General features: G+C 41.2%; 4 protein-coding genes, 1 long non-coding RNA gene and 1 pseudogene across 6 annotated transcripts; 4 read left to right on the top strand and 2 right to left on the bottom strand.

Moving 5' to 3' along the window:
• The first annotated feature begins 17295 nt into the window (after positions 1-17295).
• On the top strand, positions 17296-18857 carry LOC133722143 (uncharacterized). Its single transcript, XM_062148969.1, has 3 exons — positions 17296-17784; positions 17895-18042; positions 18263-18857. Exons 1-3 carry the CDS (start codon positions 17389-17391, stop codon positions 18493-18495), a joined length of 777 nt encoding a protein of 258 aa, XP_062004953.1. The 5' UTR covers positions 17296-17388; the 3' UTR covers positions 18496-18857.
• A 137-nt stretch (positions 18858-18994) lies between these two features.
• LOC133722142 (tetratricopeptide repeat domain-containing protein PYG7, chloroplastic) lies at positions 18995-22088 on the bottom strand. 2 transcript variants are annotated; one of them, XM_062148967.1, is made up of 5 exons: positions 21855-22088; positions 21674-21728; positions 20588-20880; positions 20258-20404; positions 18995-19508 (listed from the first exon to the last, which is right to left on the bottom strand). In XM_062148967.1, exons 1-5 carry the CDS (start codon positions 22017-22019, stop codon positions 19227-19229), a joined length of 942 nt encoding a protein of 313 aa, XP_062004951.1. In that variant the 5' UTR covers positions 22020-22088; the 3' UTR covers positions 18995-19226. The 2 variants fall into 2 exon arrangements, with proteins under 2 accessions (XP_062004951.1, XP_062004952.1); XM_062148968.1 differs by having other exon boundaries at positions 21674-21732; positions 21855-21994.
• Positions 22089-40052: 17964 nt separating this feature from the next.
• LOC133723254 (uncharacterized) lies at positions 40053-42983 on the top strand (annotated as a pseudogene).
• A 2700-nt stretch (positions 42984-45683) lies between these two features.
• Positions 45684-47119, bottom strand: LOC133723253 (uncharacterized). The gene is made up of 2 exons (XM_062150071.1): positions 46589-47119; positions 45684-46428 (listed from the first exon to the last, which is right to left on the bottom strand). The coding sequence occupies exons 1-2, from the start codon at positions 47117-47119 to the stop codon at positions 45769-45771; spliced, it is 1191 nt and encodes a 396-aa protein (XP_062006055.1). The 3' UTR covers positions 45684-45768.
• A 2739-nt stretch (positions 47120-49858) lies between these two features.
• LOC133719919 (uncharacterized) lies at positions 49859-50453 on the top strand. The gene is made up of 2 exons (XM_062146113.1): positions 49859-50063; positions 50178-50453. Exons 1-2 carry the CDS (start codon positions 49986-49988, stop codon positions 50436-50438), a joined length of 339 nt encoding a protein of 112 aa, XP_062002097.1. The 5' UTR covers positions 49859-49985; the 3' UTR covers positions 50439-50453.
• A 5491-nt stretch (positions 50454-55944) lies between these two features.
• On the top strand, positions 55945-57130 carry LOC133723975 (uncharacterized). The gene is made up of 3 exons (XR_009853392.1): positions 55945-55976; positions 56608-56735; positions 56916-57130. It is a non-coding gene; the product is annotated as an uncharacterized LOC133723975 (long non-coding RNA).
• The last annotated feature ends 14488 nt before the right edge of the window (positions 57131-71618 follow it).

Here is a 71618-nt window from a genome sequence, read left to right as displayed (position 1 = left end):
CGTCTCCCTCAATTTGGAATGCATTAATGACAAGATATTAATTGCATTTGTTAATTATGTAAATAAATCAATCAATTTTAATTAATTGATTTAATTTTATCTGTTTAAGGAATATGCAATCAAATAAAATCACAACTAATAGTTGATATCAATCAAAATATTCTTTAATTGGTGTAACTAAATCAATCAGTTTTTATTGAATGATATAATTATATTTGTTTAATGAATATGTCAATCAATTATTATTTTATTAAATGCTTGATATCAATCAAATTTGATCCAATTGATATTTGCATTTAACGTTTGATTTTAATTGAAATCAACTGATTTAATTTGGTTATCCAATCAAGATAATGATCAAGAATAAATATCAATTAGCAATAAATTGATATCTCCACGTCATCGTCCAAGTATATTTAAATTTGATGGTGCATGATCTACGTGCACTGTTTGTGGGACTCATGTATCAGCTAAGCTTGGCTGGTCACAATTTCAAGGATTGACCAATTCATTTAATGATTTTTTTTTTCATTAAATTTTATGTGTCTAGTGTTAATGCTTAGCAGCTTGTGTCCTGTCATGGCATCTACCAGCTGTTCAATGGGTGGCAGTGGGAAACTGTTCTTAGGACATGCCTTGTTCAAATTTTTGAAGTCCACGCGCATTCGCCATTTTCCATTAGGCTTTTTTACCATTACCATATTAGAGATCCATCATGGATAGTTCACCTTGTAGATGAAGCTCATGTTCTATAACTTGGTGACTTCTTCCATAATTGCACGATATATTTCCTCGTCAAAGGCCCTCCGCTTTTGTTTGACGGGATAGAATGATGGCTTGATGCTGAGTTTATGCATAATGATGTCAGGGGAGATGCCAGGCAAATCCGCGTAAGACCAAGCGAAGACAGTTGCGTTCTCTAGTAGGAACTAGATGAGCTCTGCCGCTATCTCAGGGGAGAGTTGGGCGCCGATGCGCACTGTTCATTTTGGGTGCTCGGCAGAGATGCTAATGACACACAGTGATGTCTCCAAATTGACGGGCTCTTTCTTGACATACTTCTTCTCGCCATCCCTTGGATCATCGATTTTATCCATTAAGGCTGAGGGACTTCCTACCGTTAGGATTTCGTGGCGACTCCTTGAGCACGCCACCGTTGTTGAGTAGCACTTTCATGCAATCTGTGGACTTCCCCTCACGCTACCGATGCCATTAGGGGTGGAGAACTTCTTGAGTAGCATATAACCGGCAATTATGCATTTCAGCTTATTGAGGGTTGGGCGCAATGATAGCATTGTAGGAACTGAAACAATCTACAACAATGAACTCAGTGTGTACCTCTGCTGTTCAAGGGCTAGTTCCAATGGATAGACGCATGCAGTTAGATCCTAGCGGTTGATTTAAGTTTCCAGAGAAACTGAGTAAAGGTTCATGGTTTTAGGGTTTAGGGTTTAGGTTCATACATCAAAATCACCCTGTACAAGCTCATGCCCTAAACCCTTATTGTGGTATTGCTGGTCCTTTTGACGCTTGTCCTGGTAATTGCCCTGCTGCCATTCCTTTTTCTTGTCGTTTGACTGTGTGGTGGTGGTGGGAGCATTGTTGGTGGTTCTTTGTTGGGATGATGAAGGTTGAGTGCTTTTTGTTGTCAATTTTAATTTAGTACTCGCAAGTGCACGAATCAATTGTAGAATAAATGTGCAAGCACGAGGTCATTCCCTCAAGGACTGATTGAAACAATTTTGCTATGACAAGTGTGCTATACTTAAGTGAAACAAACTGATTTTTTATGATGATTGAGTTTTAAACAGAAAATTAAAGAAAGAAAAACTAAAATTAAAGACAAGAATGAGCAATGAGATTCTTTAGAGTTTAAGAATAGATTATAAAGATGCTAAAGCATTGAATCCACCACCTAATACTTCTATCCAATTCTCTAGTTGATAACAATTGAATTCCCTAGATTTCATGCTAAAGATTTCCGTACATAAACTGTATTGATCCCAGACATATGCCAAAGTTCTTCTAACCTTTGAATTCCAACTTATTGATCCTGTATAGAACTCAAGTAGCCAAACTATAATTTACTCCACTTAATGATCAGGTTCAAGCAAACATGTTCAACTCCATTAAGCACAAAAGAACTAGAAAATCATGCAAACAAGAATATCGACTATGATCAAGCACTTGTATTCTTAATTCACAACTCTTTAATTACAAGATTGAATTATCTTTTGGAACCCTAGAAAACATCTACTCATTGATCAAGCATCATGTTCTCCAACCAAATAACCAATAAACAAAACCTAGGTCTTATTGATCCCGAACAAAGATTTTGAATAAAAGTTCTATTGAAACGGTGATTAAGAGTTTAACATAGAAATCCAGAAATTCAATAGCAAACCAACTAAATAAACAGAATAGTCATACTAGGGGCTTCATCTCAGCCCTAGCCTAGAAGTTTAGCAATCCATAACTATGAAAAACATGACTAGAATCAAAGAAATCATGAAACAGACAATGGAAGAATTGAGGAACTCGGAACCAGCGTTGGTGAGAGCTTCTCTTCTCCTCGTTCTCTGCAGAATATGCTGCCTCTTGTGTCTAAACGTGCTAGGTTTTCTCCTTGTATCTCTCTTTCCAAATCCTACTTGAATTGGGCTTCTTAGGTCTTCTAGTCCCACTTGGAATAGATTTCTTCTCTCCAAAGCAACGCAGGGTTATTAAAGTCAATGCAAGAAATTACTCCAAATATGTCAAACACGTTCAGCCTTGTTCCATTCAAGTGCTAAGAACAACGGACTTGGGCCTCACAAGTCAGATTCTCAAAAGATATGCAAAATCCGTCAGAATCTGCCTTCCCGAACTAGGTTCACTTAAATCATCATAACTTGCTCCACAAGAATGCGAATCCACTTCCGTAAAATTCCACAGAAAGCTAACATCCGTATCTTTCCAACGGTATAAGGCTCGTCTGCTAACTCCTTCTGAGAATGTACAGTTTAATCTTTGAAGTTGACGCAAAACAGAGACAATTCTGGAAGATCAGGATGGCCAGCATCCTTTCAACCCTGCGTTTGATTTTAAGCTCCAAATCTTTCTTTTCTCCAAATTAACCTACAAAACACAAACACAAAGTAAATGACTCAAAAATGATAAGAACTAAGCCTAGAATCCTACATTTAAGGGTATAAAAATATATGAAATTATGAACCTATCACTTTTGGCAGGAGTTTGTGGCGGTGGTGGAGTTGCGCCATAAGTGTTGTATTCTGCCTGGGCATGGAGAACTACCTCGCCCATGACATGGATATAGGTGGCATTTGGATAGTTGTAGTTTCGATGGTACAAGAAATGTCCCGTAATGAGCCCCTGTTTGAAGGCAGCTAATGCCATCGTCTTGTCAAAATCCTGACACCTTGATGTGGTGGTTCTTTATCTCGTGACGAATGCCTGTAATGACTCATCAACGCCCTGCTTGACACTAAACAGTTGTCTTAAGTTGTTATGTCATTCTATCATGAGGATGAATTGTGACAAGAAGGCTTTGGATAGGGCTGAGATGAGTCAATAGAGCTTGGTGACACTCAAAGAACCAGCTCATAGCCTCGCCATCCAACATCTCGCTGAACAAGTGACACAGGGTTGCGTCATCAAAACCTTTGTTGTTGGTTACCTTCTTGAATGTGTTCATGTGGACAAATGGATCCATCAGACCGTTGTACTAGGTGATTTTTGGCGTCTTTGCATATGCTGGCCTGATGGTTTGCAGGATTCTGATGGTGAATGGGCCTGGGCGTGCAGCAAAGAGTGGGTTTGGGATTGGCACTAGGGCCCTTGTTCTACTCAGAGCAGTCTATCCTCCAACTCTAGTACCTTGTCAAGGATCAAGGTCATGGCGTCAACCATGGGTCTTGGGTACGCTTGATTTGAGATTTGAGGTGGTGGCTGGCGTGGTGGTGGATTTACCTCTACCCTTGGTTGGCCTTGATAGGAGCAATATTTGCGATGTTTTTAATGTCATTCTCTCTACATTTTACTTAGTTATTTCCTTAACATTATCATTTCTAACTTAGTTTGTTGTAATTAGGTACATTGGAGCTCCAAATGCAGGAAATGAACTATCAAGAGCTAGAAATGAAAGAAATGAAGGCAAGGAAGAAATGAGGCGCATAAATGGAGAGAAATGGAGAAATAAAGCTTTCCCAATCATACTAGGAGAACGAATCCATTTAGGACTAGGAAAAGAATTCCTAATTACATAAATATTACAATAAGGCCAAAATAAGGACTACATACATTGGGGATTTCGGCAAAGTCATGTAATGAAGATTCATATTGGATTTTTACTTCTCACAGAATATTTCTATTGGTCAGATGATGCAGAGAAGTAGACTGTACTCCAAACTTCAACCTTTGCCGTGCTTTATACATAGGAGGGGTTGTGAGATGTGAAAAACATCATTCAAAACCCAGAATTAAATTCGAAACCCTCCCCTCTCTCTTTCAAAGTTTCGGCAATTTTCCTTTGTGCAAGCCTTGAAGCCATGAAGTAAACTCCATCATCATCCATACATCCTTGCCGTAGCCTCCATCCTCTTGAAGATCTTCTTGCGTTCTTGAAGCTTCTTTAAGAGTGTAACCATGACCATGAACTCTTTATTTTCGGTTTCTAGTTCTTGTAAAACAATTCGAATCTTTTGTTTGTTTAATTGCAAATTTTGATTCTTTGCTATGATTGAGTTTGTTTTTGTTGTTTAGTTTCCAATAATCATGAAGCATGAAAATGTTTTAGGTTTCTAGAATACATAAATTGCGATTTTGATATCTAATGAATTAAGTTCATTGATTTCGTGCTTCAATCCCATCTTTTATGTGTTTTGTGTTCTTTGGTTGCAAACTTACAATATTGAGCATGTAATTTAATCCAAATTCAGATTTGCTAGCATTCTAGGTCTTAATTGCTAATTAGAAAATCTATAATTCCTTAGGTAAATCAATGAAGAGTCTTACATGCTTGTATGGCATTCCAACTTGTCTTCTTGGCTTAAATCGATCAAACTTTCTAAATGTTTAATGCATTAAATATGTTTTGTTGATGACTTGATCTCACACTAGATTGCATGTTTAATAGGGTTAACTATGGTGCGTTCATCTAGTTAATTTAACTAAGGGAAGTAAAAAGAACTTTGTATGCGTTCATCTTTGTTCTTGATTGATTTCTTCGTTCCCATATTTTGATCCATGATTTATGTTTAGATTACTTGTTTTCGTGTTAATGATTGTTAACTTCATCATACATGTTTCTTTCCTTATCTCTCTTTTAATTCATGGTTTGAATCAATCAATGTAGTTTGTTTAATTAGATTAGAATACAAACTTTCAAAACCCCTTTCTACTTTGTAATTTTTGTAAATATTGTATACTTGTAATTAATAATTATTTCTTTGACGTTTAAATGACAGGAGCACCCACAATCCCGGATAGAACCATCCTTACTTGCTTATATACTAACAATTATCAACAGAGTTAATTTTGAGAATTGAATCCGAGTTCATCATGCATGCACTGAAGAAGTTGTCAAGTGGGTGCGAGTCTGCTACTTGCTCGCGTACCAATCGTGGCAGAGGGGTCGGCCCTAGTCCCGCTAGCTCAGGTAGGTTCAATGAGATTCCCATTTGTAGTACTGGCATTGGCGTCACCCTAATTCCGGCGTTTGTGAGTGCTCACTTTGTGCTTGGTTGGCGTTGCCCCCTAACACCTGTTTTAGCTCGTCAAATTTTGACAACAACTCCACCTTATTCTTTCGCTCTTTTTCCTGTTCTTTGTTTGCCTTTTGTAAATCCGCTAGTGCCAGTTCAAGCTTGGTGGCAAGATCCGGGTTTGGTGCGTGGCGGCTGGTGCTAGGTTGATCTTCTGTCGCAGATTGGGTCTGGGGGACCTCAGTTGTGTTGTGAGGTTGGCCTTCAGCGTTAGCTGGAGTATTGAATAATGAACGTGCCACGACAGTCGTGTGATTTGTGGGTTAGGGGGTGCCAGATTGATCCACCTGATCATCAGCGCCCTCCCCGCTATCGTTTGTCATCGTAGATTATGAGTGAGTAACCTTTAGCTAAGATTCCCACAGACGACACTACTGTTAATGCTCAAGTTCCAGCGGTATTCAAACCTTGATAACGCTAGCCCAAGTTTGGGCCGCTAGAAGAGGATGAATAGCGCTAGCGTCACATGTCAAATGAAATACATACGCGTCAGGAGGGAGACCGCGGTTGGCGATCTTCGCTACTCTGATGCCTAAGTCAGTCAATGTATTTGTGTTGACAGCGTAATGTTAGACAAGTAGTAAATGCGTAATCAATTAAAAAAGAGGAATGGACCTTTTGCAAGTGAAGAAGAGAGTGAGTGAACTCTACTTGGTTTCCGATGTGGGACTGATGAGGATCAGTTCTGCACTTTTCTGATGCTTCAGCAAGGTCACGTTGGAGTGGTGCGTGGCAGCACGTCAGAGGTGATCTCGACCTGAGCTTGAGCTCAGGCGATAGCTCGCCTGGTGGTGTTCCCAGAGGTCACACCCATTGTGGCGGCAATGCCTGTGGCGACATGCTAGAGTTGACCCCAATATAGCAAATTATGCTTAGGCAAATGCTTATGTAAGTACATCTACACTCACATCGAGAATCAACAAGGTTTAAGTCTTATCTTGTTATTCCTCATGTATCTTACCAATTTCATTCATTCAATACAATTAGAGTAAAAGTTTGAAACTATGAATGAATTTCCCTCATGTGCTGGACCAAAGTAGCTGGTGTAGATGGCTACATCAAAGTAGCAAATGTGGTAAGTGGCTTGTCCAGGTAATATGTATGTAAGATGTTAGAGGACCAATACTAGAAGGCATACAAAAAAGGGTTAAATACTGATTACTATTCTGAATAGTAGAGGTAAAATCACTTCAGTTCCTGCTCTTCTAATTTCATCATAAACATTCGTGCACTTTCAATTTTGATCCAATAGGACCAATCCATTAGTCTTCCACTAAGTGAGTCTGTTAATTTGCTGACATGGCTCATGTAAGGCCCATATTTTATGACATGACGATGAGGTGACATGTCTAGTCAGTTTAGGAGTTTACATAGAATTGGTGGGCCCCTTTTTATGGGGCTTCACCTTCTAATTGAATGAGTGGTCCCGTTATTAGAAAATCTATCAAACATGAAGTTTTTTAACAGATGATCCAACCACTACTCGAATCTATGACCTCTTGAATACAAATCGCATAATAAGCCACCATGGTAACCTTGCATTTGTTGTAAATTTTCCTTAGTTTTTATATTTATATCATGTTCCTTGAATTTTCTCTTGGTCGAACTATATCCTTTAAAATTTTAAACAAAAATTCATATACCATTTTTATTTTATAAGAATTAAAATATTTATTTTTTTAGCAATAGATAAAATATTCATTAACTTAGGTCTGCTTTCGGCTCAATTAAAACTCAAGTGTTCATTCATCATCATCAAAAGTACTTAGAAACCAAAAAAAAAAAAAAAAAATCATTAATGATGAATATTTTTAAGTACTTGAGTTTTTTCAAGAGGTTTAGTATTAATATAAAAATTAAGGTTAACGAATATCATAAATAAAATCTTTGTTTGAAATTCTACGAAATAGAATTCCTGACATTCTAATTTAATCTGAAAAGTCCATGAGGTCACAATTTCCGTCTAATAGGTCCTCACCGTCCAAATGCTCTATTAATTAGCTGATGTGGCACACAATTAGACGCCACATCAGCGCCATGTACGGCGAGGTGGATGGTAAAATGTCCACTATACCCCTATTCTTTCTCCTTTCTTTTTTAGGGAAAATTTCACAAATTGTCACTCAACTATGACTCGTTCGACACTTTGGTCACTGAAGTTTCAAATATATCACTTTGGTCACTCAACTATTACATTGTCAATCACTTAAGTCACTTTGTTAATTTTTTTCATTAAAAAAAAATTATAAAAAATACTCTTTGGGTGACTTAAGTGATTGACAGTGTAATAGTTGAGTGACCAAAGTGATATATTTGAAACTTCAGTGAGCAAAGTGTCGAATGAGTAATAATTGAGTGACCATTTGTGGAATTCTCCATTCTTTTTAATTTCTTTCATTCTCTTTTCATTATCTTTTCTTTACACCCAAAAACCACCATCGACGAGCTCTCCACCACCACCACCATCACATAACCCTCTCCTCTTCCTCTGATCCCAGAAAACCCGAATTCCACCTCCATGAAACAACCCTCTCACTATCGTCACTAACCTCTGAATTCAAAAACGAAATTAAACCATCAAGACTATTTAAAGGTTCTCAAGTATCTCTACCTTCGAAATTTCAGACCTAACGAGACCTTGATTGTTCTCCTTGGAGCCCATTTCAATGACCTTGAAGACCAGTCGCAACAAAGTAGAACCCAAAAGAAAGCACCTTCAAATACCAAAAACGAAAATCCATGATCTGAAAGAAGAACACAACCATAGAATCCCAGAACCCAGGTCATTCAGATTTCAAAAATTTAAAATTTTCAAAAGAACAAAGAACCCAAAAAACCCACAAACCTTGACGAAAGGAACTAACCAATTCCTCAGTGTGCTCGGCTCGGACAATAACCTAAACCAAAAAATCAAAATAGGGTTGCAGAGCCTCCAAATCTCAACCCAAATTAAAAAGCTAAAGGTAATTGACTAATCTTTTTGTTTTCAACATATGTTCTCAATTCCATCATCAAGAATGGTCGAAGACAGTATAGAAGAGAGTATAGGAAGCCGAGATTGAGAAGAGGCCGAATTATAGCTGAAGAAAAAGCCAGCATGGCCAAAAAATCATTCTAAAGCTATGGTGAAGAAGAAGAAGAAGAAGGGAGGAATCTGCATCTGCACAAGCATCGAAAGATCAGGGACAGTGATAAAGAAATTCGGGTGAAGATTCAGACTCATTGTATGATTCCAATTCCAAATTGGAATTACGGCAAGTCAGTCATAGGGCCAGTGAAGACGCAACTTTGAAGTTTTTTTTTCTTTTTTATTTGGATTTGGTTCAGAAATTTCTGGGTTTCGATGGTTGGGAGAGGGCGGGGGTTTTGGAGAGAGGGTAAGCAGAAAATACATGCGGCAATGTCAAGCCGTCTTCGAATGTGAGCTTTGGATTTTGGGTGCGAAGAAGAAGAAGATAGTAAGAAAAGGACAAAAAAATTTTTTTAAAAAAAAGGAAAAGCTTAAGGTTATATTGGACATTTCACAATTATCGAGCTGAGTTAGCGTGAAAGCAATTGCCACGTCAGCGACTTAACGGCGGATTTGGACGGAGAGTTAACAGAATGGATCTGTTGGACGGAAATTGAGAGGTCAGGGAGTTTTCAGATTAAATTAGAATGTCAGGACTGAAACAATGACAGAGTCATAGTACAGGGACTAAACAGAATTTTCCCCAATATAAAAACTAAGGATAATTTATAATATTGTAAGGTTAGCGTGGTGGTTTGTTATTCAACTTGTATTTAAGAAGTTTTGGCTTCGAGCTATGATTGGGTTGTTTGTTTGAAAAAAAAAAAAATTATTTGATACATTTCTAATAGCTAGACCCACTCCTAAGCTGACTAGGCATAGGCATGCCACCTTATTGCCAAATCATAAAACATAGGCCGCACCTGAGCGACATCAGCAAGTTAATAAACTCACTTAATGGAAGACTATAGATTAGACCTATTGAATCAAAATTGAAAGCCTTTTTATTAGAGTACATCATTCCTCGAGCTTTTTTATTTTTTTTTTATCTTTTTTTTTTATAAACACTTAGGCCAGCCCACCCTTATATATGTCAGTGAGAATCAAACTCATGACCTTTACAATGTTTGATTTATAACTTACCAACATGTCACAGCTCACTGATAACATCATCCCTTGAGGTTGACATTTCTTATTACATTGTATTGTTTTTTAGTAAAGATATTTCCATGAGCTCGACTCGACTTGGCCTGACTTATTGGACAAGCTCGAGCTTGAGATTGAATTAAGCTCGGCTTGGCTCATTTGGCTTTAAATTGAAAAAATCAAAAACCAGTTATGGCCGCCCCCATCTTAATTTTTTTTTTTTTTTTATAGCTGGTGTCCGTTAAGGTTTGATTTAATTGCTGCACAAGTATTGTTCTTTATTGTAATATGTTATACTTAAATTCTCATATTCTCTTCCAATTGAAAATGAAGGTATTAAAAAAATTTTGAATAATTTGGGAGTAGAAAAAATATATTATTTAGGGTGTTTGTCCATTTACCCTAATTCTAGGGTCATTAATTTATCTCACTTACCCCATTAAGTTTTTTTAGTTCCCCCTTACCCATAAAGACTCTAATAAGATATTTCCTAATACCCAATTAATTTATTTTTTTGGTTTTTTTATTTTATTTTTGAGACTATTTTACCCTCACCCCTTTGTTATATATATATATATATATATATATATATATATATATATAGAGAGAGAGAGAGAGAGAGAGAGAGAGAGAGAGAGAGAGAGAGAGAAGTCATAGGAGACTTCGCCGAAGTCCCGTCACTAGCTGCCAGATTCCGGCCAACGGTCGCCGGTTGCTGGATTCCGATCACCGGCCGCGTTCACCGTACTTCTCTGAAAACCTTGCCGGAGGTCCCCAAAGAGGTCGTCGAAAAAGTTTATTGCCCCAAATAGACCTTTATTTCCCCCCAACTGTGAGCCCCCGAAATTTTCGTTTAATTTTTTTAAGGTAATTTTTCGCCAATAAGATTTTTCCGCAAGGTAATTTAAGTGAAGGAATTTATTTTGGAAATTATTTTGGTATCGAGATCACATTCGAAATTTTAGTCGTCAACTCATTCGAAATTATTTTCCAACTTCTTGGAAACTTGAAATGATAATCTTGTTGTGGTTTTCTTTTATCCTTGGTTATCCTTTCAATGTAAAACTGGTGGTTGGAAGAATGTTAGTTCACCTTCGAATTTACTCAGGACACCCACTTCGAAAGCAAAGGATTACGTTAGTGGAAAATATTTAGAAATTACTTTTTCTTGTTGTCGGACGAGGACACAAGGAAATAAAGTGCTTATAACCGAATCAACTGTTTTGGCTTGACCAAAGTTGAAGGAGCGCTTATGACTTGATTTCTGAGTTTTGACATCAAACGAGTTCGTAGGGTGAAAATGATAGTTCAAGGTCGAGACCGTTAATGGAAATGCTACGAACTTTACAAATCTCGAGGAGTCAACTTCGATTGGTGATCCTCAAATTTCGTTGAAACTTAGCGAAAAGTATTGTTGCAACTTGATGCCTTGAGCATTGGACGGTTTGTTTGGTCAATGCCAAGCGACCTATTGATTGGTGTCTCATGACGTGTTGTAGGTACATAGGTGTTGCGATTTCACAATGTGACATCGAATTTACTGAATCGTTTGCTTGGTTTCGACATCATATGTACAAGCTGCCACAATTGTTTGTTCATGGCGAAACAGTATCCGCTAAGCTACGAATAAGTGTGCATGAGGTTTAACAGCTAAGATCGTTGATGACTACAAGGCTAACGTCAGTGATGACATCGTTGGCGTGTCATTCATGGTGACGTTCTACGAAAGTTGTTTATGTTAGACATACAGAGAAAGCTTGGTTTCCTTTCTTTGTTGCAACTCATGTTTAAGACTCAAATTCCCGAGTAATTTTCTACTCTCGTTAAATGGGAATTGGGTGTAGACGTCAATTTGTTCCGGTGATTTTCAAAAGTAAGCTATTATTGCATGGTTGCAACGAAGTTGCTATTCAGCGAGTTGCTTATCGAAAAGAAGCAAGATTCACGGAATAAAGTGTATCCTATGGAACGTATGATAGGAACACTTACTGAATTGATAAAGATAGCTCCGGAATGGGGATATGAAATTAATGGAAGCACGAATTGTGAAAGTTTTACGAATGTCATTGTGTTGTGTAAGATAATGTGTGACGGGGCATTCCACGCGAATTGTTTACAAGTAATGCTTGAGGATTCTTACACTAAAATGTTGGTCATTTAGTTGTGGAAATGAGGTCGACGAGTGGATTTGCCACTGCTTTGCAGTATGTTGTTATTGAGATTATTGGGTGACTAAGTGTTAGTCCCCGATTTGTTTTAAGACTCATTGAATTTTTCAAAATGCTGAAGCGATAATGTCTTTGTCTATGGCATTGAGCTCAGAGAAGTTGGGTGTTGATGTATGCGTACACACACACAATGTGATTGAGGAAAATTGCAATTTGTGAAAAATAAATGGTTAGAGAGTTTGACAAGGTGAACCATGTGAATGGTAATGGTTCAAAAAGTATCAGAGGAAGGTAAAACCATGTCTTGTGTATACTCGAGTCTGAGGTGAAAAGAAGTAACCTCTCTTATTCATGCGTTGGGCAAATTTCGAGGACGAAATTTATTTTAAGGGGGGTAGAGTGTGAGCCCCCGAAATTTTCGTTTAATTTTTTAAGGTAATTTTTCGCCAATAAGATTTTTCCGCAAGGTAATTTAAGTGAAGGAATTTATTTTGGAAATTATTTTGGTATCGAGATCACAAGTTGGGCCTTATAATTTAAGTTTGGGCCAGAACCCTTTTGTTTTGGGTCTAGAAGGTTACCGAAGTTTAGTGAGGCGACCGTTTGTTGAAGTTTCGAATACGATACATGGAGTTGTAACAAAGTTTTGGATTTCGGATTTCTACGAGATTGAGTTTTGGGCCTTGGACAAAGTGAAGAATTAACTTAGGAAGTTTTCGACGAAAAACGAATAAAAGAAAAGTTACGAGCCCAAAACCCGAAAGGAATTAGCTAGAAGAGTTTCGTAATTTGTCGCAAGGGCAAAATGGACATTTTACACCCACAAGTATAAATAGAAAAGGGGCAACTAGAAAACCCTAGAGCCCTCACTCTCTCCCTCTCGGCCGCGTTTCTCTTTCTCTCTCCCCGACCTCTCTCTCTCTCGTTCTCCCTCTGCCATCACCGGAAAATACCATCTCCGGCCACCATCTCACAAAACCACCACCACCAATTGATCCAGCACCCAAATCCGACCCAAGCCTAAGCCTTACCGTCGACATGCATCGTCCACAACCACCGTACACGACCACCACAGTCGCGACCTCACTGCCCCTCCTCTTTTGTCGATCTCCGATCATTACCTCGCCACAGCGCCACCACATCTCCACTCAACAAGCGACGAGGAGTAAAACCCAGAAGCCCCTCTGCCTGCCGACGCCTGACGACGCCGTTCGAGTATCACCGGAGCTCTCGGCTCCGCATGTCATCGTTTTCCGGTCTCCAGTCGGAAACGAGCCAAACCACCCCCATACATGGAATCAGAGCTTCACGATCTATCCAAGCCCTAGACCCCCGACCAGAGCCGCCGCACGCGCTTCACGCGCCGCCGCTGGCGTATGAGTCACCATAGCTCCGCCGCCCGGGGATGCCGAATTTCCAGATAGTTTCGATTAGGTAATCATCTTACCCTCTTTTGGTTAAAACCCCGAATTTCTATATGGATTGAGAAGCCCTAATCTACTGCTGTTTGATTTGAGAATTGAGGTTGGAGGAGTTCTGCATTTTTGGAGGACTTCGGGTATGTGGAGTCGGGAATTTGGAGTTTTAGAGGAGAAGGAGCTGCTGGGTTAATTTCAGTTGAAATTGGAGAAGGTAAGAACCATGTACAGGTTCTGTTTTGGGACACCGAAATGGTCAAGGGTTGGTTACTAATGATTTGGTATTTGTTAGGTGTTTTCACGACTGTTGGTGGTAGATTGCAGCAATTGGAATTAGCCCTCAGTTTGGAGAAGAAGAATTGGTAAGGGTCTGGGTCTCTAGTTACTGAGTACTGTTGGTGTGGTGCATGATGTTCAAATGGTTGTAACTGTGGCTTATCGATTGAAAGCATTGAGTTTGAATTGTTGTTGATTAAATGGTTGGAACCCGGTTAATTGCTTGATTGATTAATGCCTCTTAAAGTTATCGATTACAATAAAGTATACTGTGGACAAGCATGAAATGGCTAAATGTGTGGAGAAGAGTAGTGTTGTTAGTTAAAAGATGACGGAGTTTGAATTGTCATATTGTAAAGTAAATGGTTGTTGTAAAAGAAAATGAGGAGCTTGAGTAATTATCAATGTTGAATGGGGTTGAGAAATGAAAACGGTGGATTTTGCTTGATTGAGTTAAATTAGGATATTGGATTAAAGTTCATAAAACAATTTACAAATGGAAGTACTCAAGTGGTATCATATCTCGGAATGAACATGGTAAGCTAAATCATTCGAGAATGGTAAATTACCCCTTTGTTTTCTTAAAGTAAAATGCTAAATAAAGGAAAATGAAAGTGCCAAGTATAATCGCCATATCACGAATGATTCAAATGCTACATTGATCATTTGGATTATTCGGGAATGGTAAGTGTATTTGTTACTTAAGAAAGGGATGCTAGACAATGACATCGAATATTTAACCCGAACTATATTAGTGAAAGAAGTATGATCACCATATCCCGAATGAGCTTACTATTCTAAGCGAGTTGTTCGGGAATGGTTTCTAATAATTATAGATCATGGGTTACTTGGTGAATTTTAAAGTGAGTTATGAATTAATTACTCATCGGATATAATTTTTATTATAAAGGACTCGAGCGTGTGCACATGAAATTGGAAGAAGTATCGAAAGTCGGGAACGAACCAGAATGTGGACGAGCACTCCAATTCCAGGTAGGGTGAGCTGTCCCTTCCTTGTTAGAGGCTTTTCAGTATATGCGGAATGCTATACTAAGATAGTATGTTGCCTGTAAGAACGTTTTTGGTTGTTCATTAGTCGATGCCTCGTGATACATGTGTTTTCAGAACTGATAATTGCTAATTGTGAAAACCGAGGCTAGACTTGCATGTTGAGATACTGTACCCTTGTATGTGTGTACTTGTGACCTGAAAGTGAATGGGACCTAGACGCGTTGATTCCTAGGGATCCCACGGTGTCGATAACCGTGAACCTCCGGAGGGGGCTGTGCTCCTATGTTTGTCGGGGAAAGGTAAGTACAGACAGTGAACCAGTCATAGGAGACTCAGAGCCAGGAAATGGACACTTTCGCTACTTGTAGTCACAAGGACTACAGAGTAGTTGGCTGGTTCTCTTACTCAGGACGAACCAGATCGGTCACTGATTTATTTTACTTTAGCCGGCAGGTAAGTATCTCGGAGCTCCAAGTGTGTGAAGCATACTGCACATGTTTTATGAAAGAAAACAAATGTTTGTGGTTGCCACTTTTCTTAAAGCATTTTTCGATAAACGTGCACAATATTATGTAGTAAATATTTTCGATTACTATCATTATTTTTCAAACCTAGCATGGTTGGGTCGGCCCCTATTGGGCATGCGAGGACGAAAGCTCACCCCTACTATAGTGTGCAGGTTTCGAGCATGTGGTCGGGAAGCGTACAGAGGAGGCACATGGCCCGGCTTGGCGCATTCTTTGATTTTACCAAAATAAGGTTTTGGGTCCATTTGTCGGATTTTTGAAGTAGCTTGTTTATTCACTTTTTATTTATTTCCTATTCGTTTACCAAAACTTTGGGAGACCCGTAACCCTGGGGCGCGTCTCTCATACTTGTATTTACTTAGTGATTTGTTATTTTCCAAATTGGGCTCCTATTGTAAGTCCCAAATCCTTTAGCCCACTTTAAATTCCGCTTTTGAAAATATGTTGTTAGGTTGCTAGAATGATTTGTCCAAGAACGTGTTTTGTGAACCAACAGTCCAAACCCAAAAGGCCTTGCGTTTTCGGGTTAATGAGTTATCGGGATGCTATTCGTGACATGTCGGTTTCTCATTGGCTCGGAATCGCGGCGCTGTGGGACCCCCCTCTCGGGTCACTACACCAACAACCTCTACTGCCCCCCCCCCCCCCCCCCAATTGACCTTTCTTGGGGGGCAATAGAGGTTTATGAAACCTGCCCAGAAGTCCCCAAAGAGGTTGTCGGAGATCTCATATGGGGCCGGAGAGGTTTATTGCTTCCCCCCCCTAAAAAAAACCTCTACTGCCCCCCAATAGAACTTTCGGTCGCCGGAATGGGAACTAATCTCCCTAAAATTAGACAAGTAAAACTTCGATTAAGGAAAAAAACGAGCTTTAATTCAAAACATTTATTTCCCTCAATAGACTTGTATTGCCCCCAATAATTCTTATTTTTCTTTTTTCTTTCCTTCTGGGCCTCATGCCCACATTTTACCAAAATAATAATAATCGATTTGGGCTCCCAGAAACTGCTCTAGGCACCGAGATGCCTACTTCTCCGATTTCACTTCAATCAAGCAGCTTAAAATGTTAATAGCACAAGTCCAAGTCACCGTCGATGTCTCCGTCAGCCGGAACGACTCCGATTCCAATCATAACAAATCTGATTTCCCCGTTGTTTTGAGAAACGAAGTGCTTCGTAGCTACTCGGAAGCACCGGAACAACTTCCAGAGGACAAAGGCGAATCGGTGGATGTGATGAGCAACGCACTAGAGATTTTCGTGGGGAGGGCTGGGCTCGGAGGCGTCGGGTTTGAAATCTAGGCCGGGCCTTGTCAGAGTTCCTGAAGCGCTCAATACGTGATGATGATGCTCCTCGACCGAAACACCGCCGCCAACGCCGTCTTTCGCCAAGGAAGGATCCAGTGAGAGTGGTGGATCCGGTGTGTGTGTGAGAGAGAGAGAGAGAGAGAGAGAGAGAGAGAGAGAGAGAGAGAGAGAGAGAGAGAGAGAGAGAGAGAGAGAGAGAGAGAGTGGCAATGCTGTAGTTTATTAATTAGGCTTAGGGCAAAATGGTCATTTGTTGTTAAATTGTGTAGGTGGGAACAAAAATCTGTTATTAGGTTAAGTGAGAGAGTTTTAACAAGCTCAAGCTACTCATGAAATATATGATCTACTTACGAGCTGGACGAGCCGAATATATCCTAATTCAAGGTCTGCTCGTTTTTTTAATTGTTGGGCTTAATATTAAGCTCAACCTCAGCTCATTAATCTTATGAACACAAGAAGAACGAGCTAAAAACGAGTCAAACACGAGCTGTATCAAGCCTATTTGCAACCCTAAGTTGTATTGCCACGTAGGAAGACTCTTCCTCTACAAGAAAAATCTGTCGAATTCCTCAAAAAAAAAAAAGGAAAAAAAAAATCTTTCCAAATTTTGCCATATATTTCGTCGGCCTCTAATGTGAGAAGCCTTTTATGTTTTGGGGTCTATCGTGTATGTGGCTAGTTTAACTTCATTCCGAGAGGCACCACACGAATGTGGAAAAATAAAATATAGCATGACCTGTCAAAATATTTCCTCCACGAAATTCCATGGCGTTTCCAGCTTCTGCTATCTGCAGTTTAACTAGTCCTGTTTTTTCTCGCTCATCGATCTCAAACTCTCTCCTCCCTTCTCAAACCAACCCAACAACCTTCTGCTCTTCTGAATATTATTCAAAGCCTTTCAGCAGCTACACAAGTCAACACAGCTGCAGGCACTACTCGTCTTGTTTTCGTATTTCATATCGATTCTCAGATGCTGGAGAAGGTGAAGACGAAGCTGAGGATTGCAGCTTTGATGAAGCAGTGGTCCTTTTCAACACAAGAGAATACTACAAGTGCCATGACTTTCTTGAGTCACTTTGGAACAAAGCTGAAGAACCCACGCGAACTCTTTTTCATGGTATTCTACAATGCGCCGTGGGATTCCATCACCTATTCAACCAGGTGCATATTTAGAGCAATCCCAATAAGTAAGAATAAGAATTAGTATTACATTTCTACCTTTGTTGACTAATTTGATAATTAGTTAGGCTTTGATGCTGTTGTGTGGTTAGAACCATAAAGGAGCTATGATGGAGCTGGGAGAGGGACTGTGTAAGCTTAGAAAGATGAATTTCAAAACTGGGCCATTTTACGAGTTTGAGCAACAAATCTCTGCAGCTCTCGATTTCATTTACCAAACGCAAATAGAGTTAGCCGCCTGTGAGTCTCTTATCTCTAAATTGAAATCCTATTAACTATTGAACTTCAGATCACAAGGATTATTGCTCGTGAAAAAACATACAATTAAAATCAGAAATCATTTCTTCTATAACAGACTGATAAAAATGATTTGACTGAGGATAACTAAGACATCACTAGCTAGGTATGCTGATCGAACATAACTAAGACATAAGTTCATATTTACCGCTGATTTTCATAGGTGGGGATGACGTTTGTGTTGCGATGGATCGATCAGAGAGATCGTACCAGCTTCTAGGCCGGTATGCTGCAGGACAGCTACTCTATACCCTGCAACTGCAAGCTGATGACGACCCTAATGAAACCATGTACATTGTGTTCCACCCTCGAATGTCTTACGGCGGTGAGCCACAAAAGGTGAAGCTTCCAACTCTCAATGCAACCACACAACATCTCACGAGTCATGGCCTCTGAATATACTTGAAATTGATTCTCTCTCTTTTCTTTTTGGATATAATTTTTGTAATTTACTCTCAGTGTTTGTTAACAAGGCTTTGAGTGCCACAGTTTGTCTATAATGCACAAGTTATCATCTGGCTTCAATTTAGAATGGTCGTTACCACTAATCAGAGCACAAAGGAACTCTCCAACCACCGATCGGAATATGTTGCCAGAACCCTTACCCAGCAGCCTACGGCTCACCAGCATGCCAACTTTCTCAGTAATTTCAAATTTGCCTTTTTGCAAGGATTTCAACCAAATGAGGAAAGTACTGTGGATCGTAAATGTTAATCTCTTTTGTGTAATATCATATATAATATTGCATTGAAAATTCATTTGTTGAGTAGATATATCAAATTATGCAAAAACTAGCTTGACCACAGCTGGCCTACAAGGTTGGACCAGAAGTTCAAAACCCAGAGGGCTGTTGGGGGGGCAAGGTGATGATACTTACATACTGATATCCGGATGATTATACAACAAAGAGCATTTACTTACGAATCATGTTTTACAGATCAAATTACTCAGATGCTAGAAAATGCAAAATGGGACTATTCAGTCCGTAATCTGGGACCATACAAAACCAATGATACCTCAACTATCAGTAGCTATTTCAGATCATCAAGCCAATTTAAATAAGGTGTGGCTGACTTAGATCCTCACCAACCGTAGATCAGATAACACTTGATACATACCAGGTCAAATTATCTCTCCTTTGTTTTAACGGGGACATCTCTGTACAATTTCACTTGTTCCTTCAAAGCATCTCGCCGTGGTTGCGCCACTTTGTTGTTAGGATCAAAAAGAAGCACTTCTTCAAATGCATTCAGGGCAGACTTAAAGTCTTTCTTCTGTTCATAGGCATCACCAAGGTTGTTCCAAGCAGTAACATAGCCTGGCTGAAGCTTCACCGCAGTTTCAAACATGGTAATTCCCTTAGCAAGCTTCCCATCACGGACATAACTGACCCCAAGGGCATTGTAAACCTATTCATACATATGAAAGGTGAACAATAATATCAGCACAAACCATGCTTCACAACATGATGCAAGTAACATAAAAGAAATACATCTTGTTCAAATGATGTTCTTTATTTTTCCCCCCTCTTTCCCTCTATGGTTTGCCTTAATGAACTTAAAGAACAGGGTGGAAAGAGATTAAAGGTCAAAACTTAAACCATTGCTACATAGACTACCAAATCATGAGAACGTTAATTTATATGAAGATGTCAAGAACTTTGGATACACCAACACATACAACAGCATGGAGTTAGTGCTCTTTTGAAAGCATTTACATATACAAAACGCACTAAGCATGAGTTACATTGACAATTTAGTGGCGATGGAAACCATTAGCAGATGCAATGGAACGAGTACCAAGTATGCATCTGCAATCGCAGGTTTTATGAGCTTCAGAGTTGGAAACACCAAAACAAATATAAAAAAAAAAAAAAATTATAATACTACAACCAAGTAGGGGTATACACAAATGACTATATGAACAAATTTCTCCAATTGATATTTCTTTTTTCCTTCAGTAGCCAACTGCTATGTCATAAAATGTTCAATCAATAGATTGAATAGAACGGCATACAAAAACTGTCAAATAGGCACAATTAGGTCAATAAAACAATTGTACGCCAAAAATGATGATCTTTGTTTGCTGGATCCAGTAGAGTGTGTTTACTTGAAGATAAAGTGAGAACCATGTATTTAACATTGAAAATTTATCACACCTGAGCAAGATCTTGGTCATCCCCATCCCATTTCTCAATTGCCTGAACCAAGTACTTAGTAGCAGCTGGATAAATTTTTCTCCTCAGCATCACTGCTCCAAGTTCAAAAAGCTCCGTTGCACTAGCATCGCCACTTCGTACCTGCTCCTGATATTCGGAAACAAAACAAAATACAAAAAAGGCATAGTGTGAGTAACTGGTTATCAACTACCTATGTCCAATATCCCTTACAGCAACAAAAGATTAGAGAATTAAATCTTTTTACTCAATGTCAATATTGTAGAAAAGTATGCTTTTGAACAGAGCATGATAAAAAACACAGTTTCTTACTTGCAATTCTTTGGCAGAAAGATCAAGTTCTCTACGTACAAGTACTTGACGAATCACAAAGAAGGTTCCAATCCCAAGAAAACCCAACAATAGTAGCAAGTATGAAAGCTGAATTCCCAATTCAAATAACTCTCCAGTCTCATAAACCACATTTGTTTTTATAATTTCACGTGATTGTGCCATTGGTGTAGAGATCAGCCATAAGCTCTGTCCAATTAAGAATGTAGATATCCATGTATAAGGCTTCTTCACATCTTGAATACCTCTGGTAACCAAAGTTTTCCTAAAAAGCTCTGCAACAAAATGTTATAATCACAGAGATGATTCCCAATAGCTTGATAAAAAGTATGTACTGGGAAAGAGCAAAAGAGATGTGAAGAAAAAATAGTGTCCCAAAAGACTACAGACTTATTATAACACTGTTCATGACATGAAAAGTCGGCCTATGGAAATAAAAATAAAAGCAAAAACTTCACAATAATATCAAAATTCATATATTTCATATCGGTCTTAGCCTCTTAGGTGGAGGAGTGGAGGACTAATATGAAATGATTCTGCATTGATCAACTTGGACAACACTGTTATTTATTTTTAAATTGTTCAGATATAAGTAGCTAGTAAAAGAACAGTTTCTTTCGCTAAAATCCCACCAAGTCGTCGTTGACAATTTATGCAAACCTCAGGGAGCAGTCTGGCATTTAAGGCTGTTTCTTTTTTGCGTGTAACTTCTAGATAAAACTTTTGCCTTGCGATTTACAAATAAACATGAAACAGGCAAAAGGAAAAACAAAAACTAACAACTAAATATAAAAATTGTATGCAGAACTCGAAATTTTGATTTCTACATATAAAATGATCCATATTCCAGACACAGGTAAACACAACATCTGTTAGTGAATATCGGTATAATTGAACTGACATAAAAACTGGAACTAATTTAGCATGACTGCCTTCAGTCGTGATTAAAAGTCAAGTAATGCATGTGTTATTTTGCTCCTTCAGGGCATAAAATGATGTCAAATTACAAGAAATTTAGTGTGATACATAAAGGTAACAATGAAAATCAGTTATGGAGAAAATGATTACTGTGCAAATCTGTTGAGGTATGGATTTCCAATGCTCGTCCTTCTCCTTGGGATATCTGCCTTCACCCATGATTGAACAACATGTTAGTAAAAGCAATTGCTAATATATGAAGTAAACAATCAAGGACCTGGACATATGCCTGAAGGACCGCAAACAAGGGTTCAGAAAGTATGAATAGTACCTGGACGTGTTTGGTGGTTTCAATTTGACGGTGGGAAGCCAACGGCAAAAGCTTGAGGGAGCGGAGAGACGGCAGAGAGGTTTGAGGGGTCAAGTGTCGAGACCAAACGTACGAAGGTTTTGGTGTTGGTGCCCGCAAAGGTGGACTTCTGAGGACAGTGGCCATCGAACAAGTACAGACTTCAGAGCGGGAGAGACAATGAGAAAGCTACCTAGACTCGGCCTGTGTAAAAGGATAACGAAAAGGGTTCCACTTGATCTCGACCGTTTGATCCAATCCGGTTACAGCAATAGACTTTCAAAATCAGCTCTTAAGTTTTTATTTATTTTTTATATTATTTATTTATCAGATATGTAAAACGTGTTAATTATGGGCACCATTACACAATATACCTAACAACTTTCTAAATGTATCCAACAAATATCTCAATGCACCCGGTACTAAAAAATTGCCCTGTATATTTCCAATTGTATCATTGTTTAATTATACCCATCAACAATACACACCCAGCCCACAAACGTTTTCTCATCATCAATATCAGGCAAAAGAGGATTGATCTGTTATCACCCTTTTCTTCCATCTTATTTTTACGACTGTTGGTGACGAAAAATTCCCTAGAGGATACTGACTCACCAATGAATGCGGACTGGAACGGGAGCTGATAAGGAAAGATCAAGAAGCTTCATTTGTACGTTAACTGATATTTCACTGTTGGCTCGAAGAGGAGGGGTACCTTCAGAAAACCCTCTGATGCCTAAGTCAGTAACTGTCTAAACGATATGTGATAGAAAGAGTTTAAATGAGATGCCATACCTGGTCATCAAGCCTCTTTTATATAGGCAACGACTTACTTAGAGAACAAGCCGTCATTATCTCCGCCTTTATGGCTGCATTTACTTACACACTTATGATGATAATTATTGCTGCACTAATTGGGTAACCGCCACTGCCCTTAAAGCCTCAATAAACGTCGTGCTTATTGCTGCAATGATCGTCATATTTATAGCCACAATGAAGACCGCATTTATAACCGCATTCATACCTGGTTATTTGTCACACTTGCATGTCAAAAATGGTTGACTACTCCCACAATACCCCCAAATTATCTCTTTGGACATCTCTTTCTCCCTTTAACCTCGATGGAGTTTTTTTCCTCGAACCTCAACAAGGTCGTCACTTGGAGGTGAGTTTGTCATCTCGATGGGTTTGAGCATTAGTCGCGGACACCTACTTGAGCAGGAGTGTTGGTCCGCTTGAGCGTGAGTGCTGACCTCCTTGAGCACGAGTGTTGGCCTCCTATGGCATGGACAATGATCCCCTAGAACATCGGCGTCGATCCTCCACGACGTGGACGACGATCCCCTAGAATGCAAATTAACGATGATCCCCTAGGACATCTACATTGATCCCCTAGGACTTGGACGACGACCCCCTAGGAGGTTGGTGTCGATCTTCTTGGACATAGCCAATGACGACGTCGGCATCGATCCCCTTAAACATAGCCAACGAGGACGTCGGTGATGATCCCCTAAGGCGGCAATCCCCTAGGACGTCGGCGTCGATCCCCTTTAACATAGCCGACGAGGACGTCAGGGTCGATACCCCTGGACGTAGCCGACGAGAACTTCGACAGCAATCCCCTAGGACGTCGGGGCGATCCCCTTGGATGTAGCCGACAAGGACGTAGATGACTATCCCCCAAGACGTCGATGCTCTCCCCTAGGGTGTGGACGCTTGCCCCCTCACTAATCCCAATGACTGTGACGCTGGTCTCTATGACTGCGACACTTTTCTCAATGACTGTGACGCTTTTCTTAATGACCGTGATGCCGTTCTCCATGACCATGATGATGTTCTCCATGACTGTGACGTTGGTCTCGATAACCGCAATGCTTTTCTCAGTGACCGAGACAGTTATCTTGGTAACCGTGAGGTTGGTCTCCATGCCCGTGACACTTCTTTCGATGACGGTGACGCTAGCCTCGATGACTACTCGTCGCCTTGAACGTGATCACTCCCCTTAATGTGGTAAAATCTTGATAGAGTACAAAGGCTACTGTCCTACTCGAGAAACCAATCCCGAAACATTAAGGTAATTGTCCTACTCGAGGAACCAGTTCCAAAGCATTAAGGCAACTGTCCTACTCGAGGAACCACCGAACCAGCTCCTATGAATCAACGCAACTGTCCTACTCAAGGAACCAGTTCCGAAGTGTTAAGGCAACTGTCTTGCTTGAGGAACCAACTCCTACGAATCAAACATAACTATCCTACTCGAGAAACTAGTTCTTAACCATTAAGGCAACTGTCCTACTTGAGAAACCAGCTCTTACGAATCAAACATAACTGTCCTACTCTACAAATCAAAAGTAACTGCCCTACTTGAGGAACCAGTTTCGAAGCGTTAAGGCAACTGTCCTACTCGAGGAACCAGAACCTGCGAATCAAATCAACTATCCTACTCGAGGAACCAACTCCTAAAAATCAAAGCAACTGTCCTACTCGAGGAACCAGTTTCTACAAATTGAATGCAACTATCCTACTCGAGGAACCAGTCATACAGATTAATGGCGACTGTCCTACTCGAGGAACTAGTCATGCAAATTAAAGGAGACTATCCTACTCGAGGAACCAGTCCCAGTAATATTATTCTTGGGCAAAATACATAATTTCAATAGTCTCTTGAATGAGATATCAACATGCGCAAAAATACTAAACTCTTTTAATTTTTTTTACCTAAGTTTTACTAGTCGTGCCATTTTTTATCAAAATGAAGTCACCAGATTATCGTACCTTCTCCATTACTCTAGATGAATTTCGGCATGTGGACTTTTCCATGGCCACCCTGGTTGTCTCGATTTATTTCGTTTTATACTGAAGAAGTTTATCAGCCTTCACTGCTGTAAGGATTGCTGGTCGCACTCTCTCGCACTTATATATTTTGTGCCTCCTTGCCTAATGGAGTGAGCAATATTTATTTCTCTCATCCTCGTTACTGGACTCCGGTTTTTTTTTTTTTTTTGGGAGGGGGGGGAGGGGGGCTTCTCAAATATTCCTTCGTGGCTATGTCTTTTGTATTTGGTTATGGGGTGGACTGTAATCCATTCTTCAGGGAACAATCTCGAGGTATACCTCTGCTAAGACAACAATTACTCTGAATGTCCTTCTTAATGTTACTTCAGTCGACCTCTCTCGAGGAGACGACAACAAGTAACTCAGACCTCTTGTGCCTCATTTGCCCTCTCTATCCTGATCTCCCTCTCGACTCTTGTAATTATGTCATCCATGTATCTTAGGGTCGGGGGTTCACGCAAAAAACTCTCGTATAAGGGTGTGCTTGGGAGGAGTCCTTTTCTGAATGCAATCGCGGCAAATTGAGGCTCACAGTTGACGTGTCACATTTTAGCCTTGAACCGTTCAAAAAACTGTCCTATTTTCTCTTCCATATTTTGCTTGGTGCTGAACAAAATCACCGTATCCTTCCTTTGCTTACAACTACAGAAGTATTGCGAAATGAAAACTCGGCTTAGCGTGTCAAAATTTGGGATTGATTGGGGCTTGAGATTTTGGAACCATGTTGACACCTACCCCGTGAGGCTTGACGGGAAGAGCTTGCACATCAGCTTCTCATCAGTTGTTTCGATGGACATCTGCTATTTCTACCCCTTGATGTGATCCATGGGGTCGGTAGTCCCATCATACTTTTGGAACACGGGGGTGGTGAACCTGCGAGGTTTCGTGGCATTGAAGATGTCATCTGTGAAGGGAGACTTACCAACGTCCCTTGTGATTTCAGTCGTGAGCTCTCGAGGACCGGCCTGCTTGCATTCATTGATATGTTTTTTTCCATTCAATGTGCCTCATTGCATGTTCTCTTTGATTGGCCTACTCTGGTTCCGCCGTTTAGTCCTCTATTCAATGTGCCTCTCACCCCCTTGATGAAGGGTCCTCCGGAACCTCCGCTGGTGATGCCGCTGGCCCCCACTTTTGTTACTCTATTGGTTTGGAGAAGGTCACCACTGGTCTATTCGTCTGACGAGTCGCTGTCGAATGTAGAATTGTTTTGAGTTTTCGCCGTTTGCAACCCTCTCAGTCTTGTTTTTCCTTCCAGAGTTGCTCGAGTTCTTGCCTTAGTCTTTGCGTCTCATCAACTAGAGGCAAGTTCATGTTGCCAACTGGGTTTGGTGCAGGTCTATTTGGGGTTTGGATTTCGTCACTTCCAGTCCTCAGTGACAGAAATAAGATTCGTTGAGGTTCAGCTTTCGCCATCACTTTTTAGAGACAAGTGTTTTCCACAAACAATGTCATTTGTTGGTGACGAAAAATTTCGTAGAGGATATTGACTGACCAATGAATGTGGGCTGGAGCCAGAGCTAACCAAGAAGGATCGAGAAACTTCCTTTGGACGTTAACTGATGTTTCACCGTCGGCTCGAAGAGATGGGGGGTACCTGCAGAAATCCTCTGATGCCTAAGTCAGTAACTGTCTAAACGATGTGTGATAGAAAGAGTCTGAATGAGATGTCATAACTGGGCATCAAGCCTCCTTTATATAGGCAACGACTTACTTGGAGAACAAGCTATCATTATCTTCGCTTGTATGGCTACATTTACTTACACACTTATGATGATAATTACACCCTTAAAACCGCAATAAACACCGTACTTATTGCTGCAATGATCATCGTATTTATAGCCGCAATGAAGACCGCATTTATAGCCGCATTCATAGCTGGTTATTTGTCACAATTGCATGTCGAAAATGGTTGACTACTCCCACAATGACTGTGATTTTTCCCACTTAATGAGCGTGATTAAGAGATGATTATGTAAGAGCAATTGACCAGAGTAATTCATCATGTAAAGAAGGTTTCATTTTGAGACAGAGGAGCAAACACGTACACCAGATTCAATTGCACCCTTGATCAAAAGGCATTGCAATCTACATACGAATGAAATAGAGGGATTTCAGGGGGGAACAACAACATGACAAATAGCTTTTTCAACAAATACAAGATCAACTTCAAAAGGAGATTCTAACAATTACTTATCCAACTCTAAACTGGTTCTTGGCGAAACTGGCGGCTAATCCTCTATGAACTTGTTCTTCCACTGCTTTTTGTCTCCGGTTCATCTTCGTCCATCCATTGCACACACATTACTGTCTTCGTGAATCATGATCCCTCTAGTTTCTCCAACCCATCAATTTCTAGCATTGTTCGCATCCGTTGATTTCTTTTTTGGTGTGAATATGAGTGATTTTGAAAAATCTCTGGGTGGTTTTGGTTCTAGAGTATTTGACTTCCCTAAAAGATTATGGAAATCCATATAGGATTTCCTTTTAGCTTCCTCATCCATGTCAATTGACGATATGTATAATGTGTATAACTTGATGGATTCCCTCTGTAATTTGGAACTGCACACACATGATCTCCACCTTAGAGGCTTTTCACAAACATATCTTTGGAGAAGAGCTGTTCATCGCAGTCATCGTTACACTCGGAGTCAAACCTAACTGTTCATCATTTTTCCTCTTCAAGATTGATTTCATGTTAATAACATCTTCAGATGTGATGAATTCATTAAGAGATTAGGGTTTGTATCGTGAACGTTTGCTGGGTTTGTATAATGTTGCTAAGTATATATAAGGGTAAAGCAAAAATTATTGAATAATTTTTTAAATATCAGGTGCACTAAGATATTTGCTGGGTTCAAATAGAACCACCCTATTTCTTAGATATGTAGTGGTCCTTAGTTTGAATTTAGCCCTTTGTTGCACCACCTTTTTGCAGATGTAAGTGCATCTCCTAATAGTTTTATCCTACCAAAAATAAAGTATTCTCTCTGTTTCCAGATCTTACCGAGACTATGTACTGTTGGGGTCTGTAATCACGAGTCTGGGATGCTTTCTTTGTTCTGCTCTTGCTATATATCCAAAACAACAAAAGTCAGGAGAGAGACCAGGTTTCCCGGCCTAAAACTCTGATGCTTAAGTCAGTAATGGTTGACAATATCGAGAAGAGAATTAGATTAGAGAATTTATCTGTTGTAGAATGTTTTGGCCTTATATAGGCAGCAAAGGGACGTTTAGCTTTGTCCATTTCTGATGTGGGAAGAACTTGTTTCCCTTGAGTGCAATGACGCTGGAACCGGGCCATCCAAGTCAATGTCGTTGTGGTGGTCCCGTTGGGTTCCAATGGTGGTTATTTGAAGGTGATAAGTCTTGTTTTGTTGGTATTATGTGCTTATTATGCAAGTAGAATCAACACTCTCCAATATGCCTATTTAGTCTATCAACAAAAAACAGTGCTGCCACCGTAGGCCAAATTTCATAAGCCAAAAATCAAACATCATCATATCCAATGGCTATAATTTGAAAATGTACCTACATGTACGTTGCAAAGCATAATTAGCTATAATCAGACACACTCATCGTACCGCCAGAGGTACCAACCATCGTCAAAGGAGTAACCCACAGATAGGCAGCCAGGCGGGCCACGGCCTGAGCACAAGCGTTCCCCAGGATCACCGCTGACGCGCCGCCACGCACTCTGCCAAGACGGCATCAGAAGCTACTGAAACTGGGAACTGAAGCACTTCAGTCCCACATCGAAAACAAGGAGAAGATCAGACCTCTCCTCACCTATAAAAGGTCCTCTCTTCTCCCTTCATTAAATTACGCATTAACTCTCATTTATTACTGTGCTGTCTATATATCAACTGACTTAGGCATCGGAGAAGTGAAGACCGCCCAACGCGGTCTCCCTCTGACGCCCTGTCTTTCACTTGGCAGCTAGCAGGAATTACCAGGTATACAGAGTAACGGTCCGCCCGCCGGACCCGCGTTAAATGGAGGTTTGGCTACCGCCAGACTTTGAGCATTAACATTGGCGCCGTCTGTGGGAACCCTTGAACAAGAGGTCATCCCATCACAACTACCATGACTAGCGGTAGCGGGGAAAACGCTGATGAGCAGGCAGACCAATCCGCCATCCCCCAACCATCCAATCCAGCGGTAGGTGTTAACCGCGCACTATTCAACACCCCAACCAACCCCGGCGGTGAGACGGATCCAGGCAGCAGCCGCCCACCAAGCCAGGAGCTCGCCGCCATGTACGAGTTGGCACTGGCAGACCTTCACAAGGCAAACAGAGAACGTGAAGAGGAGCGCAGAGAGAAGACCGAGGCCCAAAAGCAGGTGGCTGCGCTGATGTCACGTTTTGATGACCTGAAAAGGACGTTAGAAAGAACCGCCAACCCGGTACAGAGCGAGCATTCGCATAGTACAAGGCGTAGTCATCCCAACGCTGGTACATTGGGACCGGAACCGGTTGTACAGATGCAGGTCCCGCTGGACCCCCCTGAACTACTAGGGATGGGACCACCGCCCATTCCCCAACTCATGTTGGAGCAGGAAGCAGAGTCGGTACCACGCACCAACCGCTCGGAAATTAGGGCAAGAACTGAGGGTGGTCCGCCTGCGCCAAGGCATAGGCAGACCCAGCGGAGTACATATGCCGGACCCGCCGGCGACGCAACAGCCCAGATTCTGGAGAGGATGCAGCAGTTGGAACAAAGGCTGGTCCGGGCGGAGTCGGGCGCCGCGCCGTCAACTCAAAGTCCACTTTTCACGTCCAGACCGGGACCCTTCACCGCTGAAATCCTACAAGCTATCAGGCCTGCGTACGCAAAAACTCCAAAGATGTCGCACTACAGCGGTGCAACCGACCCCTTCGTCCACATGGACACCTTCAAGAAGGTCACCAACAATAAGGGATTTGACGACCCCACTCTGTGCCACTTGTTCAGCGAAACATTGGACGGAGAGGCAATGAATTGGTTCTTCGAATGTCCGCCAGGATCCATCGACTCATTCAACGCACTGTCACATACCTTCCTCTCCCGGTTCATCTTACTGTCCGCCGGACATCATAACACGAGTCAGCTGTTCAGCGTCAAACAGGGAGAGAATGAGTCACTCAAGGCATTCGTCACAAGGTGGCGAGCGGCGGCATCTCAGTGCCGCGATCTGGACAAATCGATGGCATCGGCGGCCTTCAAGCAAGGACTCCTCAAGGGACCATTCCTCTATCACCTCAACTACAATCATCCAAATGCGGCATATGACCATATCATGAGTGAGGCGGTCATTCACGCCCAGGCAGAATTCATTACATATGGAGAAGTCCCACCGCCACCGGCAACGCCAGCAAAGGCAACACAGCCCACCTCCAGTCAGCATGAGACCGTTAACAAAGCACCCGCCGCATCACCAACTGACAAGAAGAGGGAATGGCCACAGGGCCACTACCAGAACAAGCGGCAGAAGGATCAATACCACAAGGGCAACCGCCCAACCCAGGAAGATAACCGCAACAAGCAAACGGAGTCTTCTCAGCGGTATGCAGTGTTCACGGTCCTCACAACCTCGTACGAGGAAATATACAATCAGTGCAAGGATCAAATCCCGCCACCTCCTCCAGCAAAATACCCAAAGACGGGCAAACCCAAAAACACCGGCAGATGGTGCAAATACCACGAGGACAGCGGCCACAATACCAACAGCTGCAACGCACTCAAGACGGCAATTGAGACCTTGTACCATGAAGGCAAGATGGAACAGTTCAAGGTGCGCCAACCACCACCAGTGATCGCCAACGTAGAGACGTTGGGCCGCATTAACACAATCGACGGCGGTGCTCCAATCACGGGCTTGTCTCACAGAGCCAGAAAGCGTTACGCACGCGTTAATCACCCAAAGGAAGTCTGCAATATCCGTTACGAGAGATCCGCCAAGGTCCCAAAGGTTGGTTGGGAACCTATCACATTCTCTGAGGAGGAAGAGCGCGGGGTGCACCTACCACATGATGACCCCTTCTTGGTCGACGCCATTCTTAGTAGGTTCTCAGTGGGGAGAATATTGGTAGATAGCGGGTCCGCTGTCAACGTCATCTTCAGCGGTTGCTACAGCCATCTCAAGCGGAATAACAAGTTGCTCCAGGATCATGAGCCACTGCTCAGCTTCTCTGGTGACGTCACACAGCCACTCGGTTCTGACTACATGCGGTTAACTATGGGCACTAGTCCGTGTATGGCGGAGGTACATACAGAATTTATAATCGTTGATTGTCTCAGCTCATATAATGCCATCCTCGGACGACCGGCGCTCAACAAGCTTAAGTGCATTATCGCCGGGTACATGCTTCTCCTAAAGTTCCCCACGCCTAACGGCACAGGCAGTGTGAGGGGAAGCCAGCAGTTGGCACGCAAGTTTTATTCAACGACTATGGCACGGTCAACACGCCGCCATGATGTCCTAACGGTGGGAAACCAGGCACCGCCACCAAATATCTTCGAGGACCCTAGGGATGAGGAGGAGAAGTATGTGAGGAAGGAGCCGGTCAACCCAGACACATCCTTGAAAGTTGTATGCATCTCGGACGAGCACCCTGAGAGGACAGTCCGCATAGGCGCCCAACTAGATCCAGAAGTAGAGGCAGAACTCATTCAATTCCTACGTCATAACGCCTCCGTCTTTGCATGGTCCTACGCGGACATGCCGGGTATCTCCCCTGAGATTATCACTCATAAACTGACCATCAAACCCTCTTTTTATCCCATCAAGCTGAAGCGGAGGGCCTTCGATGAAGAAAAATACCGGGCAATCGGAGAAGAGGTCGCCAAACTCCAGGGCATTGGATTCATCCGCCAAGTCGTCTATCCCCAGTGGATCTCAAATTTGGTGATGGTCAAAAAGCCCAGCGGCAAGTGGCGGATGTGTGTTGACTTCAAAAACCTCAACAAGGCGTGCCCAAAGGATAGTTTCCCGCTACCCCGTATCGATCAGCTGGTCGATTCCACCGCCGGACATGAGCTCCTCAACATGATGGACGCTTTCTCCGGATACAATCAGATCAAAATGCACCCCAGCGACCAGGAATGCACAACCTTCACCACCGACAAAGGCCTCTACTGCTACAATGTCATGCCTTTCGGTCTGAAGAACGCCGGTTCCACTTACCAGCGGTTGATGAACGCCATGTTCGCGGAGCATCTGGGAAAAATCATCGAGGTCTACGTGGACGACATGCTAGTTAAGAGCATAAAGGCCGGCGGACATGTGGCAAACCTCAGGATCATAGTAACCATTCTCCTGGCCTACGGCATGCGCCTCAACCCGGAAAAATGTTTCTTTGCAGTCACCGCTAGCAAATTCCTGGGATACATTGTCAGCGAGCGGGGCATCGAGGCTAACCCAGACAAGGTCCAGGCCATCCTTGACCTGGCGGACCCAGAGTACAAGAAGCACATCCAGTGCCTCCAGGGCAAGTTAACCGCCCTTTCTCGATTCATCTCTCGACTCACTGACAAGTGTGCCCCATTCTTCAAACTCCTCAAAACAACGCACAAGAAGGTCATCGACTGGAATCCGGAATGTCACGCGGCGTTCCAGGGCCTGAAGGAATATCTGGCGGCAGTCCCTCTCCTCTCCGTCCCTGTCCAAGGAGAAACCCTATTCATATATCTAGCGGTATCTGCATCAGCGGTAAGTTGCGCAATTGTTAGAAGGGAAGGCCAGGATGAGCTCCCGGTGTTCTACGCCGGCAGAGGCATGAACGGAGCAGAAACAAGGTATCCCCCCTTGGAGCAACTGGCCCTTGCACTTATCGTTGCCGCCAGGCGCCTCCGCCAGTACTTCCAGGCCCACACAATCCATGTGTTAACAAATCAACCGCTGAGACAGGTAATGCAGAACCCTGAACACTCGGGGCGCCTCAGCAAGTGGGCCATCGAGCTCAGCGAGTTCGACATAGAATACAAACCAAGAACCGCCATAAAGGGCCAGGCAGTGGCGGACTTCATCGCTGAACTCACCGAACGTCAGCCTGAACCCGGTGTAGAGATGGTACCTGGAGCGGAAGTGGTAACCGTCGGGGAGGCGGGTCCCCTCCAGTCAGATTGGAACCTACATGTGGACGGATCCGCCAGCACCAGGGCCAGCGGCGCCGGAGTCATCCTAACAGGACCCGGGGGACTGAACGCGGAGTACGCGTTGAAATTCAACTTCAAAGCTTCAAACAATGTGGCGGAGTACGAGGCACTGATCGCCGGTCTACTTCTCGCCATTGACTCGGGGGCTGACAGCGTCAACATATTCAGCGACTCTCAATTAGTCGTTAACCAGGTCAACGACAGCTTCCAGGCAAAGGACCAGCAGCTGGCGGCATACTTGGGATATGTCAAAACGTTGCTCAAAAAGTTCAACTTTCACACCATCACACAAATCCCCAGGGAAAAGAACGCCAACGCTGATTCCCTGGCAAGACTGGCAACCGCCCAACCACATCAAAGTCCAGCGGACACAAAGGTGGAATGCCTGGACAAGCCAAGCATCACGAAAACCCTAGCGGAGATCTTCAACATTGAAATCAACCCCAGCTGGATGGACGAAATCACTGCATACAAGCGCAACGGCACACTACCAGAGGATAAGGCCAAGGCACGCCAAATTCAGCGGAGAGCAACCCGCTACAATATCCAGAATGGCAAGCTTTACCGGCAGGGGTTCACTCACCCCAACCTCCGCTGTTTAACCCCGGAGGAAGGAAAGCTCGTGCTGGCAGGAATCCACGGCGGGGAGTGCGGAAACCACTCGGGCGCCAGATCCCTGGCCAATCGTACAATGCGACAGGGCTACTTTTGGCCTACACTTGGTGAGGACGCCCGGCAGGTGTCAAGATCTTGCCACAAATGCCAGCAGTTCGCCGATCTCCCACATGCGCCTGCTGAACCACTTTCAGTCATCATCAGTCCATGGGTCCACTCTACATGGGGCCTCGACTTAATGGGAAAATTCCCAACCGCCAAGGGACAGTTCAAGTACATCATTGTCGCTATCGACTACAACAGCAAGTGGATAGAGGCCGAGCCACTGACGGCCATCACTACCGCCAAAGTCATTCACTTCCTCTGGAAAAACATTTACTGCCGCTATGGTGTCCCACACACAATCATTACAGACAACGGCACACAGTTCAACAATGAGGAGCTCATTTCATTCACCGCCAATCTGGGCACCAAGATGAGCTTTGCCTCTGTCGCCCACCCCCAAACCAACGGCCAGGTCGAGGCGGCAAATAAGATAATCAAGAAGCTGCTAAAAAAGAAGCTCGACACTGCCAAGGGCTTGTGGGCGGAAAAGCTTCCAGAAGTACTCTGGGCCATCAGGACGACTCCATCCTCCGCCACTGGTGAAACCCCCTTTTGTATGACGTTCGGAACTGAGGCCGTTCTGCCCGTCGAGGTAGCTCAACCCACCGCTCGGGTCGAGTGCTACCACCCAGAGACCAACGGCGATGGCATCAACCTGGACTTGGACCTCCTAGAGGAAAAACGACACAAGGCCCATTTGCAAAACCTGCAAAACAAACAACGAGTTTCGCGTTTCTACAACGCCAGAGTCAAGGCCCGGAACCTCCAACTGGGGGACTGGGTAATGAAGGAAGTCATTCCAGCACCAACAAAACTCCGCCCAACTTGGGAAGGTCCGTATAAAATAGTAGAAGTCGTTAGCCCAGGCACCTTCTACTTAATGGACAAGGATGGCGTCACTACGACCCATCCTTGGAATACCGAACACCTTCGGTATTACTACAAATAGTCGTGTCACTACCCAGGAGCATCTTGACTTAGCTAAATTTTTGTTCAATATTTAGCTAAGGGAAGCTACCCAACGGGTACATCCCCACTTTTGTTAACACTGACCAGTCAGTTATCAATGAAATGAGGAATTATTCAAACCATTGTTACCAAGTCTAGCACTGAGGGCAGCTGGCAACGCCAGCAATCGTCAGCGGACCTCGTCCGCTACGTTGTGCACTTGGACCAATCTTAATTCCTTTAATTTTTCATTGATTGCAAAAGAAAATCCTAAGTCAAACTCTAGCGGTATAGACATATCATCACACAACGTCAAAAATTCCATATTTCATATATTCAGGGCTGGGACTCCCCACCCAAAAAATTGTTCCTTACATTCAAAAAAAAAAAAAAACACAAGTACATATACTTTCAGCCTCAGCGGCTACACAGTCAAAACAGGGCACGTCCGGCATGTCAGGGGTTGGCCTCGGCGTCGCCTACTTCGGCCTGCGACGGCTGTTCACGGCTTGCTTGGTCGGTCCCTCGAGCGGTGGGACTTGGCGTCTCAATGGTCCCATCCGCCGGAGTCTGATACCCACTGCCTGAGCTGCCACCTCCTGCGGGGGGACTGGGTACTGGCGGGGGTCTCTTCGTCGGCGCTGCATTTTTTGCCTGCGGCGCCTTGGGCAGGGACGCCTTGGCCCAATCAATTGCACCCTTCGCTCGCAACAGCTCGACATTCGCCAGGGCGCCGACCTTCGCCGCTTCATTCAGCGCGTTTTTATATTCCGCCGACTGCTTGAAATTCTCCACAGCGGCGGCGGCGGCTCGGCTTCCGTCATCCCTCAGCCGGGTCAACTCTCCCTCCAATCTCTTCACTTCCCCTTGCCTGGCGGCAGACTCCCGCTGCAGGATGTCAATTTTCTTCTCCTTGGCGGTCACACGCTCTTGCAGCAAGGCCTTGTCTTGCTCCAGCTGGGAGACTTGATCATTTCGTTCTATGTCCCGCTGGATGGCGACGTCTAGCTTGCCCCGAGCGTCCGCCGCGTCACAGTCTGCCTTCATCAGGCATCGCTCCACATCCACCAGCCTGTCCTTGGCCTCCGCCAGCTCCCTCTCCAGCCTCTTCACCTCCTCCCGGAGCTGTCCCTCAATTCGCGGTTGCTTGGAGGCCGCCAAGAACATTTCGTTCAGCCCAACCTTCAGATGCCCGAAGGCTGAGCTGAAGGGCGACTGCTCGATCGCCGTTGGCCGCGTCATCCCTGCCAGACCGCCGAACGACAACCGCTCGCACAAGTGGTAGAGAAACTCCCGCTCGCTGTCGGTCATGAACTCGGTGAAGGCAGCGAACGAGTCCAGATCGCTCACGGGCATCTCTCTCTCGGCCGTCACAGGAGCCTTCGACGGGTCCTGTCGGCTCCTCTTCTGCCTGTGGACCTCGAGGGTCTCGTCATCATCCTCCTCCCCGTCCGAATCACACTGGCGCCGCCTCCGCAGGATCGACCGGGTATCTCCAGTGGGCGCAGCCCTGGTCCCCTTCGGCGGTTGTCTCCCCACCGCAGCGGCGGCAGCCCCCACTGGAGCCACGACCTTTTCTTTCTGTGGCCCGCGTCGAGTGGCAACCACTCTTTCCTTCTGCGGCCCGGCAGAGGATCCCTTTTTCCCCCCGCCCGCTTGTCCATCCACCTGCACGCTGGGCAGACCGTCGGCCCCTAGGTGCGAGTGGTGCGGCATGGGCAGCGTCACCGGACCCTCGGATGCGCTCACCTCCAGCGTCTCGGGGTTCACAACTGTCATCTGGGCCGCCTCGCCTGAAGCATACATTGTCTCCAGGAAGTTTTCTATCTCCGCACGGTCCATGGCTTTGTCAAAGGCGTCACGGCTCGCTTTGTTGCCTGGCGGAGTCTCTGAGAACATGCAAGCGCCCGTTAGCTTTAACCAAGTTATCAAGAGATACAAGGTGGCGGAAATCTCTTACCAATAGCGCGCGTCAGCTGCTGATCGACCAACAGCTCCCAGCCGGTGAGGAGACGGAAGTCCAACAAATTGCGGTTCTTCCAACAACCTTTGATGCGCGCAACCCGGCACTCTTCCTCTCGCGTCAGATTGTAGCGCAGTCCCGCTGTAAAACAACAGAAGGTGTCAGTCAAACGATTGCAACATATATACATTAAACCGCCAACTATGTTCAGCGGAGATCGACGGACAACCTCGGATTGGCTGAAACTCCGACTTAATCCTAAACGTCGGCTCCCCCTGGTTGGACTCCGTTTGATACTCCCATCTCGTCGTCGCCACGCAAAACGTCCCCCGCCAGTAGGACATCGAGTCCCTCAAATTTTCTATCAGCTTGGGCGCTCCCTGCCGGCGGCTCAAATTTACTTGCCCCCTACAACCTTGGCGCTTAACGTACACCAGTTCGTAGAAATGCAAGACCTCCGCCACCGTCGGCCCCTCGCACCCGGATAGCCGCCACAAGGAGTTCATCGCCAGCATCAACCGCCACATGTTGGGACAGATCTGCCCAAACGCGATGCCGAACTCACACACCAGGATCTGAAGGTTGGGCACTAGCGGTAACGTCACCCCCTGGCGGAATATTGCCTCGTGAACGGCGGCGAACCCCGCTGGAAGGATTGAGGCCTTCTCGTCCGCCGTCGGTTGACGCAGTTTCACAACTCCCGGCAGCCGGTATGTCCGTTTCATCTGATTAACCGCGGCGGCCGTCATCCGCCCTCCCGCCTCGTCGACGGGGGTCCCATCCGGGAGCACCCACGCCGATTCCGTTTCCTCCCCCGTCACGTTTCCCCCGTCAGCAGAACCACTGGCGGCACTATTACTTGCTCGCCGCTCCTCACTCTCCCGCGCAGCAGCCTCCTCACCCGTCCTAGAACTCTCCGGACGCGACGTACGGCCCATGACAACTTCCCAGGGTATGGTTTGCAGCGGCTCGATGTCTAACGGCTCTGGCAGTGAGGTTCCTGCACGGGCAGACGGACGCAACGAGTCAATAAACACCCTATCCGCCGCACTGATTGACACGTCAGACCCGGAGTCCTCACTGCTCGAGATCTCTACGACGTTGGCCATCCCAAAACCCTAAAACCCAAATCAGTTAGCCCACAGAAGGATCTAACCTATCCCTATATCAGGTATAGAACAGAAACACCACGAACAGCTACCCAGAAAATACCAAAATATGAACAAACCCCCCTCAACCCAGATTCAACCATCTAGCAAAACCCTAACTGACAACTCTCTGTTAAAACACCGTCCCCTACCCTCAAATTTCATCTTACACCCCCGACGAACATCAAGAAACCCAGTTCAAACACCAATACCAGACACAAACACCAATCCCATAAATCGACAAAAGCACGAAACCAAAGAGAAGGATAACCATAACACTCACCTCAGTCGTGAACTCTCTGGCGTGCTGGTACTCGCTGTGCCCCGACGACGGGAATTTTCGTCTCTCCGACCACAAGAACTCCACCAACGCACGGCACTCTCCGCAAATCTCGGCTGGGCAGAGCTTGAAGACGACAAACAGTTCGAATGGATTTTCTGATCCCCCTTCTCAATACGTTCCCCCCCTTTTATGTCAACGTCAGAGGCTTTTGGGCCGTCCGCTAGAAAACGACATCACACCCCAGCCGTACACGTGTCCCCTGTCCGCACTAACCTTCCGGGTTAACCGAGGCGTCGCCTCGGTTACGAATTCCATCATTACTCGCATTAATGACGAGAAGACGGCCGGACTGAGGAGACGCGTCTCCACACGCTAACCCTCTAGTACGTTGCCACGTGTCAAGGCGTATCACGAAAGCAATCCAGGGTACGCCCTTCTCCAAGCGAGTCTCCGCTGAGCGAAACCCCGCCAGCGGAACTTCTCGCTTGTCTTCTCCAAGTGAGGCTCCGCTGAGCGAAACTCCGCCAGCGGAACTTCTCGCTTGTCTTCTCCAAGTGAGTCTCCGCTGAGTGAAACTCCGCCAGCGGAACTTCTCGCTTGTCTTCTCCAAGTGAGTCTCCGCTGAGCGAAACCCCGCCAGCGGAACTTCTCGTCTTCCCCAAGTGAGTCTCCGCTGAGCGAAACCCCGCCAGCGGAACTTCTCACTTGTCTTCTCCAAGTGAGTCTCCGCTGAGCGAAACCCCGCCAGCGGAACTTCTCACTTGTCCTCTCCTAGTGACCATCTCCGCTGGGCGGAACCCCGCCAGCGGAACTTTTTCACTAGCTGTTATTCACGAAGTCTCCCAACCGCGGAACTTCTCCCTTGTCATCATACAAACGGGGCACCTTCCGCTACACACCTCTAGCGGAAACCTCTTTTATCTGGCAAGTCGCGTACTTTGTTCAGCGCGGTACCGCTCAATAAATTAACGCCAAGCACGTCCACTGGACGCTGTTTACTGCTGTGAACCAGCGGGGGGACTCACGCCAGCGGCGGATCCCGAGGCCACGCCTCATTCTGACAAATGACCGCCACGCGACATTACAGTCAGATTGTCCCTACGGGACACGGGGACTAGTCAACAGTCTACGACGACCCTGATCAGGTACGTTGACCCCCGTCACTCGGGTCCTAAAGATTGGGTTCGCTACCCAACACCCTCTGCTCCGTGCAGCTCCTCCTCACCAAACAAATTTTGCGACCATCCGGAGGTCCATCTTAGCCGGGGAGTGGGGGACTCCCTGGGGGGCCTAGCAGGGGCCCACCCGAAAGGGTATAAAGCGTTTGCTCAGTAATATCCATGGTTGACAACGCACTGACGCTAATTATGCTTTTGCAAAAGTCTAGCGGAAGAAAACGCTTCATACCGCCGATCAACTCCCCAACCAAGATTGCCCTCCTTGACTGGGGACTTGGGGGACTTGTACCTACATGTACGTTGCAAAGCATAATTAGCTATAATCAGACACACTCATCGTACCGCCAGAGGTACCAACCATCGTCAAAGGAGTAACCCACAGATAGGCAGCCAGGCGGGCCACGGCCTGAGCACAAGCGTTCCCCAGGATCACCGCTGACGCGCCGCCACGCACTCTGCCAAGACGGCATCAGAAGCTACTGAAACTGGGAACTGAAGCACTTCAGTCCCACATAGAAAACAAGGAGAAGATCAGACCTCTCCTCACCTATAAAAGGTCCTCTCTTCTCCCTTCATTAAATTACGCATTAACTCTCATTTATTACTGTGCTGTCTATATATCAACTGACTTAGGCATCGGAGAAGTGAAGACCGCCCAACGCGGTCTCCCTCTGACGCCCTGTCTTTCACTTGGCAGCTAGCAGGAATTACCAGGTATACAGAGTAACGGTCCGCCCGCCGGACCCGCGTTAAACGGAGGTTTGGCTACCGCCAGACTTTGAGCATTAACAGAAAATGACAAAAAATGGGTCCAATCAATATGATATGATGATAGCTGTAAATAACGGCTATAAACGGCTTTATTTGATGCAAAAAATTTTGTATAAAAACTTGGACATTATTATTGTTTCCATCACCACATTTTTCACTCAACATTCTTCAATCACTCTCAAATTATTTCACTACAATGGATCCATTTCAAATATCATCATTCTCTCTATCTTCAAATGAAACCGTTGAGTACTATAATTCTGTCTTGGCCACGTTTGATCGGAAGCAAGATTTGTTACTTTGCATGTGTGCTAACAACAATCTCCTCTTAGCAAAATATATCGACGACAAAAGGATGATGCTCAATCATGCTAAAGAGGTGCAATTCCTAGTCACATAGTTGTTTATCATGATCGAGAAGTTGCTACACACAACTTGTTTGCAGATTATTTTGTGGATGATCCCCGATTTGGTGAGCTAAACTTTCTGAGACGTTTTCGAATAAGAAAAAATTTATTTCATCGCATTGCCGACACGGCCAAAAATCATGACAATGTATTTTTGTGCAACAACGCGATAGAATTGGTAGGCTCAGATTGTTATCCCTTGTCAAAATTATAGTTTTTTTCAAATGCTTGCACAATTACTAGGCGCTAATCGGGCGGGGACGTAGGCGAAGTCTTTCCAGTTTTAATTTTTTTAATATTAACATATATTTTTTGTAATAAATAACCCTAAAACACCATTAAATACGTGATATTATTGATGTCGTAATTATCCAATCACCTAGTAGTATATATAAAATAGGTTTCCTTTTCATTAAAGTATAATCAAAGCTCAAAAAGAATTCTCTGAAACCCTAAGAAAGCGTCGCTCGCTTTTTTCTACTCAAGGCTCTTGTGCGAAGCTATCCTCATCTTGCGGTGCCTCACCATTGGTGACGGCCTTTGGCCATGTCGATGTTGAGAAGGTGCTGCCGAACGGGTGAATTGGTGTTTATTTTCGACTCTAGTTCTAGGATGATCGAGATCGAAGGCTAATGAAGTTGGTGTCTAGTCCGGCCGAGCCTACTCCTTGGCGTTGAAACGTGCAACTAATCCAACTCAGGTGACGGCTATTGGCTGGGAGGCGTTGAACTAAGGCAGCAGCAATGGAGTCGTCTATTTGAAGCTTTCTTTCATTTATGTCTTTTGGTGGTTGTTGCCTGGTTTTGGTCACAGCAGCACGACGGTGGTGGTGGTGGATGTCATTGTATCGCAAGTTGAATGCGTTGGGAGAGGAAGACCGGATCTGTCGTCTAGCTTTGTTGGGTCTAGGCTTTTTTGGTTGTCCTTTGGGCCTTAGCCTACAATTTAGTTAGTTTTATTAAATAATTCTCTATTTTTCTAGGGAGCTATGCCTGTTAGTTCTTAATAAGAGCTAATGGGTGTAGTCACTGGATCTATTTGCTATGTCCTAGTTTCATCATAGCTTATAGGCTCGCTTTAGTGAGGATTGGATGTCAAATGAGTGGTCTATTTCTATGTATCATTGTGGTACTGCCAGAACTTCTTGTCTGTCTTAAATGGCAGCAGAATGATATGTAATGGTCATTCTGACTTGAGTATTAACAATCATTTATAGTAATTATTTATAACTATCCCAAAACCTTATCTTATGAAAATAATCCAAACCTAATCACATTTTTGAGCTATAGTGGTCAGCTAGCATTGAATAGCTCATGACCACACATCTCTTCAACTTTTTTTTTCTTAAAGAAGGTTGACATGCTCTTGAACTCTTCATTGATCTTTAACAAAATAAAATGACTCATCAACTCTTCATTAATCTAGATTTCTTCGTCCTTACCTCCAAAAAAAAAAAAGATTTCATCTTCTACCTCCAGTCTGTCTCTTTCTCTCTCCCTAACTCTTCTTCACTTTCATATTGTAGTGACCAACTTCTCTCTCCTTGCTCAATCTTCCTTGCTCTCTCAAACTATAATCTTAATCAAGAGAACTTTAGAAGATGAAGGTAGTCGAGCTGCGGAGGAGAGAGATGGACTTCTGAGCTATCTGGAATTAGCATGGGAAAGATAGAGATGCGTGTCTGAGTTTGGATAAAAAAAATAAAATAAAACAGCGCCTAGACAGCCTAATCGGTCACCCATGAAGCCGCTAAACCTCCGAACGATTTTTTGATCGCCCAGCTCATAATCGGGGCAGTTAGTGTGCACCTAGGTGCCTAAGCGACCACCCATAGCTCCTTTTAGAACATTATGCTTGCATATGGTGTACCAACTGGTTCTCTCGATGAATACTTAAAAATTGGTGAGTCCACAACAATTAGATGCATGAAAAAGTTTTTTCAGGTTATTATAGAGATATTTGGATAGCAATATCTCAGAAAACCAACAACCATTGATGTTGCAAGACTCCTTCATATTGGTGAAGAACGTGGATTTCTAGGAATATAAGGAAGCTTAGGCTGCAAACACTGAAGGAGGAAAAATTGTCCAGCAGCTTGGGCAGGTGCTTAAGCAGGGCGTAGTGGATCACCAACAATTATTCTAGAAGCAGTTGCTGATTATGATCTTTGGATATGGCATGGATATTTTGGATTATCAGGCTCCAACAATGACATCAATGTTTTTGAAGTATCCTACTTATTTGCAGAGCTTTCTATAGGTAAATCACCTCCATGTCATTATTTTAATAAGCCATATGATGTCGGTTATTACTTAGTTGATGGCATATATCCCAAGTGGTCCACACTTGTTCAAACTATTCATGATCCTCAAGGACAAAAAAAATAATTTTTTGCCACAAAGCAATGATCATGTAGGAAAGACGTTGAACGTGCTTTTGGGGTTCTTCAATCACGTTGGGCAATCGTTAAAGGTGCAACACATTTTTGGGATAAACATGTTTTACATGATATAATGACTATGTGTATCATTATGCACAATATAATCATTGAGGATGAGCATGATTTGATAGCTCTGATTAGAGAATTTAATCATGCGTCTGCCCCTACTGTTGAGATGGTCATTGATGAAGTTGCACGATTTATTCAGTTTCTTGCTCGAAATAGTCAAATCAAAGACGAGAAGGCTCATTTTGAACTTCGTGATGCATTGATCAATTAATCATCTATGGGATAGTCATGGTAAAGATGAAACTTGAAGTAGTTGATTAGACGTTTAAATTTACGTTATTTTTCCTTTGATGTTGTATGTTTCGCTTGATGTTGTATTTTCTAATTGTAATGAAATGAATGACTGTATTGCCTTTCTAAACAAATTCTACATGATTCATTTTGCACACATTTCAAAAATGGCAACTTTCATTTTAGGGTTTTTGTCCATTTACCCCATTTCTAGAGATTTTTTTCCCACTTATCCTATTAAGTTTTTTTAATTCCTTCTTACCCAAAACACTCTAAGGAGGTTTTCCCTAATACCCCATTAAGATTTATTTATTTATTTTTTTAATACCATTTTACCCTCACCCCTTTAGTACTTAAGAGAGAGAGAGAGAGAGAGAGAGAAAATGGAAGAGAGAGAAACCATAGGAGACTTCACTGGACCTCGGTCGCCGGAATCCGGTCACCAGCCGCCACCCACCGGACCTTTCTTGAAAACCTCACCGGAAAGGTTTATTGCCCCCAATAGACATCTATCAGCCATGTATTGCCCCCCAATAGGACTTTCAGTCACCAGAATGGAAACTAATCTCTCTAAATTTAGACAGATAAAACTTTGACTAAAGAAAAAAAAAGATTATATCAATTCAAAACGTCTATTGCCCCCAAATAGACATTCAAATTTTGTTTTTTCCTTCTGCCCCATTACTTAAAATATATATATATATATGTGATTTGGGCACCCAGAAAATACTCTGGGCACCCAAGAGCTGGACATTTCTCGCCGGTGCTTCGCTCTCCGACTTCAAGTTCGTCGTCTTCAGATAGCTTTGACCAGAGCTCCACCGCGTTCCACTCACTCACCGGCGTTTCTCAGTCACTCAACAACCTCAAGCCAACACAGAATTGAACCAATTGAAACCGTCAGAACCGAAAACCAAATTTGAATGCTTCCGATTGAATCTGCCGACGGCGGTGAGAGAGAGATCGAGGTGAGAGAGAACAGAGAGAGACAGAGAGGTCGAGGTGAGAGAGAGAGGAGGCGGTAACCACCGGTCGCTGCCATCCTTCGGGACCCCCAGCCCAGAGCCCCCTCGACACCGGCACAAAGAGCATATGCAGTAGTAGGCAAACTGAATACCAAAAGGCTACCTTTTGGTCAACTTAGGCAAAAAATCCAATGAAACAGGTTGAAATAGTCTAAGGCAAGGTGGTGGGGCCCACCTGTCCAACCAATTCAAGAGGCAACTCTTGCCTTCCCAATTGCCCGACATGCAAAGGGGGACCACACCCATATATGTATAAAAAATTCCTAAATAATGGTATCAAGTCTATCATCTTCATTCAATTTAAAAAATAAATAAAATTTTTTTGTTGATTCCATGATAGCAACGGTCATTTTCTGAACTATGTCGAAAAAAAAAAACGGTAATTTTTTGAAGAAACTCATTGGTAACATATCCCAACGGACAAAAACGGTAACATATATTTTAAATAATAAAAAATTTCCCTAGAAACAATTATAAATACCCCATTGGTGGATTGGGCATTTTCCACACCAAAATTTTTTCCTAAGCTACAAATCTCTCTCTTGTTCATTTATTGTTTTCCCTTCTCTTCCATTATATTCTAAATATGTCTAATACTAATTGGCTTCCTAATGAAGAAGCTCAATTGTGTAGGTCATGGGTACGTTTTACTACATGCTCCATCACGGGCAATCATCAATCAAAGAACAAGTTATGGGAAAAAATTTATGCCGACTTCACGGAAAATTGGCAAGGAAATCCCCTCTATCCTCGAAGCCAACAAGGTCTACAATCCCATTGGCGCAATTTGAAGGCGGTACTTAAAGTTTGGCATGAATGTTTGCAAAAAGTTGCACACAACCAACGAAGTGGTGAGAATCAAATGGATGAGGTAATATGTTTTCGTCAAATATAAGAATGTTAAATTAATTATATGAATTTTTTAATTTACTAAAATTTTCTTTTTGTTTTTCATGTATGTAAGGAAAAACAAGCTCAAATGTGGTTTGCCGGTAGAAACAAAGGGAAAAACTTTGATAAAAAAAAAAAGTTGGGAGGAAGTTAAGCAACATCGATCGTTCATGGATCCACTAAGAACCCCTCCCCGGCCGACATTTAGCTCTGAAGAGATGGATTCCACCACTAACTTGGATGACGATGAAGTTTTGGAGACACCACTCAGTCCATCTGCAAGGCCTCCTGGAATAAAGGCTTCAAAAGAAGCAATAAGGAAAGGGAAGAAGAAGCAAGAGAAAGACGATCGTGTAGCAATTGCAGTGGAAAGTCTTGCTCGATCCACCACTGCTACAATTGAGCTAATTAGGCAAAGAGATGAGGATGCTAGAAAGCACGCAGCAAAAGTTTTAGCACTTGAGGAGGAAAAAGAATACACACGAATTATGTCTTCCGATACTTCTGCAATGACTCCGGAATCAAAGCAATGGTGGAAAAGAAGGAAGGCTGTGATTAAAGCAAAAACAAGAGATGATGTTGATAATAGTGTTGAAGACACCCAATGGTTCGAAGACTCCCCATGATTTTTATTATTCTAAATAAAATGTTGTTAGTCTTGACTTGTTATTTATGTAATCTTGATTTATGGAATAAAAGTTTTGACATTATGAAATAATTTTAATTTTATTAATGATAAAAGCATACCACACAATTTGGACAAACATTAATTAAGATTACAAAACACAATAAGAATGACAATACAATTGCCAATTATTTAAAACAAAGAAAGCTGAAAATTCACTTCAATCACTCTTTGTCAGCTGCCAAATTCCAATTGTGCACAACTAAAGCATCTTGAAGAGTTTTGTGGAGATAGGCCGAATGAAGTTGCTCCACACGGTCAATGAGCTGTGGAAGATTTTGTCCGTCTCTTTCAACTGGCTGGAAAGGAATAGGACGTCCTTCACGGTCCAAGGGACGATCATAGACGTTTGCCCCTTCCGGGTTCATGTTATCAATTTCGTTAGGCTCTATGAAGTCATCTTCAACAAACTCATCCTCCACAATCATGTTGTAAAGAATTATACAAGATATCATGATGCTTCGAAGAGTCGACAATTTAAACAAACGAGCACCGTGACGTAGTATCGCAAAACGAGCTTGAAGGATACCAAAACATCTTTCCACATCTTTTCGATATGCTTCTTGCTTTTTGGCAAATAATTTCTCCGCAAAACCCCTTGGATTGAGAATTGTTTTGACGAACGTTGACCACCGAGGGTAAATTCCATCAGCTAGGTAGTATGGATTGGAAAATGTTATGTCGTTGGCCTTGAACGTCACTGAAGGAGCACTTCCAGAGATGACACGTTGGAACACTTTAGACTGTCCGAGCACGTTGATGTCATTTTGAGCTTCTGGAGTTCCGAAAAATGCCATGCCATATCCATGTGTCGTAGGACGCCACTGCCTCAAGAATAATTATTGGCCGACCTTTACGACAAGTGTAAGCTCCGGCCCATCCAGTTGGACAATTTTTCCACTCCCAATGCATACAATCAATGCTTCCAATCATGCCTGGAAAACCACGCTTATCTCCTCTTTGGAGAAGCCTGTGGAGGTCTGCCGGTGTTGGAGTGCGAAGGTACCACTCTGAGTAAAGAGCTTCGACTTGTTGACAGAACTTCTTCAAACATTCCAATGTGGTGGATTCGCCCATCTTGGTTATTTCGATACATTGATCGGCAGCTGCACCATATGCAAGCCTGCGTAAGGCACCTGTCATTTTCTGTTGAGGTAGGAGTCCCATTTTGCCAGAGCAATCGGGTTTTTGGTGCCAGAATCGGTCGTGGTTGCAAAGGCTCTCCATGATGCGATTAAAGACTGATCTTCGCATTCTGTACCTCCTCCGAAATTCAACTTCCTCGAAAATTGGATATTCGATGAAGTAATCCTCCATAAGACACTGGCCACCCGATTCCTTATGTCTTTCGACATTTCGAGCATGACCATGTCGTGAACCACGCCCTCTTGGTGGATCTGAAGAATCATACTCCGCCAAAGTTGCAACAAGTTGAGCATTTGTGGCTTGGATCCTCTCAATGTCTTCTGTACTTTCTTGTTGCCTCTGCAACAACCAGTTGTTCAACTCTTCCATTTGGAGGAGGAGGAATGTGGTGAAGTGTTTGGGTGGAAGAAGATATTTCAGAAGAAATGGAGATGTAGAATGAGGTTGTGTGAGTAGATGATGAAGTATGAGGTTAAAATTATTGTACATGTGAAGTTAAAATTACAACAAGTGGGAGATTTTCATTGGCCGGAAATCTTATCTGAAATCATAAATATTTTGTTACGAAGATAATTGCTTATCTGACATTCACACGTGTCAAATTGAGATTGGATAAAAACTTACAAAAATATGAGATATATTTTGTCGATAATAATGATTGAAGCATTGACACATGTCATATATTGATAGGCCAACAATTTATCCTAAATCTAATATATGTTTATATTTAAAGATATATGACATGTAATATCCAAAGATAATTCAAAATCTTATCAAAATATATTTTATATTTAAAATTATACTTTGCCTATTATTATTGCCTTCAACTGCTGCATAAAAAACATGAAAGCAAAGGCAATTCATGTGAATAGTAACAGCCTTTATACATTTTCAGCCTATAGGTACTGCCTACTGGTGCATATGCTCAAAGTGCGACCACATGGCTGAGGTTGCCGGAATTCAATTCAGAGGGCAAAGGCAATTCATGTGAATAATAACAGCCTTTATACATTTTCAGCCTATAGGCACTGCCTACTTGTGCATATGCTCAAAGTGCGACCACATGGCTGAGGTTGCCGGAATTCAATTCAGAGCAGCCTGAGGTCACCGTCGTGGTGAGGCGGAGATCTGGGAAGCCGGAATTTGGTCTGGCTTGTTGGCGAGCGGTGCTGGTTCGAGGAGAGAGAGAGAAACCAGATCGGAAGAGGAGAGAGATGAGGTAAGTGAGAACAAAATGTAATTTATTAAATAGGTTAAGGGTAAAATTGTCAATTTGCTTCAAATTGGGTTGGTGGGAATAAAAATTTGTTGCTGGGGTAAGTGGGACAATTTTAGCTGATTTTGGTGCTTTGGGTCAAGGACCTTTCATTTTATCTTCTTGATCTTTACACCCTAAATCATTTGTGCCCCTGCACTTTTAATTTCATCACACATGCTCCTGCATCTACTTACCAATTTCAATTAATCTTGTCTAACCCTTGGCTTTTTTGCCAACTATTGTGTGATGTATTTTGAAATTGTCACATGTGATATAATTTTGCAGGCCACATTAGTGAATCTTCATCATACAATGGAGCCCGTTAGAGCCACATTTTCAATTTACAAAATATTTGACAAAAAGATGAATTATTGGACATGATTGATTAAATTGGAGAGCACAAGGGTACATGTGATAAAATTAAAAGTTCAGAGTCACAATTGATTTAACATGTAAATGTTAGTGAGGTAAAATCAAATTAGCTCTTTCAAAATTATGTATCGGACAACAATTATTGTACTACATACAGAACCACAATTATGAACTAGATAACATTATTTCACACTGTCCAATAAGGTAAGATAAGATAGGATTGCCTTCGATGGCAACCATTAGATTAGATTATGTAAATGCATCAACACCATTAGATTTATTTGTTTAAAATGAGTATTTATCTACATGATGACCATAAATACACTACTTCTCCCACAATACCAACACATCAATTCTTCTACTACTTCAATGTCTTCTTCAAAGCGCGGGTTGAATTTTACAGTAGAAGAAGATCTACAACTGTGCCATATATATTTTGATCTTCTCAATGTCCAATTAATGGTATTAACCAAAAAAAGATGCTATTTGAGAGAGGATTGTTGTTATCTACCATGAAGGCACATCTGAGGAAATGAATCGATCTTGTGGGTCTCTTTAAAGTCGATTTTCTAATCTATGCTTACCGATCAGTAAACTTCGAGGTCATATTTGACAAACTGAGTACTAAAATCCAAGCGGTAAATCAGAATTATATATTGTAAGTATCGCATAACCATAAGTTATAGTATAATTAGTTCTTAGACTATCTGAATCTTAACGGTTGTTTTTTTTTTTTTTTTGAACTATGTAGTTCAAGAAAGCCAAGGAATCTCTTCTAAATGATCCAACTTACAAGAAGAAAAAGTTTCAATTTGACCATGTGTGGCCTATTCTAAAAAATGCTTAGGAATCGCTTGATAATGCAACCATGCACGTTCCTAAACCTCTTAGAAGAAAGGAGTCATCTGATGGATCTCAATCAAGTTCTCGCACATCAAAGACATCTGAAACTCGATTATTTTGTGTTGATTTAAATACAGATGAAGACAAGCAACAGTACATCAACGATGAAGTTGCTTAACATGATCGTCCCATAGGAACGAAGATGGCAAAGATGAAAAGGAAAGCCACCAATGAAAAGAAAAAGAATTATGATAAGATCATGGCCGACAACCAAGCAATAAAAGAGTTACTTGAAAAAAGTATGCTGGAGAGATCAAGCTTCGCTTCCAAGTTTGATGGTTGCACGTCAAGCAAACTGGATATTCAACATCAACGCGATGAGAATAAAATGATGCTGACAATGTGAAAGTAAATGTGGACAATTGCGAGATTGTTCCTCCCCTTACTGATATGGTAACTCTATTATTCCAATTTTCAATCGTAATAATCATTCCAATTTTCAATCGTAATAATCATGCTTCTTGTTAGTGTGTGTAATCTATTTATTTTTGATACTTTGTGCATTTAGTACTTTTTGTAGGATGGAACATGTGAGTTAGCTATGAATACCATTAGCAACATAGTTGCTTTTGGTACCGTATTCGATAACAAGGATATGACAAAAACAATACATGGAGTTCCATTGAAGGAAGGATGTCTTAGGGTATCGGTGGATGGTGAGATTCAAGGTGACGCACAACTTCCTTTTCTGTATTAGGTGAGATGGAATTGGTTTGCGAAGCTATTGGAAGTCACGTAGCTTGGCCTGAGGAGCTTGTTATTCGGAAACATCCATCAAAGGTATGGACTTATAGTTTGGTGCATAATGTAGGATTTGTTTCATATTGTGACTAGGATTAAGTATTATAGTCTTGAATCCTAAATGATGATGTGATATAATTTATTGTCTAACAGAACAAGAAGAAGAAGAAGTGTCCTATTGTGAAATCATTGTTCGATAAAGCTGAGCTACACCCTTTTGTGCCCAAGCACTGCAAGTTATTGTACAAACATGCCAAAACTATCATGGAAGAGACTAATGAGTCAATAAGCACAATGTTGGATGATAAAGTCTTTGGCGTGCAAAAAGAACTCTTCATCTTAACTGAGAATGTGACTAATCTCTTAGAAATGAAGTTGATTGGCCAAGGAGTGATAGCAGCATACATGACGTAAGCATCTTGTTACTTAAATCATAAATTTTATTTTTATGTGCCAAGTTTCAGAAATTTAATTCAACTATTTTGACACAGGCATGCACCTACGTGAAATTATTAGTGAAAGGGATGAGTTGAATACATTTGCCTTTATTGATCTAGTAGCCACATATAAATGTGAAAGACCAGGATTTCATACCTACTTGGTGGACCGGTTGAAAGAGGGTGAAAATATCAAATGGAACACAATCTATCTAGTTTGTGTCTTAACAATTAATCAAACATACAATAAGAACAATAAGCACACAGAAATTGCTGACGCAGTGTAAACCTCACCACTGAGGAAACTTCACTGCGTGGCTTTTGACGTAGCCAACACGAATAATCAATCCAATATGAAACAATCAAGTTTACAGTATACAAGTAGTGTTGTTCATAACACACACTTTCACTTAGCAACAAATGCTAACTTGTTTTACTACTGTTCTAACTTCTAACTAGATCCACATAGAATTCTAGTCAACCAATCTACCAATTCCTAGTACTCAATATCGTCTCACTGATCTTGAGAATCAACGTGATTGATTATGCAAAGGAATTCATGAAACAAACAATGAGAGTTTTCGAAAACCAATTTGAGCAAGAACCTAAGTGGTTCAAGAAGAATAATTTTTGCACCGAAAAACCTCACTTTTGTAAATAGTTTCAAAACCTTTTTATAGAGAAGCAAGACTCCCCCTCAAACAAATCTTTATCTTAATCACCGAATAAGATAAATATGGAAAGGTTTATTTAAACTGTTTTGAACAAGTAATCGGATATGCATTCAAAGAGATTTTGAGATCAATTAAAATCAATGCATATCTATTTAGAATCATGCAATATATGATATGTATTAACGACACTTCAATCTCAAGATCAGTGGATTAACTTCCTTGAATCTCTCTTCATGATTTGATTCTGCGATCCTCTTTTACTCGCCTTACATCACCGAACAATTAGGAGAGACATCCTCCTAATACTTTGCATATCTGTTGTCCTTGAAGCCTTGGGAGAGTCATGTGTTGAAAGGAGTAGTCCAAATACTTACAATGTCCCCCTTTGGGCAATCCCATTCAACACATGACAATTTTTCCACCTTGGTATATATTCCTGCATGTTAGAATTTAACAAACATACACATATTGTGGACAACAAGTGCTACTTGAATAAAGGAATCAGTTTCCATCCTTTTCCAAATCCAAGCAGCCAACAAAACAATATTATCTAATAATAGTAAGCATCCAACAAATAGTCTGTGCTTATGCACTTACAACCCAACAAGAAAAAATAAATATTGTTTGATAGAAAGTAAACGTCAGAAAGCATAAAGAACAGAAAAAATAAACGAGTTACTTATCCCCCTTTGAATGGGAAGGCCCATCAAATTCCTCAATAAGCTTGGTGACATTGTCCGGAAACTCTTCTTCATCCATGGATTCCGAGCTCTCCTCTGGTGTGACAGGCGCTGGCAGGACGTTGACTGGACCAGGAGCGTCAAACCCGGGAGGGTGGCGCTGCATGTTCCGGATTTCCTGTGTGAGGGTGGTTAGAGCATGACGAGTACGAACCAGCAGGGAATGCATGTCGTCCATGTCCGTAGTGAGGCAGGCAATTCGCCAGTCAGCCACCATGATCTGATCACGGAGACTATCCAAAGAAACAGGAGGTGGAGGAGCAGAAGATGCACCAGAAGGAGAAAGGCGAAGAGGAGGGCTCCGACTGCGTGTACGGTGCATGCCGAGATGGAGAATCCCGGCTCTGGCAGGGGCCTGACGGCCTTCCTTCGGAGGAGGCAGGCGGCGATGTCCACTAAGTCGAGCTGTTTGCTTTGTGCGAACCATGGTGAGAGAATCAGTTTTTGGAATGAACCTGCACACAGAGACAGCCAAGAGTAAAATCCGAGGGAGACAAGAGAGGCTATATAGATCAACACAGTAGGGTTAGGAAACTGAAGAGACAACCCAGTTGGAGAAGGCGTGTGCAAGGAGGATAGTAATTATGACATATTATGGTTCCGAGAAACACGCATGCAATGAACTTCTCCCCCTCAATGTATACTTAACCAGTAAGGAAAAGTAATGTCACCAGATGTCATGCAAGGAAAGAGAGAGAGAGAGAGAAAAAAATCTTCAAAAATCTGCAATTAAGGCACACAATGAATGCAATCGATTTTTCCTGCTAAGTATCAAAACAATGAATGCATGTGTCATATCGAAAGAGAAAAATATAGCATAGCTCAAGCACAGAGAGCATAAATCACTTAGGAAAGGAACTATATTTCCAAGTATCAATCATGATGTATTCTATCAATGAATAGGATTAGTACTCATGTGTAGGCCAAACAGAGCAAACCGGTGAGGAAGTGCGTATAAGCAAGATGTGGGGCTTAGAGACGTGTTTAGTGAAAGAGAGAAGTATTGACAGTGCTCAGTAGATCTCCTAAGAGATATAGGAAACATTGTTCCCAAAATATTGAGTTTTGTGAGTCATAGACTTCTTTATTTTGTAAGGACACATACTCATGTAACAAGACCCGTCTCAGTAGCTCCCAGACCAGATGATCTTAGGGTACTAAGCATAACAAAGATGCTCCATGGAGAGAGTCTCGAGTTAGTGTTCATATTCTCACAAATTACATACATATAGCATTCACCAACTCGTTTCTTGCAAACCCTAGAAAGTTCACCACAACTAGGGTCTGGTTACTTTGAGAAGATAAATATATTGTATCCATTCTCGTTTCTTACAAATCCTAGAAAGTTCACCACAACTAGGACCTGATTACTTTGAGAAGAGGGAATGAGACATCTGAGTAGTTGAAACAGTTCTTCTTTGTTACTGAGACTCTCTTTACAATAAACAAGAAACATGCCACCACATATAGCTGTAAGTGAAGTGTAGAACAAGGTTGCATAGATAAGGGGATACTCATGAGTACAAAAGTATTCGTCCAGAATAAGGCATGATAAAAATAGATACTGTAACAAATGATAGTTCAAGTCACTAAGGACACTGGTCACTGTGCACTAAGATCACATAGGACAGACATTCTTGTGTATCAATACTTGGAACATATCCCCAGTGCATTGCGTAACTATTCAAACCTTGCAGTGTCCAGAGGTTTTGTGAATAGATCAGCAAGTTGACTATCAGTGGGCACAAAACTTAACTCAAGAATATTTTGCTCAACCAAATCCCTAATGAAATGATATCGAAGATCAATGTGCTTTGTTCTAGAATGTTGAACAGGATTCTTAGTGATGTTAATAGCACTTGTGTTGTCACAGAAGATAGACAACTTACCTTGAGCGATGCCATAATCAAGAAGCATTTGTTTCATCCACAGCATTTGTGTGCAACAACTCCCAGCTGCAACATACTCAGCTTCTGCTGTGGATAGAGAAATGCAATTTTGTTTCTTGCTGTGCCAAGCCACAAGATTGTTGCCAATAAAGAAACAGCCTCCAGAGGTGCTTTTTCGATCCTTTAGATTTCCTCCCCAGTCAGCATCTGAATACCCTGCAATTTCCACGTTACTGTCGAAAGTATAGAAAATATCACAGTGAACTGTACCTGAAATATATCGGATGATTCTTTTGACAGCTTCCAAATGGGATTCTTTGGGATTTGCTTGGAATCGAGCACACACTCCCACACTGTAGGAAATGTCAGGTCGACTGGCAGTGAGATAGAGTAAACTACCAATCATGCTTCTGTAGAGAGTAGAATCTATGGTTTTTCCATGCGGATCTTCGCTCAGCTTAGTAGTGGTGCTCATGGGATTGTTAACCACTTTCTTGGATTCAAGGCCAAATTTCTTGATGAGATTCTCAGCATATTTGGTTTGAGAGAGAAATATACCTGCATCAAGTTGCTTTACTTGTAGCACTACACCAAAAACTGCATCACACAACGGTGATCACACAACGGAGAACAAATCCTCTGTTGTCTGTTGACGACAATTGAATCATACAACACATTTAATAAATCTTCGTTGTATAATGATGCTCAAATTCTAAAACTTCTAGTTATGAGGTGATGGCACAACGGAAAGAAATATTATCTGTTGTCTGAATGAAAAAAAAGACCGGCATATTTCCCTTCTACCATTGAGTCAAATTTGGCTCCAAATTGTACCCTAGATGCTATTAAATTGGACAACAGTTTAGTTACTTCCATTGTAGGAGTATACCTGCAAATCATCATACAATGGTTTTTAATGTCCTATTGTGCAAGTGAGTACCAAAATTTGGAGATGGCTCCAAAATGACATTCATTCCCCCCAAAACGAGAAAATTTGGCTTCAATTGTTTGTTATGCTTGCAAGTTCCAACAACAGAATGAACTATTTCTGTTGTGTGAATGAGAAATGACTAGCCTAAGCGCGAAACCTAACATTTTGATTGCAGAGGCGGGAAATTTCTATCTTTTATTCCCTCAGCTATGTAACAAATCAGACAACGTAAACGTATCTATACGTTGTCTGTCTGTGTTTAAAAAAAAAAAAAAAGTTAATGCCTATTGCCTTGGCCAACTATAGGGCACACTCAAACAAAGTTAACGCCTTGGCCATTTTCCTATCTGAGAGAGAAACCTCGAGCTTTTCTTCATTTCGAGCAAAATCTGGAGCTTTTCTTCACCATCTTCTCAAAACACTTAGCCATCACAAATCACCATCTTTCAAAGTCTGGATTTAGGTTCTATTCGATTAGGGTTCGATTTGGGTTCTACTCGATTAGGGTTCGAGTTGGGGGTTTTTCATTCTGCTTAAATGGGGGATTTGGGTTCTGACCAATCGAGTTGGGTTCTACTTGATTAGGCTATTTCTTCAGCCCCAGAGAGAAGATAAATCTCATTCTTTGCAAGATCCGCACTGGGTATTTCTTCTCTTCTTCTCTTCATTCACACCTGTTCTCTCATCTCTCTTCTCAAATTCACCAGATCCGCCAAAGACGCAGTCCACACCGGAGCTCCGCCTTGCCCTTCCTCCTTCTCTTTTCTCCTCCCACCCCGATGGTATCACTTTCATCTTTATCCTCTCAATTTTGCTTGAAATTCGCTTCATGTTCAGTGCTTTTTAGATTCCTTCGTTGTTGATTTTACTTTTCTGGACCGCTAGTAGCTCTTTTGTTCTTGATTTTAGTAGAAATTGCCTTTGTCAGATGATGAACTGAACCCAAGGTTTTCGATATTGCAATGGGTGTTTGTGTAATTTGGAGACGATGGAGTGATGGGCATTGGGTAGTCGATGATTTGCGGATAATCTTGTAGTTGTTGATGGAGTGATGGGTATTTTGTTTCTGATTTTGTTTTGGGTAGTTGCTGATTTGCTCATAAATTGAAAGCCATTGGGTTTTGTGGGTTGTGTTTCTGGGTTTTGGGGGTTGTGTTTGAGCTATCTATAATGGGTTTTGAGGTAGCTATAATGTGTTTGAGAAGCTAAGCGCCTTCTTCTTCTTCACAGAGAACTAGAAAGAGAACGGGATGCTCTCAAGGCCTCAATCATCTTCTCCAGGTAATAATCAAACCTCTCTTGCAGTCTTTTTTTTTTTTTGAAGAAATCTTTCAGTCTTTCTATTCAATTGGAATTGATTTTCTTTCAGCAATTGCAACCAGAAACCATCATTGTTTCAATCACTGATATTATCTCTGCAACCGCTTTTTACTCAATGTGGTTTGGTTTGTAGGTCTCTTTACTCAATGTGAAATTTTAGGTTGTCAATTTTATATGCATTAGTTGAAAACAGAATACATGCAGATCACAAGGTTTTTCTGCAGTAAATATATTTGCAGTTGTGTTAATCAAGAATCTCGGTAGCAATTAAGCAACAAGTTAAGGTTTAGTTTAACTATCTTGTCTTTGGTTGCTCAATATCAAGTAAAGGTGAGACCCTTGTTTGTGGTTTCTATTAGACCTGGGATTAGATTGACTACATTAGTTTTGGAAGGTGAAGGCTAGGTAATAGCTATTAACTCAATACTGGAAGGTGAAATTTTGAGGAGAAGCATTAGTTCTGGATGTAGAGTGAGAGTGGATACATTGGTCTTGTGGAAAATAAAAACTGTTATGTAGGATATAGTTTACTTTGTTACTTTGTTAATTTTCTCATTGTTAATCACAAATGTCCACTGGTTGTTTTCTATAGCCCTACATTTTTGGAGGATAAATCACTAATTCCTGTCAACCTCTGGATGAACAATGCTCAAGCTAGATCAAGCACTCACTATGATCCACACCATAGCCTTCTCTGCTTAGTTTCTTGCTGTAAACAAGGTCAAATAATTTTCTCTGATCTTTTGAATGTATTGGGCTGCTTCCAACTTCATCGTGATTATATATGTTTATATAAAGAATGACTTGGATTGAAGAAAGAAGTTTGTTCAATTTTGCACGACTATTGTCTATTAGAGTTTTTTTTTTTTTTTTTCTAAAACAAACTTGTATGCTTCACAGTGGTTTTATGGCCTCCTTCAGCAGCTCTGGTGTTATACCCTATGCCAATATATGGGGAGGCATCAAATCATAGGTACGGTACTTTCAGCAGAGTATGAATGCAGATCAAATCTCTTTTCTTTTCTCTACCTACTTGAAAGTTTATGCTTCTAGTCTATTTTCTATCTTTTCTTTTTCTACTTACTTTATGTGCAGTCTTCCAATAGTTGAATTGTACCCCCTCTTGGCAGTTCATTTTATAATTATGTGTCTGTAGTTGTCTTAAACGTTTTAGTTGGAATTTTTGGGTTTCAGAATGTGGAATTATGTGTCTGTAGTTGTCTTATATGGAGACTATAGATCTAGTCTCTAAACAAACAGGTTCATAGTATAATATGGATATTATCTACAATGAGATGGATTTCATATTCTCTCGTTATAAGACAATATTGCACTCCCACTCTTCTTACTCATCTCCTTCTGATGCACAGAGAAGCCATGGAAGAGGGGCTACTAGCTCTATCAGGGTCAAAATCCAATATCAATGGAGCTTCAGGTGTTGTGGTTCTGAGCACATTGGTCGCTCTCTGTGGTTCCTTCAGCTATGGATGTGCTGTAAGTCATTCTCATTCACATTTCAAATTCTACATTTTTCTGCCAAATATTACCATATTTTAGGATGAAAGGAGAGTTAGTGTACTGATAAGTATGTTCTGCTGCATCAAGTTGTTGGTCTAGGTTAAATGTGCCATACACAAAGAAAGGAGATACAATAGTGTACATTACTTCTTTGTTTATGCATTGGTCCTAAAGTGCTATAAATTTAGTTTGTAGATAGGATACTCATCATCTGCTAGATCAGGATTTGTGGAAGACTTGGGCCTTACTGTTGCAGCAGTAAGTACTAGTATTTTCAGATTTTTTGTTTCTTTTGTTCTTTTGCATTTGATGGACTTTCTTGTGATCGTTTTAGTACTCAATTTTTGGTTTAACAATGACGATTGGAGGAATGATTGGTGCATTAAGAAATGGGACGATAACGGATCTCGAGTCGTAGAGGCGTAAGTTTTTCAATATACTCTAACTCTGAGCCTGCTGAAGATCGTTAAATGTGAAATCTGAAATTTTTTTGTTCTATTCCCTGTATGTTTTGATCAAGCAGACAATGTGGTTTTTTTGAAATACTTAGTGCTGCAAGGTGGCTCACTATAGCATTTGCACAGGTTTCTTCTCTCTTTCCTATCTCTATATATATGCACAGTTAATATGTTCAAATTTACGTTTCACCCAAAGGAATGATTTAGAAGTATTTTCACAGATAAGTCTTTAGATTGGACTTAAACTTTTGAATACATTGTAGATATATATGGTTGTAGTAAAAGTTCTTGGCAAGTTCGAACCTGTGATAAAAGTTTTCAGATGAAGATTGTCAATGATTGCTAGGAAAAAAACCAAAGGCATTTTTCCCTCTCTTTTTGTTTTCTCCCATTACTTGGTTCAATCAGTGTAGCTGAGTTAAATGCTTGATGCAGAATGCTTGGTGCCTGGATTTAGGACGGTTGTCAGTGGGATTTGGTGTCGGTATCTATCCTATTCAGAGCTTTCATTTATATACATGTTTGTATTTTTCTGTCAAGTTTACTTTGTATGTTTTGATATGTTTTATACAGAAAGTAGGTAGTAAGAAAAAGAACTTGGGAGGAGAAGGTTCGACTCTCTTCACCGTACTCTTTTTTCAGTTTTCTTTTTCCTTTATCTCGCTTAATTAACAATCCCTTTACTGTCAATTCAAGGTTTACAATAGAGGAAACCAGGGATTGCAGAAGTGCTTGTGGGAGGCCAAGCGGTGTTTGAGATTAAGGTGGAGGAATGGGAGCAGTAAAGTCCTAAACCATTTAGAACGTTAATACCTTCTGGAAGATTTGAACAATTACAGGGTGAGTTGGAATGTTGGTTGCTTGTGCATCTCTATTTTTAGCGTTGAATTTATAAACATGTGTTGGGTTCAACTGGTTTGATTATAGGTGATCTGTTGATTTAGAGTTGGAATGAATTATAGAGGGTGTTGCCAAAAGCTTAATTGAATTACATGGGTTGTTGATAAAGTAGTTGATGCTAGCGTCATAATTGTGCATGTAAGCTAATAGTGTTCTTGGCTTTTCAGACCTTATATATACAGTAGTTGATGCTCCTAACTCTGTGATTACATCCTATTGCCGCCTAAGACTAGGTAAACTAAACACACCATGACTAAAGCTTTTAGGACACACAAACTGTGTCCTCGTATAGATAAGAGGACACATTTTCAGTGTCCTTGTTTGGGACTTATAATGACTCTCGGATAGAGGACTTTTTTTTAAAGAGTCCTTGTATGTTTTTAAGGACACGGTTTCAATGTCCTTAAATCATGTTTTTTAGTAGTGTATGGATTTACTAGGTAAGCCAAACTCTAGACTTGAAATGGTTCATTTTATTTATGTGGTTACAACTTTGAACATTAACATGGACAATCATATGTTCTTGCACTCCATTTTTCTTTCAATTTCCTCAGAATGTTTAAGATTTCACTTCTAAAATGAGGTGCTACATTATGGCAGGGTGCAATAGATGTGTTGGAGAGAAGCACTCGGGTTCAGTAGCTTGATGGAACTGTTGTACCACTATGATCTTTTCCATTGGAGGTAACTTTGAGTGATTCTCCCTGTTGTGTGTGTTTTTATGAAATTATTAGCTTTGGGAAACTTTCAAGGTAGAGAATCTCATTTTTGATGCATACTTGGTGTAGGTTTTTCAGGTGATTTCTCTTGACTCCATAATTTTTCTAAACAAGCAATACAAAACTTTGAGGAGTATATATGTCTTCTTTTAAGTGTGCTATGCAAGAATGAACATTACTATAGAGCATTGTTATGTAGTAAGGCATAATCCCTTTTGTTTTCATTTCATTTGTAAATTGTGTCAGGAACTATATGGTGGATTGTTGCATAAAGAGTCATTGGAAGATCAAGCATGGAGTACCCGGCATTGCAGCAAGCTATATTTTCTTTCATCATGTAAAACTTAGCCAGAAAACTTAAAAGCTTCTTAGTCTATGAGATGTATCAATGTTTTAACAATGTTCCTTAAATTCAATATTTGATGAATTGATGTATCACAATGCTTTTGGTACAAATATTGATCATTTGATGGTTTGCATTCAATTTGTATTCCAATTGTTCACTATTAATTTATACCTATTCAAAATTTGGGTATTCACACAACGTAGTTCTAGATATCACACAATGGATTTCAATAAGTAACGTCGTCTAGTTTTAAGCTCATACAACAGAAAATACTAGAACATAGTTGTCTTACTCTAAATCACACAACATAAAATACTAGAACACAGTTGTCTTACTTTTAATCACACAACAGCTAAACTACAAAACCGTTGTATGAAAATTCAAACCACAACGGCATAAAAGCAAATTCTGTTGTGTGAACTGCTGCGCACAAGTGCTGCGCATGGGTGCGTCCGGCATCTGTCGAGTTCTTGGACAATGGTGTTAAGAAATATACGTCGACTGACTTTGTATCATACAACGGTGAATTCACCATCGTCTGATTTTTCATCAGACAACATCGAGATAGACGACGGTGAGTCTTCAAATCAGACGACGTTTTTTCACCGTCGTGTGATGCAGTTTTTGGTGTAGTGTAGTCCAAGGAAAAAGGTTAGCTCACCACACATGCTCATTTCAAATTCACTTTCCATGACCGATTGAAATTCATTGACAAAATATTTAGATGTAGAACCAAAAACAATGTCATCAACATACACCTGAGCAATGATAATATCATTTTTCAGTTGTTTTACAAATAATGTTTTATCAATTGATCCTCTTGAGTACCCTTTTCCCACAAGATGAGTGGAAAGCCTTTCATACCAAGCTCGTGGAGCCTGCTTAAGTCCATATAAAGCCTTTTTGAGTCTGTAAACATGGTCCAGATTATGAGGATCTTTGAAACCTTGAGGTTGTTCCACATAAACTTCTTCTTGTAAGATGCCATTGAGAAAAGCAGTTTTGACATCCATTTGGAACAGTTTGAACCTAAGGTGACAAGCCACAGACAAAAGTAATCTTACAGATTCTAGTCTTGCAACAGGAGCAAAAGTTTCATCAAAATCAAGTCCCTCGACCTGTGAATATCCCTGTGCAACAAGTCTAGCTTTGTTTCTAATGATATTCCCTTTTTCATCACTTTTATTTCTGAAAATCCATTTAGTGCCTATGACATTGCAATTACTAGGTCTTGGTACTAAGTACCACACATCATTCCTAGCAAACTGATTTAGTTCTTCTTGCATAGCACTAATCCATTCATCATCCAATAAGGCCTCCTTAGCATTTTTTGGTTCAACTAACGACACAAAGCCAAACTGGGATATAACATTTATGTTCATCAGATTTTTAGAGATAAAACACAGCAATGCATTGGCATGACTCACCTGATCTTGACTTACCTGTGTGGTAGCTTGACTTCTGGTCCTTAGGCCATCTGAGACTCTCCCAATGATATCTTGATCAGAATGATCCTTTCGTACTTGTTTGAAGCCTTGTCTCATTTTTGGAGCAGATTCAAAGATACAATCAGAGGCTTCCTCTTCAATATTCTGAATGTCATTGCTAGAAACTGAGGTAGAGGTGGGTGATGTGTCTGCAAAAGATTCTTCATGTTTCATACATTGATCATCAATAGAGACATTTATGGATTCCATAACAACTTGGGTTCTTTTATTATACACCCTATAAGCTCTACTATTTATAGAATAACCCAAGAAAATACCATCATCACTTCGAGCATCAAACTTACCAAGATGCTCTCTATCTCGCAAAATATAACAAGGACTTCCGAAGACATGGAAGTATCCGACATTAGGCTTCTTACCTTTCCACAGCTCATAAGCTGTTTGATCGGTACCTGGTCTAAAGAATACTCTATTGATTGTATAACATGCAGTACTAATAGCCTCAGCCCAAAAGTTTGTACTTAAACCTGCAGCATGTAGCATAACTCTAGCCATGTCCAGCAATACTCTATTTTTCCTTTCCACAATGCCATTCTGTTGTGGAGTAATTGGAGCTGAGAACTCATGTGACACACCAAGCTCATGAAAATAGTTAGAAAAGGCAACATTTTTGAATTCAGTACCATTATCGGACCTTACTCTAACTATGCTAGTTTTGGATGACTGCTTTTCAATGATTAACTTTTGACTCAAGTTTTTAAAAGATTCAAATGTTTCCGTCTTATCTTTTAAGAAATTGACCCAAGTATATCTTGAGAAATCATCTACAATAACAAGCATATATTTTTTACCTCCAATACTTTCAGATTGAGCTGGTCCCATGAGATCTATGTGTAACAATTCCAATACCTTTGTGGTTGTTGCAGAATTCACCACCTTGTGAGATGCCTTGGTTTGCTTTCCTATCTTGCAATCACCACATATCTTGTCAGTTTTGCCTTTTTAAGTTGGGTAGACCTCTGACACATTGCCTTGAAGATAGCTTTAGCAAGTCCTGATAGTTTACATGTCCCATTCTTCTGTACCAAAGTTCAAAAGTTTCCTCTGTGGATCTTACAGACAGACAGGACTGCATGCTAAAAGATTCATTAGCTTGAATATGGTAGCAGTTATCAAAAGATCTCTTACCTCCCATGATACCTTCTCCTTTCTGATTTAAAACCAAACATCTCTGTTTGTTAAACCAAACATCTTCATAGTCATCAGCCAAATGGCTGACACTAATAAGATTTGCAGTTAAGCCTTCCACAAATAATACATTTTTGAGATTTGGTATACCTGGAGTGTTAACAGTACCTCGAGCTAGTATATTTGCTTTTCTTCCATCTCCAAAGGTGACAGACCCAGTTGTGTGTTCATCTTCAAAGGAAGCAAACCAGGATTTGTCTCCAGTCATGTGTCTAGAGCAGCCACTGTCAACATACCAAAAATCTCGTCGCTTTTCAGCTAGAGCAGTTAGAGCTACCAAACAAGTTGCTTCAATATGAGAAGGATTTGCACGAGCGAAAAGACATGTAGCACTGAATTCATTTGTATTAGTCAGAAGACATTTACTATCAATTTTCTTGGTCCAGACATCTTTTCTTCTTTCAGTTTGAAAATCTTTCTTAGAGAACATTTCAGCTAGTTTATCTATGAGTTTCTTTTGTTCTCTAAGTTCACACCTTAGGGATTCAACAGTACAATTTTCTTGAGAAACCTGTGAGTTTGACAATCTTTCATTACATCTAGGTTTGATATGGCCTATCTTACCACAGTGATGACAAGTAGGAATAAAAGTTTTAGAGTTAGTGTACCTGTTTGGACTAGTGGGGGACTCTTGGTCACGCATTACCTTATAACTTGATGTTGGTTGATCTTCCCTTTGTTTCTTCATAACTGTGACATGATCATCCATGGGAGCTTCTTTCTTTTCGACAGATGATCTTGATACTCTTACGAACTTAGTACTCTTGGAGCTTTCTCCAGTGTACCCTAATCCACAAGTGTCATGGGGAGCTCTTCCTGATCCAAGCAGTTTAGACATGGAACTGGAACTGACATCGAACTTGGCGAATCTTTCTTGAGTTGATTGTGACTCTTCTTGCAAGGACCTCATTTTTAGTCAACAGTTCCAAGTTCAATCCTTGTTGTCCTTTAACGTCCAGTTCTAGCATTTTGATCCTGTTGAGATACTCAGTCTTTTCAGTCTTCCATGTTGAAGACTTCTGGTCACCTTGTAGATCTGCTGACTCATTCGCATATTTACTTTTCTCCAGTTCCCATGCGGATTGTGATTTTTCCAAAGTCTGCTCTAATTTTCCTTTTTCAGTTCTCAGGAATTCAACTTCTTTTTCCAAACTCAAGTTTCTAATCAGAGTTGCCTTTGAAGCTTTGTAGAGTTGTCTGCAGCGGATATTTGTTTCATCATCAGAGAAGGCTTCGTCACTATCAGAGTCAGGTAGAAGTGAAGATACAAAAGCAACATTTTCAACTTCCTGAGACTCGTCATCACTCCAGGTTGAGAGAAGAGATTTATTATTGCCATTTACATGCTTCCTATTTCCACAATCAGTAGAGATATGACCATAGCCACCGCACTCATAGCACTTAGTTTTGCCTGAGTGAGTTCCCTTGAAGCTTGCTTTCCCACTCTTGCTGTTCTAGTCACTACTGCTACTGCCATTGTAGGAATTGTTCCTAGGGGTATTGGGATTTCTGGATGAGTTCTTGTTTTTGAGAAATTTCTTGAATTCTTTTGTCAGTAAAGCAAGATCCAGTGTCTCCTCTTCCTCATCTGCTCCTTTGACTGCCTTGAAAGCTACACCCTTATTTTTCTTCTCAGGCTTCAATCTCATCTCATAAGTTTTAAGATTTCCGATGAGTTCATCGAGAGGATACTCATCAATATCAAATGAGTCCTCTATACTAGTGACTTTTGAATGAAACTTTTCTGGCAGAGCTCTGAGTATCTTTTTGACTATTTTGTCTTCATCAAATGGTGCCCCCAGACTACGACATTGACCAGAAATTTTAAGAATTCTACCATGAAAATCATCCACGGTTTCATCATCTCCCATGGTCATAGTTTCGAACTCAAAGATCAATGCTTGTAATTTCTGTGCACGTACCTTTTTATTTCCCTCGTATGTAGTCTGTAGAAGATCCCATGCCTGCTTGGCAGTATCACAATGACTGATCCTCAGTTTTTCCCGTTCAGATAGTGCTGTGAAGATGCTGTTCTTAGCTTTGAAGTCTGCTTGCAGATCACGAACTTCTTCCTCAGTCCAGTCCTTCCTTGGTTTGAGGGTGGCAGTGGAGGAGCTTTCTCCTTTTGCTTTTACCATAGGTATAGTCCAACCATTTTCTACAATATTCCACACATGTTCATCTTGAGCATAGAGATATGATTTCATGTAGATTTTCCACTGAGTATGTTTTTCACATCCACCCTCGAACCATGGAGGACTATTTATAGATCCGCCAGCAGCCTTATCACGTGAATGTTCCATCTTTCCTGGGATCACTAGAAAGTTCTAGAACCCGCTCTGATGCCAATTGAAAATATCAAATGGAACACAATCTATCTAGTTTGTGTCTTAACAATTAATCAAACATACAATAAGAACAATAAGCACACAGAAATTGCTGACGCAGTGTAAACCTCACCACTGAGGAAACTTCACTGCGTGGCTTTTGACGTAGCCAACACGAATAATCAATCCAATATGAAACAATCAAGTTTACAGTATACAAGTAGTGTTGTTCATAACACACACTTTCACTTAGCAACAAATGCTAACTTGTTTTACTACTGTTCTAACTTCTAACTAGATCCACATAGAATTCTAGTCAACCAATCTACCACTTCCTAGTACTCAATCGTCTCACTGATCTTGAGAATCAACGTGATTGATTATGCAAAGGAATTCATGAAACAAACAATGAGAGTTTTCGAAAACCAATTTGAGCAAGAACCTAAGTGGTTCAAGAAGAATAATTTTTGCACCGAAAAACCTCACTTTTGTAAATAGTTTCAAAACCTTTTTATAGAGAAGCAAGACTCCCCCTCAAACAAATCTTTATCTTAATCACCGAATAAGATAAATATGGAAAGGTTTATTTAAACTGTTTTGAACAAGTAATCGGATATGCATTCAAAGAGATTTTGAGATCAATTAAAATCAATGCATATCTATTTAGAATCATGCAATATATGATATGTATTAACGACACTTCAATCTCAAGATCAGTGGATTAACTTCCTTGAATCTCTCTTCATGATTTGATTCTGCGATCCTCTTTTACTCGCCTTACATCACCGAACAATTAGGAGAGACATCCTCCTAATACTTTGCATATCTGTTGTCCTTGAAGCCTTGGGAGAGTCATGTGTTGAAAGGAGTAGTCCAAATACTTACAGAGGGAAAGGCTGATCGTATATTTTTTATGTCCTACAATCCGGGGTAAGTATTATATTCGATCATGATGCCTTTTGGTGCTCAGTTGCATATATTTTTCTTACTTGATTGCATCATGTAGGCTACATTAATCATGTAGGGAACATTGGATATTGACAATTATTTGGGAGGATGAAATCTACATGTTGGACCCTTTGCCTAAACCAGTTCATTACCAATCATGGGAGAACTCGGTGATAAAGTAAGCACTATTCTGATTTTTTATTTGTATTTTTCTCTAACCAAGTAACAATATGCTGGATAATGACATAGTTTGGTGGTGTACAGTGCGGTTAAAGCTTTCAATGCTGAAATGAGTAGGGTTAACAAAGTGCCCAAAGTGAAATTACTTCTGGTAAATAATGATATATGTGGTTGATTATCTAATTCAATAATGCATTTCTAATTCAATAATCTTAATATATAGGGCGTATCTAAACAACCGGGAAGAGTTGAGTGTGGCTATTATGTGATGCGATATATGAAAGATATTATAAATGATGACACTCTTTCATTTTCAAACAAGGTAAATGCATATATTATAGTTTGACAAGCAGTTTGATTTAAATAATAAAATGATTATGACTTATGTTGTGCTATACATTTCTAGTGGGAGGCAAAGAGTCAGATACAATATACCCAAGAGCAACTTGATGAGGTGTGCATTGAAGCGGCTGACTACTTGCGCAATATGATTTTGAGTAAGGCTAGATTTAATTTGCTGACCATTTTGTAGTAGATGTAGTGATTGCAGCAACGGTGAACAAATTATACTGCATGTAGTTATTGCAGTAGTGATATCTTCTGGACTAGCCTTAAAGTAGGTTAAGGTTTATTGTGCAAAACTTTTGAAACTATTAACATCTCTAATTTTGGATAGAAATTAATGCAATTCCCTAATATTTAAATTACATTTGAATTTCATGTTGTTATTTGTGGATCAGCTTTCTAGTACCAAATACTTGCTTTAAAATGACAAAATTGATGTCAGGAAAGAGATATTACAGCAGTTTAAATTCGCAGACTGATGTCAAGAAAAAAAAAAAGACATCAGTTACTGAAGAAGAACTGATGTCAGAAAAGAGAAAATACATCAGTTTGAAAACAAAAACCGATGTCAAGAAAGAAAAAATACATCAGTTACTGAAGAAGAACTGATGTCAGAAAATAGAAAATACATCAGTTTAGAAACAAAAACCGATGTCAAGAAAGAGAAAATACATCAGTTTGAAAACAAAAACCGATGTGAACAAAGAAAAAAAGCATCAGTTACTAACAAAAACTGATGTCATAAAGGAGAATGTACATCATTTTGAAATCAAAAATCAATTATTAGGTTAGAACCGATGTCTAGCATTACTATGAACATCGATATAGACCAAGGAACCGATGTCCCACATAGCATTGAACATCGTTATTCTTCAGGAACCGATGTTAAAATGAGTAATTATATTAGTTCAAACTATACTACAGAATGTAGATTGAATGTCTAGTGGAATATTATGTAGCAAACACGCGAAAAGCTCATGAACCACAAGCAAAAATTAAAGGGAACCGATGTGTAAAATATTATCAGACATTGTTTCTAAAATCAGTAACGATGTCAAAATGCCAAAATATGAAGGTTTGACAATAGGTAAACACACCAAAATAGTGATCATAATAACGTTTTTACATCGATTTTGAACGTTAAACCAATGTCTCATTCCAAACTAGACATCAGTTATCAACAGATGTCTAAGTTTTGGCGATCATTAACATCGCCCACTAAGACATCGGATTTTTTTTTTTAACATCAATTAGGAACTGATGTGTATTAACTTTATCCTAGTAGTGCACTTACCCTAAATGTAACCAAGCTTCTCAAGAATCCTTCTCATCCACACTCCTTGACATGCACATAAACTCCGCCTCTATAGTAGACAGTGTGACCACCGGCTGCATCTTTGAGGACCACGACACAGCTCCTGTTTCCAACATAAAGACATATGCCGAAACGCTTTTTCTATCATCAATATCCCTTGCATAATCACTGCTTGTATAAGCTATCAAACTCTCTTCTCCACCTTTCTTGTAGGCAATTCCCAACTCAGCAGTACCTTTCAAGTACCTAAGCACCCTTCTTGCAGCTTGCAGGTGCAACTCCGTAGGCTTTTCCATGTATCTACTAATCAAACAAACAACATACATTAAATCCGGTCTCGTTGCAGTCAAATACATGAGACTCCCAACCATCTACTTGTACATTGTTGCATCCACTTTAGCTCCTTCCTCATCCTTCATTAACTTCAAGCCGGGAACAATAGGATTCTTCACAGAGTTGCTTTTCTCCATGCCAAACCTCTCTAACACCTCACGAGCATACTTTCTCTAACTAATGTAGATTCCATCTGAGTTTTGCACAACCTCTACACCAAGGAAGTATTTCATCTTGCCAAGATCTGTCATGTCGAATTCCCTCTTCATTAACTCTTTGAACTTCTCAAATATACTTCCATCATTTCCAGTAAAGATGAGATCATCTACATAAAGACTCACAATTAAAATCTTACCTCCTTCACCAGACTTTACGAACAATGTGCGTTCACAGTAGCATCTCTCAAACCCTTCCTTGACAAAGTAAGCCTCAATTCTACTGTACCAAGCTCGTGGAGCTTGTTTGAGCCCATACAATGCCTTCTTTAACCTATAAACTTTATGCTCTTCACCTTTCTTCTCATAATCTTGTGGCTGATCAACAAACACAGCTTCATTCAGTTCTCCATGCAGGAACGCACTCTTCACATCCAACTGGTACACACACCAACCCTTATGAGCTGCAAGAGCAAGTATCATTCTAATTGTATCCCATCTAGCTACCAGAGCAAACACTTCTGTATAGTCAATACCATGCTGTTGAGAATAGCCCTTCACTACAAGTCGTGCCTTACACTTATCCACTTCACCATTCTTATTGAGTTTGGTTTTGAATACCCACTTCACACCTATTTTCTTTACTCTAGCCGGCAGTGTTGTCAACTCCCAAGTTTCATTCTTCTCGATTGCTTTTATCTCCATATCCATGGCTTCTCTCCATTTTGAGCTCTTGACTGCTTCTTCAAATGCAACCAGATCATCAGCTAAAGTGAACATCACCAAGTTGTGCATCTCCTCTTCTTCAGATAGTCACTCACCACTCACATAATCTTGCATCCAAGGTGGTTGTCTCCTGATCCTCCCTTCATTTAGACTTGCTGAACCTTCTTCAAGTGATTCATTGGATGGTGAACTGATTGCTTCTTCCTCCTCTACTTGCTCATCTTCTTCATTTTCATCTTCTTCTACAACTTGCACAGCTTCATTCTCGGTTTCATCTTCATCACCCCTATCTAGAATATTACACTATCTCTTCAGCACTTTTTCCCTAATCCCACTTCTCATCTTCAACAAACACAACATCCTTGCTCACCACAATTTTCTTCGAAACTGGATCATAAAGTCTATAGGCTTTTGATTATTCACTCACACACAAAAGAACACACCTGAAACTCTTATCATCCAACTTTGTTCTTCTACTGTTAGGAACACGAACATGAGCAACACAACCAAACACTCGAAAGTGATCAATCAACAGTAGGTTTAATCCCACTCCAAGCCTCTTCAAGAGTCACATCCTTCACAGCTAAAGTCAGACTTCGATTCAGTACATGTACTGTCCAGTTCAAGCCAAAACTCTTTTGGAATTTGTTTCTCGGACAGCATGATGCGCACCATATTCATGATGGTTCAATTTTTCTTCTCAACAACCCCATTTTTCTGCGGGGTGCAGGCTTCAGTAAGTTGCCTATTGATTCCATTAATGCTGCAAAACTTGTTGAACTCAAGTGAAGTGAACTCTCCACCTTTATCAGTACGCAAACAGAAAATATAGTTTCCAGTTTCCTTCTCAACAAGATTCTTATATTTCTTAAAAGTGACAAATGCCTCAGACTTCTCCGACAAGAAATATAGCCAAGCTTTCTTACTATAGTCATCAATGAACTGATTAAGTACCCCTTTTTGCTGTTTGACATACTTGATATATAGGTCCACAGATATCAGCGTGGACTAGTTGGAGTCTTTGTGAGGCTCTCCCCAAACTCTTCTTTGGAATTGCTTCTCGATGTTGTTTTCCCACCATACAATCAGTGCACAGCTTTGATGGAGCTTTAAGCGATGGTAGGCCTTTCACCATCTTCTTATAGATAAGAGTTCTCAAACCCTTGAAACTGAGATTGTGATGACCTAGTATTAATTAAATTTTATTAGGAAAATTGTTTTCCTTGCTCTTATGTTTTTGTGTTTTGCTCATAGTGTTAAAAATTGAGTTTATTATTTTTAGTTTGGGTTCTTAGTTATGTTAAAAACATGTGTTCAATTTTCTTGAATATCTAGTTTAGTACTAGAAGCATCCAGTCACCTAATTTGCAATGAGACACTTTGCTTGATCTCCTCCGTCCATCAATCTCTCCCTTATATTCTCCTCTTTCAACTAGACACGTATTCTTCTCCTCCTTCTCCTTTTCTCTACACTCTTCTCTTCTGTTTCTAATGAGTCTACTCTCTAATTCATTGACAATCAACCCACTATTAGCTACCAAGAGAAAAGAGAATTCACCATGAGTTTTCACTGTTCAAGAATATGAAATTCTCCCTCTATATGGAGTTGCTTTCCATGACTGGATTGCTACGGTACAAGCTGGGTGTTTGCGTTTGAGCTTGGTTTTGCTTTTGCATGGTTTGTTTGGCTGCTGATATGTAAGAGTTGAGGTAGGGAAAACAAAACCTTCTTTATATCTTAGATTCTAATCTAGTATGTATTGGGTGTGATTGATATGAGATGTTTTCTCTACGAATTCTTATGAGATTCTGTTATGATTACAAATTGATGGAACTTTGTTGTTTTAGTACTGATACATATGTCTCTATGTCGAGTTTTACCTTGTCTTGATCTGCAATTATATGATGGGTAAACAAACTTTAAGTACCGAACGTCCTTGCTTCTTATGACCACTATATCTTGGTCTTCTAGTCTTATATGAAATCAAATCTTGAGTTGAGTAAAAGATTTTCATGTTAGAGTATCATTCTCTCTCAGTTTACACTATATATTGATTGGTCTGTGACTTGAACGAAATAACAGATGTTTCTTGCTACTCCACTATTCATATTTCTTGGTCTTTTGACATAGGAGTGGAACCAGCTTTTGACCACAATTGGTGAAACTCATTTTAAAGAGTGATTTGTGGGATTGAATTCGAGTTTAACTTTGGATAGGTTGGTTTGAAATACACTTTTGTCTCAATTGTTCTGGTCAAATTTTGAATCAAATGGTTCATTCTTGGATTTAATTCCAACATAGTTCCATTCCTTTTCATACAAGGATTTTTAACAATTGATTTACTGATTTACTCTTGTTTTCAATGTATAACCCCTCATACTTGAAAAAGCTGATTTGAAACTAGCATTTGAGCCATACTTGCAAAAATTCTCTACTTTGTGCACAACAAGTTATATCCTCAAGTTTACTCTTTTCCTTAAATGCTTTCTCGTATCAAGTTCTCAATTTGGTACATATGATGTTGTGTTTTGGTATGAAAAGTCTGATTTGAAATACACTCTTGTATCACGTTCGTTGAGTCAAACTTGGAACCAAAACTCTCATTATTGGGCCTATATTACAACAAAGCTTCTTAA

Source organism: Rosa rugosa, chromosome 7, assembly GCF_958449725.1.
Source record: "Rosa rugosa chromosome 7, drRosRugo1.1, whole genome shotgun sequence".
Lineage (NCBI taxonomy): Eukaryota > Viridiplantae > Streptophyta > Magnoliopsida > Rosales > Rosaceae > Rosa > Rosa rugosa.
This window is presented reverse-complemented; position numbering and strand designations above follow the sequence as displayed.

Bases quoted from the DNA above. Each gene is read 5' to 3' on its own strand.
- LOC133722143 (XM_062148969.1), top strand. From the start codon at position 17,389: ATGGCGTTTCCAGCTTCTGCTATCTGCAGTTTAACTAGTCCTGTTTTT. The intron at 17,785-17,894 runs GTGCATATTTAG...TTGTGTGGTTAG, and splicing joins TCCATCACCTATTCAACCAG to AACCATAAAGGAGCTATGAT. The intron at 18,043-18,262 runs GTGAGTCTCTTA...TGATTTTCATAG, and splicing joins GCAAATAGAGTTAGCCGCCT to GTGGGGATGACGTTTGTGTT.
- LOC133722142 (XM_062148967.1), bottom strand. From the start codon at position 22,019: ATGGCCACTGTCCTCAGAAGTCCACCTTTGCGGGCACCAACACCAAAA. The intron at 20,405-20,587 runs GTAAGAAACTGT...TCCGAATATCAG, and splicing joins TTTCTGCCAAAGAATTGCAA to GAGCAGGTACGAAGTGGCGA. The intron at 19,509-20,257 runs GTGTGATAAATT...ATGTATGAATAG, and splicing joins ATGACCAAGATCTTGCTCAG to GTTTACAATGCCCTTGGGGT.
- LOC133723253 (XM_062150071.1), bottom strand. From the start codon at position 47,119: ATGGAAGAGTTGAACAACTGGTTGTTGCAGAGGCAACAAGAAAGTACA. The intron at 46,429-46,588 runs GCAGACCTCCAC...TTCTTGAGGCAG, and splicing joins ACCTTCGCACTCCAACACCG to TGGCGTCCTACGACACATGG.
- LOC133719919 (XM_062146113.1), top strand. From the start codon at position 49,986: ATGGAATTGGTTTGCGAAGCTATTGGAAGTCACGTAGCTTGGCCTGAG. The intron at 50,064-50,177 runs GTATGGACTTAT...ATTGTCTAACAG, and splicing joins TTCGGAAACATCCATCAAAG to AACAAGAAGAAGAAGAAGTG.